Here is a 72,089-nt window from a genome sequence, read left to right as displayed (position 1 = left end):
GTCCTGAATAATAAAGTTTTTTTAGTGATGTTTCTGCGTTCTTTATATCTAAGGAGCAGAGAAGGAGATTTTGACTAAGACAATTGTTTCCAGCTATTGACTCTAAGATTCATGGTGGAAAGGGATTTTGGAGAGGCAGGGGGGTGGGATTTGGTTTGATCCTAATTTTCCTAATGGGAGCTAGGGAATTTAGTATGTTTAGGAAAATGTTGTTAAATTCAAGAATGGTGTCATTTAGAGGAAGGTTATACAAGTGAGACCAGTGATCAGGGAGAGTTGGTAGTTAAACATTTCTGCATTGAGTTTAGACAGATTATGACACTGCATATAGAGATGGGTTTTAGGGGTTTGCAAAGGTAGCCTTACTATAGAGATAGGGAGGTGATCACTTATTGAGTCTGGTAAGGTGGTGGGATTGTGATACTGATTGGGTTTGGAAGTTAAGATCCAATCAAGTATGGAACTGGAGTTTTTGTGTATGTGAGTGGGAGAAGAAATAAGTTGACTGAAGCTGAATAGGTTAATAGAGAAAATGGGGGGGGGGCTTATTCCAATCAATATTAACATCCCCTAGTATGATTGTTTCATATGATATATTTTGGGAGATCCAAGATAAGATATTTTCAAGGATTGGACTGTTGTTGCCAGGGGTATGTAGATAGACTATATTACCAGTTTTTTTATGATGGTTGAGATGATAGTTAAGAAAGATAAGTTGTGCTGGGGAGAAATCTGGGAGTGATAAGGAGAGGGGGAGAGGTTAAGTTCTCAGTAAATGATGGCAACATCTCCCCTTATTTTAGAAAGTCTATCCTGCTGGAAGATGTTATATCTGGGAGGTAGAATTTCAGAGTAATATGTGGTTTTAGCCAAGTTTCTGAGAGAGTTAATATGTGTGTTAAGTGGTGGGCAATTCAAGCATGAAATTCTGTTATTTTGTTTGGAAGACTTTGTAAGTTTATGGAATAGAGTGATAGGTATTTAGGTGGAGAGGAGAGGGGTTGGTACCTTGTGGGCATGGCAGTGATGTTAGTGTTGGTGGGAGGGGATGGACCAGGATTGGGGTGGATGTCCCCATTTGGTAAAAGTGTAGTAGGAAATAGTGTTAATCTGGTGAAAAAAGTAATTTAGTAGGCATTGGATTTGAGTCTATGTTTTGGAGAGGAGAAAGGAATGTTGAAATGTTTTAGTTTATGAAGCTGAATGCAGGAGAAATTATAGGAGGAGGGGGAAGACATGGAAGTGCAGTCTTAAATAGAAGGGTGATACAGTTTGGGTAAGAGTGAGTGATGTTGGAGGATATAGTAGGATAGTGTGATAGGATGACAACCCAGAGAGGAAAAGTAGGATGGGTGTTAGCAGGAGGTATAATAGCATGCTGCTGTCTTGTATGGGTGATTTGTAAGTGATGAGGGAAATGCAATTGTTAATAGAGGGGTAGATTTTGTTAAGGAATATATAGGGGTGTAGCAGATAGAAATCAGGAAAAGATTGTGATGATGAGAGAGTAGATGTGAAAGTGATGGGTAGGGGTGTGTATAGTGTGTATAGTGTATTTAGTTAGAAGATTGTGTAGAGAAGTGAGACTATCATAATCAGAGTAGCCAGAGGAGAAAGCTGAGTTGTTCTATTACGATTGTTTAGAAATTGGAGGGTGGGGTGTGTGGCATGAGATTAGGACTTAGAAAGTGTAACAGCATGTATAGATGGTGCTGATGGATGTAATTATTAGAAAATTGGAGGATGGAGGGAGGGTCTTTGTAAAGGAGGTTACCTATAAATGTAGAGTATGCAAGGGTCGGTGGGAATTGGGGGCAGGGTAGGGGATCAGACTGAGCCATAGGTCAAATAAAGTGGGATTAGCAAAGTAAGGTATGTGCGATTAAAAAATAAACTATCAGGTGCTCTAAAGTCGCGTCTTTAATGTTAGTCCTTCTTTTGTTACTAATGCTTTTATTTTCTTTAAAAAGTAGTGAAAGCCCTTTTAATTTGACCAGTTGGATGCCCTAAGAAATTTCCTTTTCTGAGGCTGTAAGTGAATGAGTCAGTTATTGTTGACTCAGAGAGAGACTGGGAAGTTAATGGGGATATAACACATATAAAAAAAAAACAGATGGATAAATATTTCTTTAGAGACTGGAAGGGCTAGTGGTACAGTTTAGTGTGGAGTGTTTTACAGATGTGAAGGGTAGAAACCAGAAACAAAATTACAGTCCCAGCCACCAGTCCATAATCCTCTTTTGTCATGCACTTTTGCAAATAACATTTTCAAATGTCCTTTCAAAGTCTTTCTTTCTACCTGTGTTTGAAATTCATACATTTTCTTTTTTGTTTCCCTGATAAATGCTTTTATCAAATAGGGATTCCATGGGTTACAGTATTTTTTTTTCAAATTCTCCTATAAAATTATATTGAAAAACAGTCTCAAATATAATGTCATGAAATGTCTCTTTGTTAATAAGAATACATACTCTTTCCTCATATGAGTTTATACCCAAAGGAGCTATTAAATTGTCCCACACTTCATACCTGCTCATTTCTTTCTCTTCTTTACTTTGGATTCTTACCACATACTTTTTTTATTTGCTTCTGCCTTCTTTTTTGCTCCCCTTTTGTCTCCATTTACTTTCTCTCCACACTGCTTCTTTTTCATCTCACCACTATTCTTCAGGATTGTCTCTGCATCCTCTTTTGCATTTTCTCCTTAATGTCCTAGCAGGAAACTCCTTCATTTTCTGGATCACTCTGCATCACCATTTCTTTAAGTAAATCATCAACCTGCCAGCCGTACCAAATTACTAATTTTTTACAAAGTTTTGGGGTCCAAATAATGGGGTGCCATGATTCCCAAGTGGGACCCCTTAATTTCTAAATTTCCCAGTGTTTTGTATTTAAAATATTTTTTCCGGGTTTTTGAGCTGACATCATCACATGCATGATGACGTCAGCTCTTTGAAATAGCCTGCCAGCCTATCGGATTTGAGCTCAAGGGCTCAACATGCATGCATTTCTGGCTGTTCCTTAGCTGTTAACAGGAAACAGAACAAAATGGATGGAGATTTAAGCTGCCATTTTGTTTGCAGAGGTATTTATAAACTAGTGTGCATGTGTGTGTGTGTGTGTGTGTGTGTGTGTGTGTGTGTGTGTGTGTGTGTGTGTGTGTGTGTGTGTGTGTGTGCGTGTGTGTATAAAATGTCCCAGGTGAATATACCTAGTGGCTAGAGGAGGTACTCAGGCTCAAAACCTGTACCTTGGATACAGGTGACAAGAGCCTAAAGTCCCTACCCACCACCACTTGTGAAAATTTCCCAGATTTATGCCTCATATTTTTTTCTGTTCCTCATAAAATCTGTGCATTTTTGGATTTTTGTGGCAAATCAGTGAAGTATTGAATTCACTAAATAATGACAGGCATTTGAATTTCAGACTTCATATTCTTCAGAAAATAAATGGTTATACAAAACCTTTTATTCTAGCAATTTTCTAAGTTTAAAAGATCAGTATTAAAAATTTGTCCTTATTTTGGGGGCTGATTTCCCCATTATTGGCTTTGTGCAGTTTTTTATGTGCTAAGAGGTTGAGAGTAGCTATGGTGAGAAGTGAGAATTGAATTCACTAAATGATAACCATTTAAGTTTCAGTTTTCCTAAAGTTCCTATCTTTGAGGAAACTGCTGATTTGGCATAGTGGTATGCTGCACTGACTGCAGTGCACAGGGTCAAGGGATCAAGCCTTTGCAGCAAAATGCATGGTGGTAGTACAACATTTTATTCTAGCAACTTTCCAAAATTATACAAGCAATGTTTAAAATGCATCCCTGGTTTAGGGGCTTTTGTCCCACCCCCTAAATAAAATGTGGCTTTTTCCAGATTTCTTGGGCTGCAACGTTAAGAGATACAGTTGAGTGTTATGTGGATTTTACAAGGAGCTGAGAGTTGCAGGGGAAGAGAAGTTTAGTGTTGCTTATGCTGAGTCTGCTTGCATTGTTAATAGCATAACAGGCTAAATAATTGCTTTTGATGCAGAAGACTGTGCGTTCTACTCCCACAGTATGCAGATACATTGATGATACTGTACTGTGTTGTACTTTTAAAAGAGGTGGGTGTAACAAGTCAAGGGTGCAGCTACAGATAGAACAGAAGTGAAAAAATGTCATGCACAAGAGCATTTGTGTCTCAGTGGAAAGAGGAAAAAAATTTAACCCAAATTCAGGAACAGAAAATGATTATATTTTATGCTGCATTATAAGAAAAACAATGTGTGTGTGGAAGTAGATTTTTATGATGGAAGTGTTCTGAATTGGTTAGTTTTGTCATTGGTTCATTTTGTTTCATTGACTACTGGAAAAATGTTCAAGCAATAAATTTAAAATGCTCTCTAAGTCTAACAAGTGTGCTGTATTATACAAGGAATATAATTTAATAAAGTCAGGAAGGTGTATCAAAGAACACATGTATGTTTCTTGTTTTGTGTGCAAGGGGCCTATGGTTTGAAAACAGCCCAAAGGTAATCTTTATCCACCACTGGCCAGATGCATTTTCTTTGGAAGTGGTGTGGATTTCAATGCTGTTTCAATGAATGTGAGTTTCAAGGGCAGAGAAGTTTTAATGCTATGTTTATTTTCATTGTAAGACAGCATTGCTTTGTTTAGCAGATGTCTATTAGTGTTTATGAATTGTGCTCTAAAATGTAAAAATAAAATCCAAATAATCAATTTAGAAGTAAAGCAGTGTGCACATTAATGTTTATGGTAAATGGGGTGAAATAGCCAGGCAATGGGACATTGGAATGGCTGCAGGGGGACTCTAGTGCCATATTTTGGTTGTCTGTTCTTCAGTTTGTGTTTGAAAGTTGGTATCCCATAATTCCATTGGAGTGGGTGGGGTTACATAATTATATATGCTAATGTTATGTTAATCAGCATACAGATTTGTACCTATTTTTCATGGGCCTTCTCCAAATTTTTGATGTTTCCAGGTTGAGAGGTATGCTGGAGGGGTGTAACTGCAAATGCATTATTTGCTGACTCATCTTCAAACATTTCTGTGAAACATCTCCTCAGAATCCTGTACAAATTTGCAGGTTTCAACATTTGTTTTCTCCTCCATTTCTCTCACCACTCCATCATCTCCTTCTCTCTCTATTTGCCTCCCTGTTTCCAAGGGTCACTTCTGTGCCTGGAATGGAAACAGGAAATGCTACTGCAAAATGGGTCCCACTTGCAACAGTGATGAGTAGAGGAAGTTGCCCAATGCCCTGGGAAATTTCCCCGATAGTATAAATACCATCTTGGATTCCCCTGAAAAGAGGCTACTAGCCTTTTGGAACTAGCCTGGTAAACAAAGGGTAAATAAATATTGCAGCTACTGGCATGATATATTGCTATTTAATAGAGAAACTTAATTTATTTTGTCAGGAATTCCTTGAAGCTTATGGACTGATGGACCACAAATAGAATGGATATAATTGTGGTTTTCACCTGCAGTCTTTGTCATATTTTTGGTGTTGGTTCTATTTGTTTGATTATAAGAACAGTTACACTAGGTTACAGGATGAATTAAACTTCTTGTGGTACAGAATCATGCTCAACTCTGCTTTAAGTTACCGACTTCGATGAGTTGGTACCTGTTATGTTTCACATTGTTTGTTTTGAGCTTGGTGGTCCTTGCATCTTTATTAAAGGAGGCATTGTTATTTAACTAAATATACTGAGCAGTTGGAAATAATCCGAAATGTTTCTGACAAAAAAATCATGGATCTAAATGACTTGATGTACCAAGAAAGTACTATAGAAACCTAAGAGGCAACATATGCCTAAACTTCTCGGCCACGAGGGATCTGGCAATCCAAAACATCTTATTTTTCCACAAATCAAAGAAATCATCAAACATTAAAATACATGATCTGAACATTTCAGCAAATAAGCAAACCATGGTGGAAAGACAGATTTGTCTCACAATGACTACTCATTCTTTGGAACAAACTTCTTCTCCAGATCAAGAAAAGTGACACATTATCTTATTTTAAAAAGGAATTAGACAACTGGATGGGTATTCAGAAATTCAAGTCCAATATGACTGGCTAATTGCTCCTTGAAAAAGGAAGTAAAGTCTAAAGGTGGGTACTGGCAAGGTATGTGTGGTTATATAGTTCAGTTGTCTTGATTTTTCTAAGATTTTACATTTGGTGACTACAATCTTTAAGAAATCTACTATAAACACAGATGACGTAGACAATTCTAACCTCATCTTTAAGTTTCCTTTTTACTGTTTGCATTGTTGAGAAGGCTGTGCATAATCTTGACTCCATTTAAGAAGCATATAGTCAGCAATCCTTTTCAGTCTGATATTCACAGAGAGACACACTACCAACTCATGCCTCAGTAAGATAATGAATGACAGTGGCATTGTTTACTTATTGTCCTTAATGACTGCTCAGAATTTGACACGGTCAATCATCATATGATGCAAGGGTATCCTTGGACTTTGTGTAAAAAATCTTTGCATTGCCCTAAACTAATTTGCTTCCTAATTCTATGGACATTGTCACAGGCAATTGCCATGTGTAATCTTTTCATCTTCTTACCCTGTTACTTCTGGCATACAACATGGATTCCTTCTTGATGCATTGCGTTTTCCTGGACATGATTCTTCTGGTAGCACATATTCAAATAATCCATCCTCAATATCAGTGTTGTGCATAAGATATATGGATATGTATCGCCTTCATTCTTTGCAAATGTCTATTAAATATTCACTTTTGGGTGACTTGGAAGATACTCAGTTTTGATGAATAACGGTCAGCTGAAGATTAACAAATGAAATACTGTAGCCATGAATATACACATCACAATAAGGAACTCTGATTGTCCAGCCCTAGTTCCTGTTATATTCAATGGGAAAAGACTGGAAACTATAATTCTGGTGAGGCATCACAGTTTTGTCTTTGATGACAGACTAACATTTTCTGAACCAACTATTAACTGTAGTAAAGTTAGTATGCTAGTATCTAAGAAATATAACTTTTGTCCAGCATCCAATTTTGCATCAGAACCTTCCTGTCATTTTTGCTTTTCTCACAGGGCTTCCTAACTTGGAATCCAACCATCAGCAAATAGTCTCAAACTCTACAGCCTGACTACATACAGGTATTTCTTCTTATCAAAGTGCCGCTATTCTGATTCAAAAATTCAAAGATTCCAAGAAAACTTTGTCACTTAGGAAACACAAGTGCAACCTAAATGAAATTTCAGGTATCAGCTTGTCACCAGTGTACAGAGGCAATTTATGTATAAAAAGAATAAGACATGGCATATGCACAACTATTCTAATGATTAATACACACAAAAAGTACTTTTATAACCTATTTCTACTCAGGTAAAATTTCCCATACATATAAACCTAAACATATGAACAAATAATACTGTACACAGAACAAGAGAAGAAAAAGCAGTTTGTTAATATTGCACATAAGAAGTTATTGCAATTGCACTTTTAAGAGAAATATATCGCACTTCTGTAAGAATATGTTAACTATAGTGAATTAAATAATGTATCACTTTCAGCAAAATATATATTACTAGTGAGATCACATTTGGAGGTAGGAGACATCCAAGTTGATGTCAGGGTTTAGGAGCCTTATTATTGTTGGATATAAGCTATTCAAGAGCCTGGAGGTCCTACACTGGATGCTTTGGTACTTCTTGCCAGATGAAAGTCTAGCAAACCAGCCAAAATGCTGGATGTGATATGTCTCGTATTTTGTATGCCATCCTAATGGTTCTTGTTGTAAAACGTTCTTGCACGGTTGGAAGATTTGTGCCCATTATCTTCTTTACAATCCTCACCACTCTTTGAAGCTTCTTCCTCTCTGCCATAGTACTTTTTCCGTACCACACAGTAAAGTTGCATAGGAGAATACTTTCAATAGCTCATTTATAGAACATGGATAGTAAAGTAGATAGATAGTAAAGTGTAGTAGTTACACCAGTTACTCAATTGTCTTGAAGTTGTTTTGAGTTTCTGAGTTAGTTTATCTTGACTTACATAACCTGAGTCTGCCTGTCGGAAAGCACTCTGGATTCCTTATTATAAGACTAACATTTCTAGAACTTCCCGCTCCAGTGGCTGATGTGTCTTCCACATTGGCCAACTTCAAGAAGACTCTTAAAATAATTTGTTTAATCTAATTTTATCATCTTTGCAACTGTTTTGCCAGGAATTTTCTTGACAGCATACATAATTTCAATTTAACCTGACTTGATCATCTTCCATATTATATTATTGCTTCTGAACAGACTTTAGTGCTAATTTATGTTTTTGTTGTAATGTGCTTAAACACAGTAATAAAGCTGGACATGAAGTCTGTTTATATTTTCCCTTAGTAAAAATCAAATTTTTTCCGTGGTTGACCTAATACTATTAGTACATGTTTAGCTGCTTCTCTGCCATTTTTGATTATAATCCTAACAATCTTCTCTTCTCTACTTACCGTCTTCAATTCCAGCGAAATCAAATAGATATACAAACAATGCTTGCGCTCCTGACATGTCTGAAATCTTTCTCCAAGGCATAGCAGCTGCCTTTTTGCTGACAGTTGACATATCTGTACTAGCCGTAGAAAGCCTCTTTGTGTCATTTTTACTCTTTTACACTGCTGCTGATCCTATAGTTCACTGAAAGCATGGAAATGTTTTCTATGTGTACATATCTATTGCTGCTGTGGAAATCATTTATCTGTTTACTATCTCATCTATCATATGCATTGTGGCTTTTGTTCAGTTTGCATTCCAGTGTGCAGAAGTATGCTAAACCAAACTGCCCTCATGTTGTCCCATCAAATATGGATATTGAGTAAATTATAACTTGACCTTACACCACTTATGCTTTGCAAGAAAAACAATTGCAAGCTTAATCAGTCTAAAAAATGTAGCACTATTATGATAACTGTCCTCCTTTTCTTTATTTAGTATGAAAAATCAAAGATTATTTATACTAATTTAATATGGATTAATGTTTTCACTGTCATTAGTATTGTGAAGTTATTATTACTAGGTCCAGTAGATATGAAATGAGCCTACCTTATCATGTTCTCTGTGGCAACATATCAGTAAAGACTACCAAATGTACAATTATCTGGTCCTGAAACATGAAGAAATAATAAACAGAATGGGGAAGCAAATGTTACTCTGAAAATGTCAAATGCATCTTGAGTTAGAAGAAAGAATGGATGAGTGAATACTGCATGGTGTCATGAAACAATGTTTTCAGAATATGCTCGCTGTGGTATTGCAGCTGACCTTTTCTCTATCCTTGGCACACTGTTGACAGAACTCATGGCTTTTCTGAAATATTGAAGATAATGGTAACAGCTTTGTTAAAAATTTCCATCTTGGCTCTTAAGTGCCCTCCACATGAACTTCTTATTCATGACAGCTCCATTTATGCGATCAATAATTCATAGAAATCAGAGATTATTCTTCTTTTTCATACTTGACTGAGTGCAGCTACACTCAGATATTACTTCTTTTTGCATTCAGTTTGTTAAACAGTGTGGTGTACTGATCTGGTCTTTATAAATGTATGCAGTTTATTGATTTGTTAACTGTGACCTTTGGCTAATATAGATAGCTATGTTCATATATGACAGGTAGGTTGTAAGAAAACGCTAAAATGTGGCATACTTAACAATAAAAACATCTTATAAAGAAAGAGAATAATTCAGTAAAGATAAACTAAAAACAGAGAAAGTTAACCGGAAGTGTTTGAGAAAGAGCATAGTTCTTATTAAGAGATTAAGTCATTTTTGCTGCACTGCTGGAAACTTGCACTTTGCATCAGGTAACATGGGATTATAAGTACAGATAATTTTAGTAGCAGGACAGGTTATTATATAGCTATGAGACTTATTTATTGCACCTCCGGTATAGTGAAGTTGTAAGGCTGATCTTTAGATCTGTGGAGAAAGCTGTCCAGGATTGAGTTGGGCACCATAGATCTGAACTTCACAAGGTTCTCTCTGTTAGAATTCATCCAACCAAAGACAGACTATTTGATCATTGTTTTTCATAGGAAATCACTGCTTGTACAATTTCTAAGTGTAATGTATCAGTGATTCCTTTGTTGTGAAAAGTTTCCCATTCTCAATAATATATATGTGTGTGTGTGTGTGTGTGTGTGTGTGTGTGTGTGTGTGTGTGTGTGTGTGTGTGTGTGTGTGTGTGTGTGTATATATATATATATATATATATATATATATATATATATATATATATATACATATATATACACACATATATATCTATATATATATATATATATATATATATATATATGTATATATATACATATATATATACATATATATATATATATAAATATATATATATATATATGGGTTCACTACTAAATCTTGAATTACAGAATCTCGAGATTGTGAAACCCGAAGAACAGAATCTCGAGATTCTGTAATATGGAAATTAAAAAAAAAAAAGAAAAAGAAAAAGAAAAAAATAACATTTAAAAGGTATATGCAGGGGGGCAAACCCCCCTGCACCCCCCACACCCCCTGCACTTAAATATGCCAACTCTGAGATTGCACTACAGTGGAGTGAATGACAAAATGTTCATTCCACTCTGCACGGCACTATTTTGCCATTCATTCCACTGTGGTGCGATCTTGGAGTTGGTGTATTTAAGTTGCAGGGGGTGCTGGTGGGGTGCAGGGGGGCTTGCACCCCTGCATATGCTTTAAAAAATTTTTTTTTTCATTTCAATATTACAGAATCTCGAGATTCTGGTCTTTGGGCTTCAGAGTCTTGAGATTCCGTAATTCGAGATTTAGTAGTGAACGCATATATACATACATACATATATATATATATACATATATATATATATATATATATATATATATATATATATATATATATATATATATATATATATATATATATATATATATATATATATATGTGTGTGTGTGTGTGTGTGCGTGTGTGTGTGTTTCTGTATGTGTGTTCAGCTGCGTATAGGGGGACTTGATCCTCTGTAAAAAAACACATTTAATTTTTTCATTGCGATAATTTCTTCAACAGTTCATAGGTTCAGAGGTGTGTACTAGGCTAATGGTCCTAGAACCTTTACAAGCCTAGCCTTAGAAGTGCCCTGGCATCGTGCTACCTGACGTTAGTTCCCTTTGCCTCTATCAAGTAGAGCCACTGGAGTGATCCCCAGGGTGAACTTTCTATTACCCATCCACTCATCAAGACTTCTCTTGAAGAGGGTCAGTGAGGTGTTCTGCTTGACATGTATGGAAAGTCTATTCCAGAGCATGGGCAGTCTCCGGGTAAGGAACCTATCTCTCCAGCATTTTATGTTGATTGTGGTAATGAGGTTGAGGTCTCTGGAGCGTGTGGTGTGGAGGGAGTGGGATTTCTTCAGTTGTAGTATTTCTAACATAGCTGGGTCAGGCATGGCTTTGTAAGTCGAGCAGAGATCACCTCTAAGTAGACAATATGAGACAGAGAATAGCTGGAATCTTTTGAGTCTGTCTGTCTGTGCAGGACATGTGTTTAACACCTAGGATCCTCTTTGTGAGGTACTTCTGTAGCCTCTCCAGCTGTTGCAGATGTCTAGTGAGGTACATGCCAAATGGGACATTATACTCAATGATTGGTCTAATGAGGGAAGAGTAGAGTTAGAGAGAGACAATGACCTCTTTCTTCCTGGATGCAAAACCCTTGGTAATGAGATGTGCCACATAGAAGGACTTTCTGACCACTGTGGCAATGTGGTGGTCGAAGGAGAGGTTGCTGTCAACCTGTGTCTCCAGATCTTTTATAACACCTTCAGTGATCAGTAGGCTTCCATCAATGTGGTAATTAGTGGGAACTGAGTTTTTACCCAAGGGGATGATGACGCATATTTTGGCGTTAAGCTTAAGGCCATGGTTTCGATACCATTCATTGGTCTCAGTGAGGCCTTTCTATAGGATGTCTGAATCACTTGGGGAGTTAATAATGGCTCCCAGTTTGCAGTCGTCTGTGTACTTGATCAGCCAGAGTCCCTTTGTGTTAGCCTGGACATCTGAGAAGTAGATGCCAAACAGGAGAGGACTCAGGACCGATCCCTGTGGGACTCCACTCGTGACTGGTTCAAGTCAGAAAGTTAGTTTAGGCTGCATCATTACTGAGTTGTGACTATGCAAGTTGTAGTGGAAGCAAAACACTGATTGAAAATGCCATGTTAGATGTACAGTAGGTTAGAGAGGACTGACATTGATAATAAGCAGAATGGAAGTTTATCAAGGTTGTAAAAGAAGATGGTACAGGCAAGTGTACTATAGAGGCATGATTTAGTAGTTTTTTTAAATAAGGGAATGATTTAACCTTTCTTTTATGAGCAGGTAGATAACCATGGACAGAGTAAAAGGCATTGGTACTGCTGATAGGGGCAATGTACCTCTGGACACAGTTTAGAAGAATCTTAGAGGCTATCTGTAATTCAAGAAAAGAAGGTCTGATAATGGGTGGCAGGGATATAAGCAAGGTATTTGGAATTTCCACCACCCTGAGAAACAGCTTTCAGAATGTAGCTTCCCCTAAATATAGCCCTCCAATTACATTGCCTCCTCAGACAGTGCATGTTACCAGAGTAAATTCAAAAAATAATTTCCTGAAATGATAGGTTAAAAAAAAATTCTCCAGCCCAGAATTCTGAAAGAAAAAGTTATAACTTAGTAAAATAAAAGCATGGGAAATATACATTTTTTAATATTAATTCTAGTATGTCTAATTAAAGAAAATAAGTAGCTGGCATATTTGGAAGATGTCAAGTTCTACCACTGATGGCAGTATTATTCCATGGACAATAAATATTCCTTGCTTAGAATTTATGGAAGGATGCAAGAAACTTTATGTTGCTTTTAATGAAGTACGGAGGCATCTTTTATTCTCTGAGTGGCTTGGTTGAAGAAAATAATGAGATACAGATGAAGTCGAAAGTGTCTGAATCTTTTCTGAGATTCATAACTGCTGACTTAAACTTTTCTGAGGAAAGGAAAATGCAATGTTGTGCAGAATTTGTGATAAGATATTTAGATTCATTAACAACTGTCTAAAAAGGGAACTCCATTGCCTTACTATATCAAACGTTAGATGGGTTCCCATATCCTAAATAATTGTTTTCCTACTAGGCAATCTTATTTAAGCTCCTGTCATGGAATCTTATGTGTCTACATACTTTTAACCCCCCCAACTTACCGACACCACTTTCCAACCTAAAATGCTCCAACCACACATTCCGTTACTCAGTCTAAAAGTATGACAATCCATTTCAGACAAAATAAAGTTTAACCAAAGAGTTAGATGCTTCCAAAAAATTAAGATATTTTATCCAAACAGTCATAGTGCAAATGCTTCCATAATGACTCCCGTCACTTAATTTTGCATTTTACAAACTCTCCCTCCATTTCATTGTCTGAGCCTCTTCCTTCTTTCCATCCAGCTTCCTACTCTTATTATTTTCTCTTTACATTACATTTCCAAACTGCTCTCCCTTAGTGTCCCTACCTAAACTCCACTCCTCTCTGTATGACTCCTGCACACTCAAAATACTAACACGTATCAAAAAAGTCTGCATTGGTAAACTGCACTTTCTAAATATCTTTCTGTTGTAAATACTTTCTAGTCGTTGTAAATTGAATACCTTCCAATTTTGTCAAATTGTTTAATTTTTTGCCAGTTGCATATCCATCTAACTATAACTATGTGTGTGTATACATATGTGTGTATATATATATATATATATATATATATATATATATATATATATATATATATATATACAGTATATACCTATATATATGTGTGTGTGTGTGTGTGTGTGTGTGTGTGTGTATGTTAAACTTTCTCACTAGTATAGCCTTGTTTTACTGTTCTTATTGTTGCATATCCGTGGCTGAGCATGAAAATGGTCCCTTGATATTAGTGCTTTTCTCTACTGCATGCACGCATAAAACAATCAGTCTCTTAATAAATGTAGTGTGACTGGCAGAAACTTAGTTTTACCTTTGCTGACATTTATTTGTAGCCAATTCAGTGTACAGTTTTAATTTATTTTGCTGAGATATTCTCTTGGAGAGTTCTGATTTTAGACTGAGATTGATCTGGACTGCAAAGTATAAGTCTCTAAATGTAGAAAAATATTGTTCTTTTACTCTGTTATGGACAAATTCAGGCCAATAAAACTAAACCCCACTAGCTGTGGACATGGATGTTTTAGCCTTCTTATGGCCTCGTCAGCACAGCATAAGTGGACTGTTTTGTCTAGCAGTGTCTGTTGTAAGCCTATTAGTAAATACAATAAAGAAGGAAACCTGGTAATGACCCTTGTGAGGCCGTAGGCATCAGCACTTATTTCTCAAATAAAGTTAATTCAGTAAGAACCCTATAAGTTCACTTTCCGATGTAGCTAAACCAGACAGTAGGCAGTGATTGCTTAGTATAGTGACACAGCTTTTCAAGGTCAGTTTGGTGTGTGATTTCTTTAGGCACATTGTTTAAATCAATCCTTTTAAGCTATTGGCTGGTCAGTTCCACCTGACAAATTGTCCCTTTTCATGGGACTGCATGGTTAAGTGACTTTCTCAGTGAAGGTGGAAGGAAGCAAACCCTGTATCTGGGGCAGAAGAAACAGCTCAGTATAATCATAGAACTTTCGTTGTCTGTGTCAGCTGACATACCCACTCTTGTTGTGCTCAATTCATGTTCAAATGAATATTTCTTGTGGAAAACAATGCAGCGACCATACTATGGCTTTGTCAGATTCATTCTAATTATTGTAAATAAGACCGAACATAACTCTATGCTCCTTAAGTTGAAATGCAACATGATACTCAAGCAACAGATTGTGTTAACGTTAATGCCACAACTAATGTTGCTATGAACAGGACTGGAAAAAAAGAAGGAGAAATGTCAATGTTAGAAAATTAGAAATGTATTTATTGATTTGATATTTGTTGACCGGGATAGTCCGACTGAGCTAGTGTCCTTTTTCAGCGGATGACCGGGAAGAAAAGCTCCTCAAGCAGGACAGTGGTCACATAATTAGTTTAAACAACATAGAAAATACAATGGACTTGAGTTAAACAATTTGAACAGAATGGTATTTGCAATTGACCTCTTATGAGGCTGTCCAGGGTGATAGTATCTCTGGTTTATACAGTAGAGAATTAAAAGTTATTACATACAGTATAAAATGTGAGTTATTCTGATATTTACAAGAGTAGGACTTATGTGCAACTGACAGTAATAAGTTAAACCTAACTTCTGGTTGTAAGGACTGGTTTTGTAGTTTGAGGGAATGTAATTATGACATAATTATTTTAAAAACTATTATAATATACTCTGCCATATATACAGTAGAATTGAAAAGGTGGGGGGTATAGAAGGTGTAAGGGCAAGATATGCGATGCTGTTAGAGATAATGAAGCATGGGGTTGAAGGTTAAAGGGAGAGAGAACTGGGGGAGGAGAGATAGTGTATGTTAGTAGAGAGATAATGAAGCAAACACTTCTGAGGGCTGGTGGGGAGGGTAAAGTGAAGTAATAGTTTGAAGATTAGGGAGGTTGTTTACAGTGGGAATTTCATGAATTTGTTAGGAAGTCTTTGAGGGTTTGTTTAAATTCTCTTGTCTGGGTTACTGTTTGAATGGACAGAGGAGGATTGTTCCAAGATAGGGAAGGAACATAGCTGTAGAGATTTTGACCAATTGATCGTTTTGGCTTATAAATTTGTAAGTGGTTTTAGTCTGAGCTTTGGAAGGTTCTGGTAGGAGTATATAAGGAAATGAGGGAGGAGATGGTGGGACAGAAAGCAGACGTATAGAGGATGTAGTGAACGAGCAGAGGTTGAAAGAGCTGGAGTTGGTGAGGGAGTTCTAACCATTTAGGAATTGAGAGTGAGAGTGACAGTGATGAGAGTTGGGGGTTGTGTTGGCAGCAAATCTGGCAATTTTGTTGTAGATGGTTTCATGTTTATTTATTTTTTTATTTTATTTTTTTTTACATTTGTTGACCAGGAAAGTCCGACTGGATACATGTCCATTTTCAGCGGAGGCCCGGGGAGAAAAGCTCCACAGTGACAATAATATAATGCATAGATATAGTAGATCGAGGTAAAAAATAGACAATGCATAGAACTATGGTACAAAACAAAACAAAACAAATACATTTCCTATACTAGAATAATGCTATAGAGGAGATTTAGTACAGTAAAGTACATTGATCTTAAACATTATATAGGATACTTAACTATTAATACTGCTTCTGGTATACTTATACTCCATCCAGACTATCCATTTCAGTTAAGAGGAGAGAGAAAGAAGTGAGAGCGAGAGGCTCAAACTAGGGAAGTTTCTATACTTGTATGAGAGAGGATTAGTCAGGACTTGAGCACTGGCAGAGCCAATTTAACTTTAGATGTTGATTTAACCTTTTTTTGAAAACAGATAGGGAGGAAGTGAAAGAAAGGCTAGTAGGGAGAGAGTTCCATATTTTGCCAATGGCATTGCTAAAAAGTGAATCCCCACCTACATTGTTTGCTTTGACTGTTTTAACTAGAAGTTTGTTAGAGGAATGCAGACTACTTGAGATTGTTATAGGGTCTTATTAAGTTATTCAGGGCTGGAGTTTTGTCCGGTTGGTTCAGGATTTTAAATGCTTCAATAAGTTGGGTCTGCTGTAGGAGGTTGGTGAATTCTAACCAGCCTAATTTTCTTAGGTTGACACAGTGGTGTGTTCTATAGGGCATTTCCGTTGCAAATCTGGCAATTTGATTATAGCAGCGTGTTAGTTTGTTTAGTTCCGTTGTTTTGAGATTAGTGAGTACAGGGGAGGCATATAGGAGGGAAGAGAGGAGATGTGAGCGGGCCATAGTTACTTTCGCTATTAGAGTTAAAAAAAATTTGATCCGGTATAAAGACCCGAGTTTTTTGTTAACGGTTTTGATGGTCTGATTAATATGGATATCAAATTTAAGTCTGTTGTCTATGCAAACTCCTAATAGTTTGGTACAGGAGTCTGGAGAGATGACAGTCCCATTTTTGGATTGGATAGAAAATGATATAGGTGTGGACTTTTGATTGGGTTGAAAGAGTAGTAATTTGGTTTTGTTTGGATTAAGGATCAGTTTACGTCCTAATAGCCAGTTTTCTACTGTCCTAAAACATGCTTGGGTTTTGGATAATAAGTTGTCAGGATTAGTATCAGCACAAACTAATGTCGAGTCATCTGCATATTGAATGCAGGTTGCTTCAGGGATGGCTTTATACAGGTCATTTATGAAGATAGTAAACAGAAGAGGCCCTAATATGGATCCTTGGGGTACTCCTATGGTATTAGGTAGGAGGTTGGAAAGTTTAGAATGCCAAAGTACGGCTTGTTTCCTATCAGAGAGATAACCATGAAACCAATCTAGAGCTAATTTGTCTAGGTTGAGATTTTCTAATGTTTGATGTAGTAGCTGGTGGTTCACCATATCAAAGGCCTTCGATAGGTCAAGAAATAGTGCTGAAGATATTTTTTTGTCATTTCGATAGTGATTGATAGTATCGGTAAAAGAAAGAAGTGCAGTGGTTGTACTATGGTGGGGTCTAAAACCGTGTTGTGTATCCGTTAGTAATTTGTTCATGATAAGGTAGTGAAGGAGTTGTTTGTGTATACATTTCTCCATGATTTTGGCCAATGGTGACAGTATAGCTATGGGCCTATAATTTGATAGTTCAGTTGATAGGCCTCCTTTGTGGAGGGGAATGACATGGGATACTTTCCATATAGATGGGATAGTGGATTCTGCTATGGTTCTATTGATTAGTATTGATATAGGATATGCTATGACATCTGCTGCTATTTGCAAGTATTCAGCAGAGAGAAGGTCTGCAGAGAGAGTGGTTGGCTTTAGTTTCTTCAGTAAGGAACATATATTTGCAGTAGGGACAGGTTGGAATTTGAAGGTCGATTGTGACTTTTGTAAGTTTTCCGCTTTACTGGAGTTGGTGGATGGTAGTTGGTTAGCTAAGGATTGTATAGTATCAGTAAAGAAATCGTTAAAGGAATTTGCTACATCTTCAGGTGTTTTGTCACTTAGTGTTTTTGGGGTAGGGGTAGAGGATTTACCTGGGTGGAGTAGGTTATTTAATCCTGTCCAGAATTTTTGAGGGTTGTTTTGGTGTTTATTTTGGAGTTGGCAATAGTAGTTTTTTTTATCAGATAGAGTTGCTTTTTTGGTCTCGTTTCTAAGTTGTTGAAATTTTATGCGGTCTGGGGTTGATTTTGTTGCACGCCAGGTGTTCCATGTTTTGTTTCTACTTTTTATTAGTTCTATAGTATTTTTTGTTAACCAGGGTGCAACATTTGTTTTTATTCTGATTGATCTTATTGGGGCATGAGCCTCAAGTATAGCTAGGAATGTCCTATTAAAAAGATGTACAGCCTCCTCTAGGGGGAGATGCTTAAGGGGTGCTCAGTTAAAGGATTTAAGTTCCAACAGGAATTTAGTGTGGTCGAAGTGCCTCTTATTTCTGACTGGCCTATACATAGGCAGGGTGGAGTTTATTATCTTCTTTTTCATAATATAGGTAATGAGGTGGTCACTAAGATCGTTTGGAAGGGTCCCGGCCATATATGTTTGGGGATGACTGTTGATGAGTATCCAGTCTAGGATGCTCTCTTTTTGATTATTATTACCTACTCTGGTGGGGGAAGATACTAACTGACTGAATCCCTGTAAGTTGATGTGGGTAGGGTTGACTTCTGAGGAGCATTGCTTCCAGTCTATATTGACATCTCCTAGAATAATGGTTTCTTGAGGATAGTTAATTGATAGCCAGCTGAGGATATGTTCTAGGGTGTCAGAGTTATTCCCGGGGGGATTATAGATCACAATTAGATTAATACTTTTGTCTTTGTTTATTTGTAGTTTTAGTGCAAGTATTTCAGCATTCGAGATCTGGGGTGGTTGAGGAGAGTTAATGGTGACATCCAGTGTGCTCTTATAGAGCACCGCAATGCCGCCTCCTTTTTTTGTAGTACGATCTGCTCTATATATATTATAGCTTGGTGGCATTATCTCATTGTCTTTGGTCCCTTGTTTTAGCCAGGTTTCAGTTAGACACATTATATCTGGGTGGTACATTGCTATTAGGGCATGTAAGTTATGTATCTTATTATTTATACTTCTTATGTTTAAGTGGTATATTTGAAGAGAGTTTGGTTGGGTAGCTGGTAGACTATTAACAATTTGTGTGGCTGTGGGGCCTGGGTTGGGATGGATATCCCCATCTATGGTTGTATTATTTTTGGGATAGTCTCGTAGTCTCATAAGCTTCAGAAGTAGTTTGAGTTCATGTTTGTATTTGGGGTGCTTTTGTTTAATTTGCAGGGGGTTATGATGATTGGGGCGGTATATTTTACTGGGCAGATAGAAGGTGTTAGGTTTATTATGGCTTCGGGATGAGATGGTACTAGTTTGGCCTCTGGGGTAGAAAAAACCTGATAGGCCCTGGTCTTCATATCTAGTTATTAGATATAGTTTGATAATAAGTAGTAGAGTACAGGATAGAATTATTAGCATTGGCTTACTTGTAATGGTTGTTGTTGCCTTCATTTTCTATTTGGGATTGATTATATAAATTGTTAAGATATAAGCGGGTTAGCAAGAGGAAATTGGGTGAGAAGTGGGTGGGGATTTTAAGGTCGGGTTGATTGGCTAGAGAAGAGAAGTGGGGGTGTGGTTTGTTAGGTATAAATTTAGCTGTACTGGGGGCGGGTGGTACTTGGGGGCAGGGAGGGGCGCGGAGCGAGCCCGAGCGTAGCGAGGGTGAGCGGAGCAGGGTTTATCCAGCTCCCTTCTATTTAGTGGCAAGTAACAAGGCAAGCGACAAAATGGTAATTTCTCCAAATTTTTCCTGTGGTTTTAACACCAGCCTCTTACAATTTTAAGTTTAGAATTTACAGGGACTTTCAAATGTTTAGCAGTAGTAGTATTTGCAATGAGGGTTGTTCCTGGGGGTTTAGCGTGGATGAATACTGCCGCGTTCTGAACCCAGTATACTAGTAGTTCTAAAGATAGGTTTACAATTAGTATTGGAGTTGTTGTTAATTAAGTTTAAGACCTTTTCAAATATTCTTCAGTGAGGGGCTATTTTATTCCTACTGTGCGCCGTATTTTTGTTGTACTTGTTGCTTGGAGGGAGCAATATATTCTTTAGTTGGGGACTTGCTTATGTTCGCTAGAGGCGAACAAAATGGTTAGCACCTGGATGGAAATAAAACAAGACATGTACATACATCAGGACTTGTTGTTTCTAACTGAAAATCTTTACAGCAGAGACTCAAGACAGTTACAAACTCGATTCCAGGTTAAATAATCATAGAGCATGCCTACGCATCAGATTAAATATCTCACATCTATAGGCTATGTATAGCGTTAGAGAACGTTATATTTCAGCTTTGAGAACAGCGATAAAACGCTCTATTATTTATTTACAGCACTCCTATTAGCACAATTTTCTTAACTTAATCATTTAACAAAAGCTGTACAGACTTATGTTATCTAGACAAACAAGTTGCGTGTCACAGTGAGCAGACGCCGTAAAATGCTACGCTGTTATGGCCTCAGTTGAAGTGTAATGCTCCAGCGAGCATATAAACCATGTTTCAGTTTGTAAAAATAGACAGCAAATGAGCAAAAGCACTGGTCGCTTATTCTCTAAACACAGCTAGAGTATATTACACAGATTCCAAACTTAGTCCAGCTAGATTGAGTCAACTAAATATACAAGGTAACTCGTGCACACACACACGCTACCAGGTTAACCAGGATTCCCAGTTATAGCTAATTTACCATATACTTAGGTAATATCAATATCCCCTGCATATAGTCGCTAGGATCTTTACAGAAATATGTAATTACTAGGATAATACTTACAATTCCTGCTAGTGCAACTACCGACCGGGTTCAGGATCACAGCAGTGATTCAAAATATGGCGGTACACCTGGGTAGCTTAATAACTTCGTATGTGTCAGAGGTAGGGGGAGGGATAGAGGCTCAGGAGCGGAGCGGGGTTTATCCAGCTCCCTACTATTTAGTGGCAAGTAACAAGGCAAGCGACAAAATGGTAATTTCTCCAAATTTTTCCTGTGGTTTTAACACCAGCCTCTTACAATTTTAAGTTTAGAATTTACAGGGACTTTCAAATGTTTAGCAGTAGTAGTATTTGCAATGAGGGTTGTTCCTGGGGGTTTATCGTGGATGAATACTGCCGCGTTCTGAACCCAGTATACTAGTAGTTCTAAAGATAGGTTTACAATTAGTATTGGAGTTGTTGTTAATTAAGTTTAAGACCTTTTCAAATGTTCTTCAGTGAGGGGCTATTTTATTCCTACTGTGCGCCGTATTTTTGTTGTACTTATTGCTTGGAGGGAGCGATATATTCTTTAGTTGGGGACTTGCTTATGTTCGCTAGAGGCGAACAAAATGGTTAGCACCTTTTCAAATGTTCTTCAGTGAGGGGCTATTTTATTCCTACTGTGCGCCGTATTTTTGTTGTACTTGTTGCTTGGAGGGAGCGATATATTCTTTAGTTGGGGACTTGCTTATGTTCGCTAGAGGCGAACAAAATGGTTAGCACAATTCCTGCTAGTGCAACTACCGACTGGGTTCAGGATCACAGCAGTGATTCAAAATATGTTTTGCTAAAAATGAAGACTGCAGGTTAGTTTAGATTTGTGAGTGGTAGAGGAGACTGGGGAGAAGGTAGGCATAGGAAGCAGAGAGGCGGGAGTCTGTGGTTAACAATTTTTTTTACAGTATAGTACGGCCAAGTTTCTGGTGTGTTTCCTTGATACAATGGAGCACTTGAAGTTTGAATTTAAGTTGGTTATCTATGAGAACTCCAAGGAGCTTAGTGTTAGTTTCCACAGTGATAATGGTATTGTTAAAGGATAGGGTTTGAGATGTTTAAGGGATTCAGGAAGGAATAGCAAAAGTTTTGTCTTTTTGGGATTAAGTATGAATTGGTCGTTGGAGAGCCAGTTTTCAATTGAAGTGAGTTTTGTGTAAGGGTGAACAGTTCTGGGTGGGCAGTTACCATATGTCAAATAATACAGGGGCCATACTGTCAGAAAGGAAAAGGCTAGTAAATGAAAGCAGAATAATGTTGAATGTTCTACAGCATCTTAAGAAATATTATGCAGTCCATTTATGTAAGTCCTGTCATATGATGGATTTCTGTCTAACAGAATGTTGACTGTTTATGTTGAAATTTTATTAAATAAGCTTAGCTGGAAGTCAGTGAAGAAAGAGAGTTACATAGGAAAAAAGGAGAGGTGGCTGGAGAGAAAATGGCTGGAGAGAAAATGTCTGGAGGAAGCCCGATCTAATGGTTGTTTAGAAAGTGTTAGAGCATTCATGTCTATGTAATACGTCAGATACATAACATGTCAGTAGGGAGAAAAGCATCAGTCGGAAAGTTAAAGAAGTTTTATAAATATGGTATGATAAGTGGCACCTGAAATGCAACAGAATAAATATGGTAATATTAGAGGAATGTGGACTAGTGTTTTAAACATGGCACTGACTTCTGTTATTCATTGAAAACAGTTTTAAGTTTTCTTTCTTGCATTGTTTTAATATATTTTTCAGAATCTGTTAATGTCTAACTAGCCTTTCTTATGTATTTAGTTTGGTTAAAATTACAAGTTTTTAAATAGGCTTTATTTACAATCTTTTTTGTGAAGACATAAATAAGAGTTATTTTAGCAGAGTGAAATTTTGACTTGTATGTTAATGATATTGCATGTCAATATTATGGTGTTGATATTTATGCATATATCTCAACCTACATCTGTGATAGTCAAACTGGCCACAGTTATAGATTATTTAGCTAGTTTCTATTGCTCTGCAATTTACATCCTGAGATTCAAAGACATTTAGTGTAATGAACAGCACAAACTAGAACAGAAAGAAGCAAGAGAGAGGGTGTGGGTGATTCATAGACACAAATAGCATGATTTCACAAAGTGATAATCAGCGTGTGGAAATGAGGGACTTTATTTACTATGTAAAAGAGGAACATGCACAGGGGAACATAAGGACAAAAAGTAAAAAAAAAAACTTTCAACCACCCCAGTGGCTGTCTGCGTGATGTTTCCTTGCACTTGGCTCTTGACTGTGTGATGCAGAATGAAGGGCTGATTGCCAGGATGGGGACTGATGATCAACAGATAGCAGAGGCAAAAACAGCTACGAAAAAGCACATGAATTATGCAAATAATGACAGAAAACATGTCAGAGTGATTCTAAAATATATAAATCTAGTGTATTGTACTGCAATGCAAACCAGTTCTGAACACTGTGGATTTCTGTTATATAGCACTATAAGTATGCTAGGAATAGCAGTGAGTATAGAAACAGCATGAACTACAAGTTGCTGCTGGAGCCAGTGCCCGTAACATTGTCTGTTAGCACCATCTCCACCACCACAGAAAGTAACATGCGCACCTGACATACTACCACCTCTTAGAACAGCAGACACAGGAGAGATACAGTATGAGACCTAGCCAAGGTGTGTCACCCACAAGTGGTGTCGTGCTGTTAGCACCCTCTGTACCACCACAGAAAGTAACACGAGCACCTGACATACTACCACCTCTTAGAAAAGCAGACACAGGAGAGATACAGTGCTGACAGAGGCACAGTATGAGACCTAGCCAATGTGTGTCACCCACAAGTGGTATCAAGGAGAATGCATGAATTGTCTACTATAGTGCATACAAAGATGTGTAAAGTGTTAACTACGTTAGCTAATGAGACCTTTCTGTAACCTACAAAGGACTCATTTCTTATATCTCCAGTGTTAGATTAAGTATCTTATATCATTTGCTTGACATAAGGCTGCAGCATATGCAGGAATGTATCTGATTCCCCAAGACTATAGAGGAAAGAACCACCACTATGTAGGCATTTCACAGCATGCTCCATTTCCCTGAGAACCTCGTAGCCATGTATTGCCCTCTCCTTACCATTAAGGCCTACCTGATCCAGAGGGAGAGAAATAAATCAATAAGAAGAGCTTCTACTCTTTCAAATGGCAGCTGGTTTGCAATGCTCATGGCATTATATATGTAGCTTGACTGTGCCCCATCCTAGTAGTTCTAGTGATTCACACTTCTGGTACTCATCCAACTAGTACTGACAGCTTATGCAAAATGGGGTCATACAGTCATTATGTGCACACAGATGTGAGATACACAGTACGATATACACAGATTCCATACAATCAGGGAACAAGGCAAACACAATGGTATGACTTTTACGTGTTGTAGATTATACTGCACATAAACTTGTGGGATACATTTGGGATGCTTGGCTATGGTTATAAAGACCCCAGTGGTTGTTAACCTAGTATACTACTATGTAACTACACAATTTATAGATACATAGGAACAAAACTAGGTATGTGATCACAGGGACCATAAGAGACCAAGCCAAATGCACTTTTAAGTAGATACCCTTTACAAGTACACAAAAGCACTCATTTCCCACATCAAGCAGGACTTTACAGCATTGTCCTGGTATAACTTTGTGTCTGCCCATCCAATCATCAAGCCTAGCCTTAAAGGAGACAACATTTTACTTTTCTTAACTTTTACTTGTAATTTATGTTAAGTTAGGAAGACTAACCCTCCACATGAGTCCTTTCTACTTTTGGATGCACATTTAGATGCCTAGTATGCTTACGCGAAGAAATAGGAGGTCAATTAAGGCCGAGTCATTCATGGTTTAAAAGTGAGACACAGGATACTGCGGAGCAGCTGGTAGGGTACAAAGTATAAGGAGAGCTGTGATAATCAGACAAAATAGTTGAAGGATATAAGGCCTTGAATTTCTTTTGTGTTAAATATCATTGAGGCTTTTCCAGTTGAGTGTCAAGCTTGGCTTTGTACATACCAAAGAGGGTATCATATTTGATGATGGGTCCGATAATGGAAGAGTGCAGCAGTAAGATGACTTCTTTCAATCTTGAATATATTCTCTTGGAAACTAATTGGGCAGATAGAAGGATTTCCTGACTATGGTACAAACATGATGATCAAATGAGAGAGAGAGAGAGATGTACACATAAGTACCCATGTCGCATGAGTGGATCTGCTGGAAGAGGAGTAAAACTTATAACATATGAGGTGGGAACAGATCTTTTGCTAAATTCTGTTATGCTGCACCTTTCTGCATTTAGCTTGAGCTTATTTTCAGCAGACTAGGTGTATGCATGCTACAGCCCTTTTTGGAGCAGTTTAGTATTGGTGGACGAGCAGAAAACAGTGGCACATGCCCAGTTTGCAGTCATTATCAAAATTGTTCAAACACACTTTAGAGATCTTGGCTTGGAAGTCTGCAAAACAAATGCAAAACATGGCTTGTAGATGCAGACTTAAGGGTGATTGATATGTGTCTCATCAAAGCCGCCATGCTGGCCATATTTGCCACCAGAAACCTTAACAGCAACATTACCTCCCTGCCCCTGTATTTCAAGTCACTGTACAGGTATTTCATCATCACAAAGTGCACTCACAATCTCCACAGTGTTGTTATTAGCAACTGCTTGTGTTAGCACACTGACCTGCATAACTGTATTGATACCAAACGTGTACTCAGGTCAGTGATTGACCTTGAGACATGGAAGTATTAAACCCTCCACTTCCTCTCCTGTGTGATGTACATGCACACATCGGAAATAGTACAAATGCCAGAGTCTATGTGAGTTGATGAAACATGGAGAGTCCATCTGGGACTCACAGTTCCAGGAGGGCTGCTATGCTCTCATACTGTTATGGAGTCAGTTTGTACCTTCACAGGGGCCCTTGATGTTGTTAATGAGGTTCTGTTCTCTCAATAAACTGTTGCAGACAATGTTATTGGGTCATTTGAGTGTACAGTATGCACATTGCCATTGTCTTCAGTCACAGGAGATTTGATGATATCACAAGTGCGGTGTTCCACTGAGCAGCTCCTTCCACAGTATAACCTGTAAAAGCAGAACACACAACACCCAAGTAGCACTACAAAATTTGCCTTCAGATTTATCCTTGCTCCTTTTGGGTTTTCTTATTTTCTTCATACAAATCATATCTGTTTAAGGATGCATACTGTATTAAATAATTGAGAAAAAGTGCAGAAATAATTCTTATCATAACTATATGGGAGTCTAGTAACTGAAGACCTTGCTGTCTGAAAAAACAGGTCCCTTCTTCTGGTCCCTTGTTCTTTTCTAAAGAGAAGTATTAAAATTTGAATGCTCAGAGTTTAAGATGAACCTTGGCAACACTCACACATATGCTTATGATAGGCAGCACTATATGTGTATAGCATATGGAAACATATATATATATATATATATATATATATATATATATATATATATATATATATATATATATATACAGTGACATGTGGAATGTTGCAGTCACAGTCCAGAAGTACCTGAAAGGACAAGCACACAGGAGTATATTAGTAAATGATTCCTGTCACATTTACAATGCACTGTTCCATACAGACCTGCACTGGAATACCCCTATGATGCCAGGGCACTTGTTGCTAGTCCACCTCTTACACCCAGACCATCCCCCAGTTATAACAGTAGACTACCTCTCCACAGTCATAGACATCAATAAATCCTCAATTTCTGTGATCTGTTTCTTCGCTGGTGCTTAACTGCTTTGGATGCATGTCCTTGGCAAGGTACTGTGCTTTGTCCTTTTCAGTGAATATCATATCTGTTACCCTTTGCTGCACCTTTTGCAAAGACCTACTATGGACGATCACAGCATTCACATCCTTTACCACTCTCTGCCACACCTGGTCCTGATGCATGTTGTTCATGGCATCTTTGTTGTGCATATACAGGACTTGCAGGAACACTTTTATATCCAGGTTCCTGAAATTTTCCAGGCTTTCAGGAGTCTTCAGAAATCCCTGCACACCAGCGGGTTAGGGTTATATGCGTCCATAAATGGGTGGATCAGGCAGTCTGTGAAAGTCATTCATGCCCTATTTGTCCACTATCACAGCTTGACAAGTCAGTGCAATTTATATCTTAGTTTTGGCAGTTATACTAATATGGAAATTTAGTGTCAATGTCTTTGGATCTCATCTGGAAAACCATAGGCTACTCAGTCGAGCTGGTGCAAGATATGGTCAATTCTGCTCTAGGAAAGAATGTGATCAGTATGGTCATGCTCTCAGGTTGTGTTGACTCACAGTGCCATGGTTCTGTGATATGAAGCTTTGTTAACACTCCATTGCTGAACTACATTGTGGATCATGGGATATCTGAACCTATGTCTGTGCACATGGGGTTTATATTTTGCACTTCATGTGAACTTGTGCTATAGTAGTATTGACCCCCTTAGGCAGTGTGACCTGCAGATCTCTTGCATGGTGTGCTGGGAAAAACTCATTGTTTTTATTCTTTCTATACAAAGATTTCTGTCAGTGTTCATTGGGTGCTTTGATACCCCATTGTTTAAGCTGGATGCTTGGCATGTATTCGCCAGGGTACTGAGTGATACCAGTAGTATTAACATTTCTGGTGAACAGAATCAGCTTTGGTTCAGTGACCTGCAGTGGCACCACCTTGACTTGCTTTGGCAGTGAGAGGTGGAGGTTATGGAGAGACACCTGATGCAAACATTTTTCTCACTTTCTGTGTACCATGCCCCTTAAAATTCCCATGGATGATGAACAAAAAATTAACATGGCAGGTTGCTCCAAGAGGTAGGAGCAACAATATTCTTATTGTCCACATGCCACGTGTGACACTCCATTCTGTAACTGTGTACCACATGTCTGTGTATTAATGTGTTACTTTCAGCCTAACAGACATCAGCTTGAGGGAGAAGTGTTATTTGTTCTTAATGGTATTAGAGTTCGAGGTTTTGCTGTTAACTTTTACTGCAGCACTTATTTTTTTTTATTTTAATAAATCAATCTTGTACTAAACTGAGTGAATTCATCTGGCCTTGAATTGTGGTGTGAGGTATGTGTTCAAACTACTTAACACCATTCTGGATATTATGTTAATTAATAAATACAGTAAAATTAAAAATACTGGCATCCACCCACTTAATCTTAGTAATAATTGCCACATAGCATTTTCCTGGCTCGCAAAAAAAAAGTCATGGACTCCTTACCAAATTACAGATTATTTCCCTGGTTTTCTCAGAATACTCTGTCCTAACACAACAATCATACCTTTAAGAATGTGAAATAGCAACAATATTCTTATTGTCCAAAACTACCCCCCCCCCCCCCAAAAAAAAAAAAACATTCAGCTGAAGGCCTATGTCTCTTTACCCACACTTGGACAAGATTTGAAGAAACGTAAGATAAAACAACTGGAATTAATTAACAAATATAGTCTTCTCTCTACCCAACAACATAGGTTCATGAGATGAAGAAACACTGCAACAGCCCTCCTTTCCTCATTGACTCTATAATTACATCATTGTAGTAATGCCTTCTTACTGCTGCCCTTTGTGTTTACTAATCTGTGGCTTTTGGTACTCTCAGCATTCTCTTCTCCTAAACTCCGGACATTACTTCAGCTTTGTTTAATCTGCAGTTTCAAGTTTTAATCACTAACATTCCAACATTACATAGTCTATGGGTATCGGTCCAGATCTCCCCTCTTTGCACCTAATTCACTCTAGAGTCCCTCAATGATCAATACTTAGATCCTTCCCATTCACATTGTTTATAAATAATATTCCATCTGGACTGCATTGCATTAACAACCTCCTCCGTGTAGGTGATAAGCATACCTTTCATCTCATCACCACCCTGCAACACCAAACATAAGTAGCCACAATCTGACATTAGTTGTCTAAATACTGAAGGAAAACTGCTAATACTAAAATGTACAAAAACAAAACTTTCTTTACACTCCACTTGAGAATAAAACCTATGCCTGGACTTATTACCCCCTTTATCTGATGACTCCACCACTGAGACTATTACATCATTCAGTTGCTCTTGCATCATTATAGATCCATTTTCTAAATATGAATAAGCACACATGCCTCTTGGGTCCAAAACTGATACAACAATCAATGACTGCTGTTACAGCTCTGGATACTTAATTTCTAAATGCAGAGCTGCCATAAGCAAAGGCATCCCGTAGACTCAGAATATATTTTAATTACCTTTCCTGGATTAGACTTGTAAAACGGAATCTAACATAAAACCACTTTCTAACCATACTTCCTGATTCATTCTGCTCTTTCCTATATATGAACATCAGTATGTCTCCCTATCATGAGCAGCCTGGCTTTCAGTCACTGAAAAGCCCTTAACCATATTCTTTTCTTTCCTATACGGAATCCTAAGGAGCACCTTCATCATTATATTTCCTCAAAACTGACATTGTCTCCTTCTAACTAAGCTTTACTTTCTCAGTCTAATAAAGCAACTATCTTAAATTAATCAACAACCTCACTTAATACAGCTGAGAAAGTCTTTTCTACTACTGGACTCAAATTATCACACAGTCTACAAGCAGATTTTCAAGCCAGCCTTTCAATAACTAATAATAATAAGGAGCTAAGTTCAGATCACAGTTTTAATACACCCACGAGAAAGATCCAAGGACTCCTTTTTCTAATACCAAATAATCACTTAACCCCCTTATCTATCAAATCGGTCCAAACCAACTTATGTCACGATTTCACCAACATATTCTACCTCTGTTCTGTACAGTTTATGTAAATTCTGTCTGTTGGTTTCATTTTCCTCTACAAATACTAAAGAGTTCCATAGTATACTGTTGGTATAAGCAGTGCCAGCATATATCTCTAAATAAATACTTAACATTAGCATTTCCTGTTCATCAGCCAAATCTTTTAATCTGATATGTGCTAACCACTTTATCTACAATATTGTTTGTCTTGGTTTTGAACAAATGCTGACACAATTCTTTAAAGTACTACTTCACCTTAGATAATATGTATAGTTAATAATCCTAAGGTAATAAATTATGTTAGCCAGATAAGTATGTTCAGTAAATATACACTAGCTCTTTGTAGAAAGTGAAATTAGTAATTGATAATCCTAACTCTGTGGTGTGGACCTTTTGTTAGACAGTACTGCTTTCTTTTTATCATTCTAATTCTTTACATCGTAATCTCAACAGCTGGGGCTGAAATAGGTCATAAGTTGTAAGTGCAGTTCCTCAATAACCAGTCAAGCAAGCAACTCCCCCAAATAAATAAATGAATAAATAAATAAGTACTACTGCTTATGCTGATATGTTATCACGCTTGCAGTTATTTGATCTTCCATAGTCTTCATGACATAGCCCAGTGTTAGAATTACTTATATTAAATACTTTATAACAATGGCATGTCCATCTTTCTACATTGGGAAGACGGAAAGGTCCCTTAAAAGAAGAATATATGAACATATGTACGATGTTAAAAAAGAAAAGGACACCAATGCCATCTATAGACATTCCAAAGTGTGTGTGGGGTCCAAATTTCAATTTTTTTTGTTGGATCAAATAATTGGTAGTAAGAGAGGGGGCCCCCTGGAAGAACTTATAGCATATAAAGAAATGTGGTGGCAGATAGCCCTAGAAGCTAATAGAAAACCAGGGTTAAATGACCACATATCTATTCAGGCTCTTTTGAAAATAAGAGCAGAAATATGAGGAGAAATGTGTGATAATAAACACAACCAGGAGATGGCACTATAGTAACATATGAACATAGGTTTACAATGATAAAACCTTCTTTCATCTATTTCATTTCATTTTTATTCATTCATTTATTTATTTAATTATATATATATATATATATATATATATATATATATATATTTATTAATTAAATTATTCATTTTAAATTAAATTAAATTAACATTTTTTAAAAAAGGTAAATGTTGGATACATATTTTATAATATGCAAAGTTTTATATTATGGAAATAACAATAGTGGTTTTTAAATTCATGTGTGTATTTGTTAAAACAAAGGTCATTAATAATTAATTAGTTTGTTTGAAGGCTAGAAATGGATTGGTGCAATAATTTTTTAAATTATATAAAAGGGAATTAGGAACAGCAGTTTTTATCTGATGAAGTCCAGTAGTGACGAAAACGCTGAGTGTGAAGGCGTTCATTTGGATTTATTGTGTGCTTTGCTGTGCTTTGCCATGAATTTGTGTTTTACAATAAAAATTGGAAGATTCTTCGTTTCACTTCCACTTCCATTTTTTTGTTTGGTCTTGGTGTTGACAAACACCGGTTTGGCGTTATTTTCTTGGTACAGTTCGATTTTGCCATGGAAATGGAAGGGAAGGAGAGGAACGGAGGTCCGGAAGACGTCGGCCAATCCAAAAGGCTTATCGGACAACTCACGCAATTGGTAGACCTCCTCACTCCGCTTTGCGAGACGTTGATCAGGAAGGAAACAGAAGGGACTAGTAAGCGGTGTGCACAAGAGGAAAAGGAAGCGTATGGCCACAAGAATAAACGTAAAAGGGAATTACCATACGCTGAAGGAGCGTTTAATGAAGAGGACGAACCGAATGGTAGCCGCTTCAATTTGGGAGAAGAACCCAGTGGTAGTCGCTTCAATCCAGCAGAGACACCGGCCATATTTATGGACAATGGGGAGATTCCTGGTCATAGTTTCGACCAACAGCCTTGTCAAAGGCAAAAGAGATGCCCAGGTACTGTTAACTCTGACAAAAACATGGATTTTAATGACTGGCTGAAAATGCAATATTCGTTTAATACTAACGTTTCTAAGCAGCACGGAAGCAGCAATAACAATGACTCTTATAGTAACAAATTAAGTAATTTGTATAAACTTATGCATAAATACAAAGTTATTATGATTGAAAATGGATACCTTAATGAGTGCTTAAGGCGTGAAATTGTCCCTAAGGGGCTTAGAACATGGAAATATCCTAACAATGTCCAGATAGGATCAGAATTAAAATTTGTTATTAGTGTTTAACAAATGTGGGCTGGACATTGTTAGGTTGATAGTAAAGGAGAATAATAAAAATTTGGAAAGCCTTCAAACCCAGATAGAACATTTAGACACACATATCAAGGAAGATTTGATTTTTCAAATCAAAGAGGAAAGACATGAATATTTTAAAATAAAAGAGGAAATAGATGATAAATGTAAACCATTAGTAAGTAGAAAAATGGACAAATTAAGGAGAGACATTCAGGACTACAATAATGAAGTCAGTTACCCCAAACCGACGGGATATAGATATCAGTATGGGAATTATAGGTCAAACAATATTAATAAGTATAATAAAACCATGGAAAAATACAACAAATATGGAGAATGGATGGGAAGCCAATATGATGTAGAATTTCCCCCATTAGAAAGACTAGAGACAGATGAATGGGTGGAAAAAAGATATCAAGGAAATTTTCAACAACGGGGGGGGAGAAGGGGGAGGGGGAAATACAGACCATACTAAACCCCCACCCATTAGAAGATACATCATTACAACATATGACAGAGGATACCCTGGTAAATCACATAGAGGAAGATGGTAATAAGTATACCCTGGGAGGGTTCACTATTTATAACTTTAGTGACCTAGCATTAAATGAACAGCATTTCAAGTTATTGGAAAAGGGTTTTAAATTTATACCCTTGGTTAAGGGGAATTCTACACAAACTCTTATAGATATGAAGCTTTTTATTAGAAAAATGAACTTGCAGTTGTTATTTCACAATGAGGGTATTGGTTTGGAAGTAAAAAGAAATAGTAATAGTATAAAAGAAAACACCTTAATGAAAAAATCAACGTTTAACCCAATAATACACAACCAGTTAAGGAACTTTGAAAACAACATGGAAAGGGAAATTAGAAGAAAAGAAAGAAACATGAGAGATATGACAATTTACCACAACCTTCACCCCAATGAACACTTAATTTTAGAGGAACTAAAAGCTAATAAAAATGTCAGAGTTATGAAACCTGATAAGGGGGGTGGGGTTGTTGTGATGGACGTAATAGTATACGAAGGCAAAATGAATGAAATATTGAGAAATGAAGCAAAATATAGTGTGGTATCTAGGAATGAAATTAATGTGGCTTATAACAGAATAGACAATATTTTGGAAGATATGATGAATGAAGAACTTATTAATTATAAAACCTTGAATTATTTGAAAAAAACCAAACCCAAAATACCGGTAGTATTTGGTATACCGAAAATCCACAAGAATAGCTTGGACCCACCCCTGAGACCCATAGTCTCAGCAGGAGGGTCAAAAACAAATTCTTTAGCTAAATATGTGGATGTAAAGACAAAACATATCTGGATTAACAAGGGGATAATTTTGAAAGACTCATGGGATTTATTGACTATTTTGAAACCAGAATTGTATCATGAGGAATTAATTTTTGTGACTATAGATATAGTTGACCTATTTGGGTCAATTCCCTATGTCGATGGTCATACAATGTTTGAGGAAGAAATATTTGCTGACAATAGACTTACTCATGCAGAAAAGGTAGTGCGCACAGGGTTGATGGACCTAATATTGAAAAACATTTTTTTTCTATTTAATGGTGAATATTTTAGACAGTTACAGGGAGTAGCCATGGGTGCCGCCTGTGCACCTACCTTTGCTAACCTAGTTTTATTGAATTGGGAAAGAAAGTACATTATAGGTTCCGAATATGAGAAATATTGGACACTTTATAAGAGATTCCTAGATGACATAATAATATTTTGGATTGGAGGAATTGAAACCTTAGAAGGATTTATTAAATATATGGAAGAAACATCTGGATTTTTAAAATTCACTTATAATTATTCCAGGGCTGGTATTTCATACTTAGATGTAAGATAACACTGGAAAATGGAACGTTCCAAACAAGTGTTTATAGGAAACCCACTTACGTCAATTCCTTTTTACATTTTGACAGTGCGCATCCTTTATATTGTAAAAAGAATTTAGTAAAAGGTCAATTTGTAAGAGGGTCGAGAATGACCAGTAAGGATGATAAATACTTAAAGGAATGTGACTTATTACACAAAATGTTTCTTGAAAGAGGGTATCCCAATGATTTTATTCAAAATTTGAGAACTGAAGTCCAAATAGGTAGAGGGGATAGGTTTAAACCCATAATTGGGACATACAAGGAAGTAAAGGCAATAGAGGTTAAAGAAAAAGAAAATTTTCAACAGTCACTAATTCTTGAATACAACATATTAAATAAGGAAGTAAAGACCATATTTTATAGAGAATGGGAGAGATTTAAGAACTTTACTGACTTAGAAGTTATTTCTTCTCAGATGCCCAAAGTTATATTTAAAAATACTATTAGTATAAAAGGGTGTTTGGAAAATAGCACTGACAACAAAAAGAAAAAAGATGTAGGAGGTAGGGTAAAAACTGGTACCTTCAAATGTGGTAGGTGTATGCAATGCGAAAATATTTTGGGTAGAGAAAAAGTTTTCTTGGAAGGGAGAAAAAGATGGTTAAAAAGCAAGGCATACTACAATTGTGAATCAAAGGGGGTAGTATATTTGGCTATATGTATGGCATGTCCATCTTTCTACGTTGGGAAGACGGAAAGGTCCCTTAAAAGAAGAATATATGAACATATGTACGATGTTAAAAAAGAAAAGGACACCAATGCCATCTATAGACATTCCAAAGTGTGTGTGGGGGGTCCAAATTTCAATTTTTTGTGTTGGATCAAATAATTGGTAGTAAGAGAGGGGGCCCCCTGGAAGAACTTATAGCATATAAAGAAATGTGGTGGCAGATAGCCCTAGAAGCTAATAGAAAACCAGGGTTAAATGACCACATATCTATTCAGGCTCTTTTGAAAATAAGAGCAGAAATATGAGGAGAAATGTGTGATAATAAACACAACCAGGAGATGGCACTATAGTAACATATGAACATAGGTTTACAATGATAAAACTTTCTTTCATCTATTTCATTTCATTTTTATTCATTCATTCATTTATTTATTTAATTATTTATATATATATATATATTTATTAATTAAATTATTCATTTTAAATTAAATTAAATTAACATTTTTTAAAAAAGGTAAATGTTGGATACATATTTTATAATATGCAAAGTTTTATATTATGGAAATAACAATAGTGGTTTTTAAATTCATGTGTGTATTTGTTAAAACACAGGTCATTAATAATTAATTAGTTTGTTTGAAGGCTAGAAATGGATTGGTGAATAATTTTTTAAATTATATAAAAGGGAATTAGGAACAGCAGTTTTCATCTGGTGAAGTCCAGTAGTGACGAAAACGCTGAGTGTGAAGGCGTTCATTTGGATTTATTGTGTGCTTTGCTGTGCTTTGCCGTGAATTTGTGTTTTACAATAAAAATTGGAAGATTCTTCGTTTCACTTCCAGTTCCATTTTTTTGTTTGGTCTTGGTGTTGGCAAACACCGGTTTGGCGTTATAACTTTGTCTAATCTAACTTCATTATACAAAATCTACACCCATGGTTTCATATTTGAGAAAAATATGGGGATGGATTTTAATCACATATTAGTTATGGAGGAGATGCTGAAGTAATGCAACATTGATGGTAACAACTAAGGACATTGAGTGAGAGAGAACCCAGGTAATTATAGACAGATCTCTCTATATAATGCAGATGCCAAAATTTGCCACAGAATTATAGAAAGAAGGTTTGTGCAGTATTTGATGGATATCATTGTGGTGACCAAGTAGGATTATAACAGGTAGATCCTCTGAAAAATATTGGAGAATGCTAATATATTTTGTTAAATGGGCAAACCTAGATGGTGAGGGGGAAAGGAGATTTATTAACTCATTCACACTTATAGTACCTTTTTATATACTTCCGTTTGATGCCCATAACTCCTTATGGCATCTTGACATTTTGAAAGCTGTATTCTTTAATTAAATAATTTAAGAAAGGGAAATAATTAAGTAAAAATGTGAGATTTCCTACAATAGAGATATTACTCACTTTTTGCCACTTGTAATTCATATTTTCCTATTGATACTAATATTTTCATAACCGAGAAAGCACATGCAAATCATTTCAACCGCCAGTGGTCCTGGGCTAAGTCTGAAAATCGTCACTGTGGATCAATGCTCTATCCTGGTTAATAAATACAAATAAATAAATAAATTAATTAATTAACTAAAATAAATAAATGCATTGTGGGGCAGATAGAAAAAATATTTGCCAGCATCTATCTGCAATACACTATACTGGAAATACTGCTCTTTTTTACTAGTTTGAAGATATGCAAGTTTTCCACATGTACATCAATATTTCCAAACACAAATGACTTACAAAGTATTGCATGTCATTACGTAAAATCATAAATGTTGTTGTAGATAATTGTTATTAATATTTGCATTGTAAGTTGGACATCTGGAAAGTTACATATTTATACTGCAAATCATAGAAATGAATATAATTTTCATATTTCTGTAAAATATCAATAAATAAGGCCATATAAAGGAAATTGTGTTGTTATGTGAAAGCTCAAGTCTGAACAAAAGTGATCCGATGCTATAATCTTGTCTGTACATATATATGAACTGTTGTTAATGAAGGTTTAGGAAAAATTCTGTAACTCTGGGTCTGTGTGCATTACAACATTAAGGTTGTGAATGCACTATTATTTATTTATTTTATTTATTTATATATTTCCCTCTGTTTACTTGAACAGTCCATCTTGGTTTGGCAAAAACCTTTACAGCGGAAGCCTTGGGAGAAAAGCTTCACATATATCAATACATAGTAACCAAACTCTGACAAAAGTTTGATAAACATAGTTCTGTGGTGAAAGTTTTGAAATGATACATAAGTACATAGTTCATTCACATACATTGATATACATGGTACTATGCAGAAAGTGTTTTGATAATACATAGTACAGTATACTAACAGCAGTAAATTAGACATGGCATAAAGCATGAATAGAGACATTTAGGCAAAGAAAATATTGAAAAGGGCAGAGTTATGTAGAAGTTTCGGAGTGAGATAGACAGTGAGAGCTTTGCTTGTGGTTTGAGTTAAATCAGTTCAAGGGTATTAGCTGATGGATGAAGAAAATAGGTTACACTATCAGAATTGTTAGAATCAAGCTTTGAATAGAAAGAATGACGGCAAAGGTTGCAATTTACCATGGTGGGGCACATGGGCAAAGCCATCAGTCTGTTAGCAGTTGCTTCAGGTAACTTTTAAACTGTGCAACTTTATCTACTTGTCTCAGGGGAAGGAGCAGTCAATTCCAGAGTTTGGAGATATAGTTAGAGTAGCTGATGCATAGGCATCTCAGAGGGGAGCAGTGTTGAAAGATGTTTTAATGATCAGCGATTATCTGTTTTATTAATATGCTTATATAAAGTAAGTCATTTATTGTATGTGAGATATGGTAGTTCTAGCCAGTCTATTTTTTAGGGATTTGAGGTGGAATTATCACTGTAAGTCATTTTTGACAACTTTGATGTTTACACCTTTGTAGTAACTTCCACTGTCCAATGGTATTTATATTTGTTTGGCTTTGTTTTCTTAATTTGCATTTTCAGAAAATCTTCTGGAATATATATGTGTGTATATGATGCTAGATTTGTGGCATTTCAGAGCTCCGAACTGTTGATGAGTTCACCTTAATGTTCACGATTTTATAAAAACACACAGGAAAATAATCTGAACCATCTGTCCCATCTGCCTTCCTGCTCTTTAGATATTTACTAGCTTACATTACCACTTCTTTTCCTCTTTCCACATTCAAATAAAATTGATAGTCCCCTGGTATCTTCAGGTCATGCCTTACCTAAATACAGTGTCTCATCAAATCCCATAAAGTGCTTTTGCAAAAAGTAAAGATTATAGTGTATTATTTTTTATTTTTTTTTATTTCACTGTTTACTTAGTTTTTTTATATAACCACTCCTACAAAATGATGGCATGGAAGATATTGAGCAATGATTCATATACACCTGCAAAGCATAATGGGTAATCAACATAACTTACATCTCAAGAGGAGATGTAAGCAACGACTGAGCAATGATTCATATACAGCTGCAAAGCATTACGGGTAATCTGCATACGCATATTGCCTACTCAGAGGCGATCTCTGCCTAACATACAAAGCTATGTCAAACCCAGAGCTGTTGGACATGCTCCACTTAAAGAAATCCCAATCCCTCCGAGCTACTTGCTCTAGGGAACTGAACGTTGTCACCACAATAAACAGCACATGCTGGAGGAATAGATTCCTGTCCCAGAGACTTCCCATACTCTGGAACAGACTACCTACATATGTCAAACAGAGCTCCTCATTAGCACTCTTCAAGAAAAATCTTGATGATTGGGTGGGAAATAGGAAATTCACCCCGGGGATCACTTCTGTGGCTCTGCTTGACAGGGACACAGGAAAATAATTTTCTTGGGTGGCGAAAGCCAGGGTACCTTTTTGGCTAGGCTTATAAGGGCCCTACGGCCAATAGCCTAGTACCTACCTATGAACCTATAACTTACATCTCAAAAGGAGCTGCTTCTTATTTACATTGTGTTTTCCATACTAAATTATCATGTGTTCATTTTTAGTGTGAGGTGTTCCATCTGCTAAAACTAGTTGACAACTTTATCATGGAAATACAGTAGGCTATACATTGAGTTAGGTAATAAGGCATTATGGGTTTAGTCTTTCATGATGTCATGGCAGACATTTTTCAGCTCTCAGAAAAATATTTAGGGACTGTCCTTACTAACAAAGTAAAATGTAAAACCAACACAATTTTTTTGCATCAAAATTTGTATAATTTGGTATTGCATATGGTGTGGAGTTTATATCCATCTTCAAAGATGTGTAACTTATATGTGCTCTGGAACATGACCACTACACTTTAACTTTTTACTCATTCAACACTCTTTCAGCTGCAACTTCAAACTGTTTAAACCTTCCTGTATCATGTCCTGCATCTTTGTCACCTTTTTTGTTACCCCATTGACCTATCTTCAAGTTCCATAGCCCTCCTTTCCTTGTCCTTTCTATTTGCACCCTGCGTGCCATTATCATTTTTCTCCATTCAGTTTTTGGTACTTCCAGTTCCTTAACTTCTTATCTACCCTCCATTCCCTCATTTTTCTGCAAGACCTGTGACATCATAGTGTGTAACCACTTTACCTGTGTGCCATCCCACTAGTATTGTGGATTCCATCTCCATCTTTTCTTGATCTAAGAGTTGATAATGCAATCCCTAATAAGTATTCAATAATTCAACAGTTCCCTTTCTGTCAATCTCATATCATCTACCTCTCCTATCATCTCCCTACCAAATAAAATTCTCTCTAAGATATTTACCAGAAATCTATCATTCCTTGATAAACGTTATCCACTTTTCTTTCCTAACCTTCTCTACAAATCACAAGATACAGGTTATTTATCCCTTCTTGTAATTCTTTCCTGAATATGAAATGTGCATTTCCCAAAAAATTTTCATTTCCAGGTTACAGCAGTACATTGAAATCCTCTCTTAATATGATCCAATCTTATTCCTCCCTAAATCTATCCACCCATACTATACGTTTTTTCTGTCACTTCTCATATATGTTCCTTGAGTCCATAGAACACAGCTGCTATAACATCATTGCCTTCACGCAACCTATCTGCCCTCTCTATCATGTTACAATTTATTCTCTGCCCACCTACTACCCACCCTTGAAGAATATACCTGCAGATCTTCCTACAACTATTGACCACACTCTCCCCTAGCCATATTATTCTTTCCTTCCCAATTTCTGCATTAATATCCCACATAACTTTATCTCCCTCAGTGATGCTACCTCCACATTTTCCATAACTAGCCTCTTTATAGTCCCCTTTCTTCTCTATCTCTCCCTCTGAGATGGATTACTTACACCCGACACATTCCAGGTGGCAATGCTAGCCTCTCTCCACCCCCATTTGATATCCTCCCATCATTAATTTGAGTCCATTTCCAAAGGATCCTCTGGCTGGAGGAAGCCTTCTGCCTTTACCCCTGCCAGGAAGAATCTCAGCTATTTCTGGCCATCTGTGGAGCTGAGCACGCTCTATAAAGCTTTTAAAAGTTGATTTAAGTTCTCAAAAGACATCATACATTTTATTATCCCCACCCACTTGCTTGTCTGTCCACCTCCTACCCTATATAAACCATTGCAGGATGCATCACCTGTCCCCCTTCCTGTGGCAGACTCCTCTTGACACCCTCCTCCACCTCCATAATTCCAAGTATTTTACATTTACATTTCTGCCATTCTCCTCCGACTTTTCTACAACCGTTTCTGCTTCTTTATTCTTCATATCTTGATGTTATTGTTGCCCTCTAGCATCATCTTTGCCTCTTACTGAAGTGCTATGTAGAAAACATAATTTTAAGTTTGTTTTTCACTGATATTTCTGCAAGTGCAAAAAATGCTTAACACCAGCAAAACATACATAACCATCTTACATTTTCTGAGTGAAGAAACAAAAAACGTTAATATATATTTTCCCAACAATTTTCTACAGCAACATTTACCTGTGCCTCAATTTAAATGCACAGAACACCTTTCTAGAAATTTAAAGACATAACTAAATGTGTTCCATCTTTTCATGTATCATTGACATAACATTGTCTACATTATGTCCTTTTATGTTCATTTTTAGGGAGAAGCCACTTTGCCCCCTCCCTGATAACACATTTCTTATAAGCATTAATTACCTCTAATTCAGTTTTCAAGATCTATGTTTTAGCAATTCAAGCACACACTTGTGTTCAACTTTTTACTGTTTAGCAGCAGAACTCCCAATGCTTAAAAAAATAACTAGACACTTCCAAGTTTCATTTAACCCCCCCCCCACTACTCACCCATCTAGCACAATGAAAAAGGACATTATTTTTTTAATTTCTAAATACACAGACAGGCATTTTTGAACTTTTCATATCCTTTTACCTCTGGTCACTGATTTATTATCTAAACTATATCCACATGTACTGTTGTCTCTATTGATTGAATAACAATTTTACAACTTTGATTCCCTACATCCCCTGCTACCATTCTCTTTCAATCATCAGATCCTGTTTCATCTCAGCTCAGTCTTTATTTTATCACCATTTCATACCAAATGTATGAAATGCAGGGAAGGCTAACAGGCACTACAAATACAACAGCAACCAATGTCACAGCACACATACTTGCTAGCTACTGGCATCTGACCCTTCAGTGGACAGATTTCTTCTCGAGGTCATCTTTGCTCACTATTTTAGTTAGCAGCGCTCCTTCTTTTCTTTATTTGTATTTGACGTGCTGCTTTACTCTTTTATCTCTTCTCTTCTTATTCGATTTTATCTCCTTCTCTTCTCATTCTCTGCTCATCTCTGTCATCCTTTCTCTCCATACATTCAACCAGAGTACACAAATCATCAAAGTTTTCTTTATATACTCCAAGTCATTCAATGAAGATATAACACTAGCTGCTCACAGATTATTCCCCACAGGTGGCCTGTTGCAGCTACAGTTATGGTGCTGTTTTCAGCCCGGCAGTAGGTATTTGTCAAACACATTCCATCTTCTAATTCCTTACTTGTACCATTGCCTGCCCTGTGGTCTTCTTCTCGACAACTTCTCCCTTTTGTCTCTATATTGTGCAGTCACCTTGTGTATTTTTGGCACTTTAATGTATTTACTGTAGTAACTGTATTCACTGTATTGCCACCACCTAGAATGCAAGTCCCTTTCATGTAATATGAAGCAATACCGGAAAAAAACATCCTTATATCTGCCTCATTTTACACAGGTTCCACATCTCCAGCACCATTTTTCTATGCCTTGCATATATCAAAGGTGTAAAGTCTACAAGCACTTTCTACATTTATCACATTCATTGTAAAACATTTTTGAATGTACTCTGACACACCAGCCAGGCCCTGCATCTGTAAATGTGCATGTTTACAATTAAGTGTTATGACTAATTATTAATAGCTTGCTTCCCCAAACTATATGGCCTGTCCATCTGGCAGTCCTGGAAAGGAACTTCTACTGTAGTCTCTTTTACCCATCAATCCATAAATGCTAGTGAATCCTGGCCTTCCACACGTTCAGCCAAACAACAATTTTAATGTTCTCACAGTAGCTTCTATTTTCAAAGTCTTTGTATCCCTCTACCATTTCCTATGAATCCTGCTTTATTTAATCTCAATCTCCAGCTCTTCAATAAACAGTTCTCTCTCTGACCAATCCTGCTGTATCTCAGGCAAACCACCTCCTTCCGCACCTCTCCTAAATCCAACCTCAGGGCTACCATATCCAGTGTTAAACAATGGAGATACTTCAAAACTTCATCATCATTTCCTCTTTACTAGGACATTTCACCTTCTTCTTGCCTTTCCCTCCCTTCTTTGTCATTATCACATACTCCCTACCATACGTTTCATTTGACACAGCTCTCTTTTCTGTACTACTTCAATAACACTTTCATCAGCCAACTATAAAGCTAAAGTATTACATAGCAATCTGTGTTCAATGCCCAGCAGCACCTCCTTAAGGTGTTCTCAAGTATTACACCAATAAAAGTTTGTGGAGGAGCTTCTGTCAGACATTAGATGAACCATAGGGTTCTGGTAAACTTTGGTCACTGGCTTAGAAAGTTCTAGATGTGCAGGTTTCAATGAACCATAATGTTTCCTGAAGATAGGAGTAAAAATATAGCTAGTGAAGTACACTAACAATGCTTAAATATGCCCTTGTTTTTGCATGCCACTAAGTAGCCTGATATGGAATACAGCTATTGTTCAAGAATTACTCAACTTCCCATAGTAGAGATACATGGGATACATAGCAAATGATCCTTAAGAACATTCCGGTTTCATAGGAGGTTCAAGGTATTACAAAGTGAAGATGCTAGCTTTACTGGTCATTCTTTGAGTTTTTATGAAGTCGTTTGTCTGTGTGACCTTTTAAACTTTTGGTTTGTATGTTATTTTGGATATGTTGTAGTCATCCTAATATTATGGCTATCAGGTCTGTTTTTAAACTTTGTGCTTCTAAAGTGTGTTGCATTGATGAGCTCAGAAAAAGAGTCAAACATGACATGTCTTCATGAAAAAGTGAAAGGAAAAGTTATTGGCATTTAGGCGCCATGTAGCTGAAACACTGACATATCCTTAAAGTGTCATTTGCATATATCCCATGAAGTATTACACAGTGAAGTTTGTAAATTTATTGGGTCTTTCTTGGAGTTTTTACTAAGAGGCTTGCCAGTGAAACATTGGACACACACACACACACACACACACACACACACACACACACACACACACACACACACACACACACACACACACACACACACACTCATACCTTGTAACTGCTGCTGCTGCACTTACTAGTTTTGCTTCTCTATTTCTGCTTTTGCTTAACTGCTGCCTTTTAAGAGCCATATTTAGAGACTATGGAATTGATGGCTACATTAAAGGGCTTAATTTATGTAACGCAAATTTTATGCCACAAACATGCATATTTATGATTTACTGGGGTTTCATGATACATTAAATTTTATTTATTTTTATTTATTTTATTTTACATTTGTTGACCGGGAAGGTCCGACTAGATATATGTCCATTTTCAGCGGAGGCCCGGGGAGAAAAGCTCCATACTGAAGACAGAAGACAGAACAGCATAATACAATACAATAGAGAAATACAATCCAGAGAAATTGTTACATATTTACATATAGAAACCATTCCACTATTAGTATAATTCAAGATAGAGGTTATGCAATATATTTGTAGGTCACTTTCCAAGTTCCCAGCCCAACATTCAAAAAGTTCATATATATCTGTGTATCTCTTTATAGGTTACTTAAAATACATTCTAGATTTCACTTAAACAACATATTTGTACAGCGTAATTTGGTTAGGATTCAGAGACACTGCTAGGAGACCCTATTTGGGTGCACAGTAGAAATGTGTGGGGATTAGTTAGGGGTAGGGCAAGGACAGAGCCATCACATAGTGAAGTATTGATTAACTTTATTTTTAATTGGGTTGGAGAGGATTGTAAGGTTAGTTCTGTAGGTAGAGTGTTCCAGACTTTACCAACTGAGTTCATAAACAGACCTTCCCCAGCTGAGTTGTTAGCTTTGAAGGTAAAAGCTAGCATTTTGTAGAGGATCGAAGAGTTTTAAGGTTCTGGTAGGGGGTGATGAGAGTTAAATCACCTTTTGCAATTTCGAGTTGCCAATGAAGTTCACTGTTTCTTTAAGTTATTTTCTTATGGGCATTAATTCTCTGAACCTCTTCTGTTCGGTCTTTTCTTCTTTTTCTCCCTTCCCTTCATTTATCTTTCTATATGGAGCAAACTATTAACCAGTCTCAAGTAGGCAGACACTGGTTCAGATTGATTTAGCTACTGCACTAAAGCATATTCACAGTTCAAAATCCAAATCTTCATGTTTTTTTTAATAGAAAATAGTCATTAAATGTTCCACAGTAAACCAACAAAGGTATAGGGTTTTGTCAGTTGCACAAAACATCCAATGCAGTTGCATCTGGTTGTGGCTGTTCTCTTACATAATTGCCTTCATTTTTCCATATGCATTTTTTCTTAATTACATTAAATTCAGTTCAATTTTTAACATACTGGTTTATTTTTTATATCGTTTTCTGAAAAAGATACTGGGTAAATTTACACTGTGCTTCTTACACTGTTTATAAGGATGTATAGACATTTGCAAAAATATCTTGTTAAAAATGGTTAAGCCTAGGAATAGAACGTTAATCATACATAGATAGCAATCCACGTGTAACAAAGTACAGGAATGTTATTTCATAACAATGAAGAAAAACATACAGATGTTATCTGCATACACTACAATGGAAATCTGAATCTGAAGAAACCCAATCAGATCCAGAATTTTAAGATTGTGGTTTTAAAGATGATTAAGTATGGGCATAAACTTGACAAAATGTGGCAATGATTTGTCTGACTAAAACATTTAATTTGTGCCACTTTTATATAATGACTATAAAATATTGTGTTTGATTTAATATATTGATGCTTTATGTTCATGAGTATGTAGTACATCAAGCCTACCGTGTTATTAAAAACTTCTGATTTTCTGCAGGCTGTTTGTTTAATATCTCAAACATACTCCATTTATGATATACTGATAACTAGAAAAAAATGTCCATATCTGATAGAACTTATTTTTTTTTGGCATGATTGTATAGTAAAATGCCATGCCATTGTTCATTTTTCAGCATTTTCTTTTAAACATTTGTGTTGTTAATGAGTAAATTACATATCTCACATGATTCCCTAAATTAGTGAGGGTTGTTAAATATATTTATACACAACTTTCTATTACTTCCAGATTCTTTCCAGCTGGGTCTTTTTTGTAGCTGATTAGAAGCTTTGGTTTCTTGTTGTCTTGTAATAAATATATACATTTGTGTTCTGCTGGTTTGGAAGGCATTGTGTGTGTGTATATATATATATATATATATATATATATATATATATATATATATATATATATGTAGCTGATTAGAGGCTTTGGTTTCTTGTTGTCATAATAAATATATACATATGTGTTCTGCTTCTTTGGAAGGCATCCTCCTACCACACACCACTACAACCTGTGAGAGATGCACTTATATAGCCAAACTGGAAGCAAAGCTCTCTTCACTCAAGACTGGACTAGACAGTCAAGAGGTGAAGGTAAACACTTGCACCACACCACACTCATCACATAGTCCCTCAAAACCTACACCACCAAAACACACACATAGAAGCACAAAACACACACCTACATTTGTGGAGACTCTCAATAAAAATCTACCTAAGCAATAGGGGCCTCCAAAACAGAAACGCAAGCAACCTCCACCCCCCCCCAACATAACCCAAATGACACATAGCCCACAAACTCAGTGTGCCACTCAACCACAGCCCATAAGGCATAATAATGTACCCAACACTCTAGTCATAGGTGACTCTATAGTCAGGCACACTGATGTTCCACTCACCAGGCTAAACAAGGAGAAAGTTAAAGTCAGCTGCCTGTCAGGTGCCAGGATCCACCACATAACACACGTAGTCAGGTCACTCCACAACAAGTACAAATATGACTCTGTCATTATCCATGTTGGTGTGAATGACCTGAGACATACCTCCCTGGACTGCATGAAAAGAGACATGGAGGAGCTCTCCGATCTTGTAGCCCAGGCAGGTATGACCCTATCCCGAAGTAGTATCCTGCCATCACCCAGAATGATACCACAGTACAAGGACAAAATGATTGACTTCAACAATTGGCTAAGCTTCTTGTGTCATTCTAAGGGGATCCAGTATTTGTCTGCCTGGAATGACATGATCGACAAACCACGATGCTTTGCCAGAGATGGCCTGCACGCGTCACCCTTGGGATTCCAGATACCGGCTAAGGCTCTTGCCACCCCTATAGTGCCTTTTTTAGGCAAGGTTCAAATGACAAATTCACCACCATAACAGGTACAAGCAAGCAAAATCTGAGGATAATGCTACTCAGTGCTAGAAGACTAAACCTCAAATTGCACTCACTCGAGGTACTCCTTAAAATGGAGAACATCGACATCTGTGCAGTGACAGAGACCTAGTTCAAGGCTCCAGACAGCACCCCTGCATTACCAGGTTATAATTCATACCACACCTTTCAGCATCTAACCTGGACCGAAACACTAAAGGCAGAGGCGTGTCCATATTCATTATGGATATCCACACCTCCAGGCTAGATGCTCAGCATAATGCATCTGAGATTATCCAAGTGCAACTAACTCTGGGCAAGCCCCTAATCCAAACTGTAGCTTGCTACAGATCCCCCACCATGCCCAAGGATTCCCACTCCTTATTTCTTGATACACTGGAAAATATTAGGGTACAACCTAACACGCTAATAATGGGTGATTTCAACTACCCCACCATTAACTGGGAAAACTATTCATGTGCCAGCTGTTGTGCTCAATGTTTTCTGGAATTCATAAATTCCAACGCCTTGGATCAACTTATCTACACCCCCACCAGAGGCAGCAATATCCTAGACCTGGTCATTACCAACATGGGCAACCAGTGTTCCACATCAGAGGTCAATTCCTTGTTGGTCAGATCCGATCATGAGCTAATCACCCTAGACATCCACATCCCACCCCCACCCCCATTAGGGAAACCACCATAAAAAATTTCTCCAAAGCCAACTTCATGCTTCTTAAGACAGAAGTGGCAAACTTCATGACACCCATGCTTATGGACAATAGAGGTACAACTGCTGAATCCTATAAGAATGCACTTTATAAGCACTTACACGAGTGCATGGATCGTGCAATCCCTAACAGAACCAAGATGCTATCCTCCAAAAAAAAGAGGTCAATCTGGTGGTCCCTTGCCATAAACAAACACTACAACAGAAGAAAGAAACTGTTGCAAAAAAAGAGTAAAATCCCATGATTGGAGGAACTCCCTGGTCAGTCTTAGTAAGAAGCTGAGATCCCTCATAAAATCCTCCAAAGCTAGTTAAGAAAAGAAAATCGCCACTTATTCTAAAGACAACCACAAAACATTCTATAGCTATGTCAAGAATCTCAATGGCAACACTCAGATCTGCTCTGAGTTACAGCACAATGGCACTAAATATACAGAACCAACTGATATTGCCAACATCCTGGCAGATAGGTTCAGTGCTAACTTTACCCCTCTCTCACCCCCTAAAGGGCCCATCTCTATGCCAGAAGAATGCAAAGTTCATGTAATCATGGCTGCACAAGTAAAAAACACACTCTCCAAAGCCAAGAACACAGCATTAATGGAACCTGACAACATTCCAGGATGCGTTCTACACGATCTACAGAATGAACTGGCACCCCACCTAAGTACCATGTTCAGTCATAGCCTCACCTCAGGCTTTGTACCCATTGAATGGCGCACAGCAAAAGTTATCCCACTCCACAAAGGGGGAGTCACCACAGACCTCGGGAACTACCGCCTCATTATCCTGATGAGTTTGGTCTGCAAGGCTATGGAACATATCATCATGGAACTTATAAACAATGACATTGGTAATCTCCAATCTCTGGACCCTACCCAGTTTGGGTTTGTTAAAAGGCAGATCATGTCTCCTAAACCTGATAGACTTCTTTGAAGTTTTCACCAAAGCTGTAGATGAGGGTAAGGTGGTTTACACAGCCTATCTAGATCTTGCCAAGACTTTCAACACCACCCTCCACTCTGGAATTATAGACAAACTCACTTAACTAGGTATAAATCCCTATGTCACAAGATGGGTTGCCAACTGGCTCACTGTCAGAACCCACACTGTGAAAGTAGCAGACTCTAAATCCAACTTCAGACCAGTGACAAGTGGAGTACCACAGGGTTCAGTCCTGGGTCCTCTCCTGTTTTGTATCTACTTCTCTGAAGTACAGGCTAACACAGAAGCTCTTTGGCTAATAAAGTTTGCAGATGACTGCAAACTAGGAGCCATAATCAAAACTACTAACGATGTGGACATCCTACAAAAGGGCTTCACTGAGACAGATGCCAGGTGTCAAAGCCATGGCCTCAAGCTCAATGCCAAAAAGTGCAGTCATCCCTTTTGGTAAAAACTCTGTACCGAAAGTGTGATAAGAGACCTTGGGACACAGGTGGACAGTAGTCTCTCCTTTGATAATCACATTGCCACAGTAGTCAGGAAATCCTACTATATGGCACACCTCATCACAAAAGGTTTCTCCTCCAGGAAAAAAGAGGTCATTGTTCCCCTCTACTCATTACTCATTTGACCTATTATAGAGTACAAAGCCGCTTTTTGTATGCACCTTACAAGACATCTGCAACAACCGGAAATGCCGCAGAAATACCTCACAAAGAGGATTACCTGCCTCAAACAGATGCCCTACGTAGACCATCTAAAAAAACTCCAGCCTTACTCCATCTCATATCGTCTACTCAGAGGCGATCTCTGCCTAACATACAAAACTATGTCAAACCCAGCATGTTGGACATGCTCCACTTAAAGAAATCCCAATCCCTCCGAGCTACATGCTCCAGTGATCTAAACCTTGTCACCACAATAAACAAAACATGCTGGAGGGATAGATTCCTGTCCCAGAGACTTCCCATACTCTGAAACAAACTACCTATCTATGTCAAACAAAGCTCATCATTAGCACTCTTCAAGAAAAATCTTGATGATTGGATAGGAGATAGGAAATTCACCCAGGGGATCACTTCTGTGGCTCTGCTCGACAGGGGCACAGGAAAATAATTTTCTTGGGTGGCGAAAGCCACAGTAACGTTTGACTAGGCTTATATAGGCCCTAGGGCCAATAACCTAGTACCTACTTATGAACCTATGAACCTATATATATATATATATATATATCTATCCATATATATATATATATATATATATATATATATATATATATATACACACACATACATATATATATATATATATATATATATATATATATATATATATACACACATACATATATATATATATATATATATATATATATATATACACATATGTGTGTGTGTGTGTGTGTGTGTATGCAGATATAGATATATATGCACACACATTTTATTGTGTATATTTTGCAGTCACCACAATGTTATGGACATCAGGCTTGTTTTTAAGCTATGTGTACCTAAAGTGTAGCCAACCATCCTCTTATGCTGTTTTGATGAGTTCAAAAAAATGAGTCAAACATGACATGTCCAAAGCTAGTGGAATGTGACTTTATTTCTGTGAAATCACCAGTAATGGCTTAAGAAAATGAAAGGGTTAAGAAGTCAACATGGATGGCGCTGCTGATCCAACATTTCATCCAGACAGACACGCATGATGACTGTACTAGGTGAATGCTGGGAACTAGTGCTGGTAGTTTTCTTCCTTTTATAAACATTGATATTATTTAATTATGCATGCCTTTTCATGGTGTTTGCTGGATCATTATTATACATGTACGTTATTATATTTTATTATATTCTTATGGCTGTATTGCCTTTCCTGGACTAAACCAGAAAATAGTCAGTTTGGATCAGCATTCAACCCCTATTACACCACACAAGTACAAGAATATTGGTAATTGCATAATTTATTTGTAATTTGGTGCACTTTTGTGAAGTCTTTCGGTGTTCAGTAACAAACAACACAATGAAATACTGCATTAGTCTAATATGTAGTGATAGTTTAATTACCAACATAAATTTTCACTTATCACTTTAGTAAGGGAATTGTTCCCTGTCTTATATTAATTTTTCTGGTCTACTTATGATTATCATCGTCATCTTCTTTAATCACACCTTATCTGAGCTCAGCAGTGCCCCTTAATTTACTTTGATTTTCTTTTCCCTTCCACCTCTATTATCTTGTTCCCTTCTCTTGTCCATCTTTGTCTCTTGGCTTTCATATGTTAATATCCGCTGCATTCCCTTCACTTGTTCTTCTATTTGCAATTTTATCAGAAGCTATGGCCTGTAATTTTCACTTATCCCTCCTATTTGTTTCCTCACGAATGCAGTACCTTCTTTTTCTACTCATCTGTTTGTGATTATACTTTCCCTCTCTTCAGCTTCTCTTTATAATGCATCATTCTGCACTGTTTTTGTTTCTGTTTCTTACAAACCTAGTCCAGTATCCTGTAATACCTCTCAACTGCTTTAATCATTTGTTGCTTTGTTTTGTTTGCTCTGTACTTTGCTTTTCTTTTTTTTTTCATATGTTTGTATTTGTTTCACTTGCATTATAACTGGTGAGTTGTACATTGCCTTTACTAATAACGAATTGATTTGTATATCTGCTCAGTGTTTTTTAGTGCTTTTAATATGTTTGATGTATAGCTTGAAATGATATGTAATGTTGGCAATTGTAGCTTTACATCTTAAGTCTCCTTTGCAAATGGAACTCTGTTAATCAACCCAAAATCTTGTAAGCATTCATGTGTACTTGTGCTTACCTCATGCACATGTGCACATTTGCAGAGAAAACTGATATATTACATTTTTTTCGTCTGTCTTGCATCACTCATGCACTTTAAGCATTGTGGAAAGGAAGTACATTCATCTTTATGATGCAACAATTCTATTAAAGATACATGAATGCTATGAGCACATTTGTTTTTTGACTTGTTGTATTAAATTGGTGTATCAGCAAGTATGTAAGCTAATACCCTAAATGCCAAATATCAAAATTTAATTTTGACTGGTAGATCAATTGACAGAATTAGAAGAAGAGCCAAGCCATCCATAATTGTCTGCCATAATGAATTCTAGCTAAGCTTATAGTTATTTTAAAACACCATGGAGTGTAACCATACAAAAACATGCTTATTTTCTGTATAATTAAATCTGTCAGAAATGTAATGGACTAGGAACTGTGTTTATTATTTTGGTTAGTAATGTATTATCTCTACATTGACTGTAGTTTATGATTTTTGTTAGCATAGACAAGTACAGCAGAGATGAAATATTTAATTGACAGAATGACACTGACATCATTGTATTTGGGTTTGAAGTAAGAAAAGTATGCTCATTCCTTCTGAGTCAGCAAATCGCTGCATACATGTTTTACTTTGATATTGTATCTGCTTATCGCTTCACTCATTTTGCAATTTCATTAGGTTCACTTAGGGAGACAGAGATATTTGAAAGTCATAATCATCTCTGCTTTCATTAAGTTTTCAAGCTTTCCTATTACTGTTCATTTTGTTCCTCATAAATGATTTGCACACTAGTCTTCCCATGAGCATCTAGCAAATTCAGCAAAATCGCTGAACCAGACCATGTAACTCTCAGAAGAGGTACCACTGCTATAAAGAATAATATTCTTGTCTGTCAGCAGTTTTACTATATATTTTTTGTCAGAACCACAGTATAATTAAAAATTAGGCAGAATTATATTTTCAGTTTATTCAAACAAAGCTCCATTCTTGCAGGGCTTAGAGTTTTATAATGAATGCTATAATGTTAACATAAATGCATTGAAGGTATTTGAAAGTAGAAGTATTACTTTTCACAATAAAGTAAAAATACTGAATCTTTATGAGACATGCATCTTTCCTTTTTAGAACTCCACAAAAGCTAGGTTTTAATTTATAAAGATGTATAATAGAAATATAACTCTATAGTCATGTACATTAATTTCATATAAAGGTATTCTGTTACCTAATGCAAGGAAATGGACATCAAATTAACTGGGCATAAACATACCCCTGGATTCAGCAAGCACGGTGTGCAGGAACAGTGCAGGAGCTCCAGGAGGCAATATGACCACCGAGAAATCCAGGAATAAGCTGCAGGGACGTGCACGAACACTCCTGCACTATTCCTGCATGGACACAGCTCTTGTATGTAAATTACCCCATTTGCAGGTGTAAACCATGCAAATGAGGTGAATTTGTAACCCAGAAAGCTGGCAGCCAGCCTGCAGGACTAGTGTAATCTGCAGAAATGTACTCAGTTAGTAACCAAGTACATTTCTGCATACTACAAAATGGAGCCATGACAGCTCCAAATAAAGGGTGTATATAACATGTAAAGCATGCCAATGGCCAAATATATGGCCATTGGCATGAAAAACAGTTTATTTTTTTAGACAAATTCGGCTGTTTAAACGTAGGGCAGTGGCATGCAAATGGGATCGGGGGAAAAATAAAAAATCTGAAATAAGCATTCTAACCAAAATCACTATTTTGCCATTATATTCAATGGCAGGCAGAAGACAACATGGCCAGTGAATAATGGTTGCTAAGCGGGGAGGCTCATTGTGGGACCTGTAACTATGCATCAGCAGGCAATCCTATGCAAATGAGGGGAATGATACTGAATCCCAGATTTCCCCTTAATGCTAGTCAGCACCCAACAGTGTAAGTGCAAGAATAGCTTGGTGCAAGGAGTTAGCTGACATCATAGGGGGGTGTATCAGGCATACTGTAAGCGGATTGGAGCCCTATGGCTCGGGTTTGCCATTAGCTTAGCAGAGCTAAGCAAGGGGGTGTGTCTGTGGCTGCCTAGCATTCTACATTGCCTAAGTGGGTGTGCACGCCGTCACAATGTTTTAAAGGAAAAAAGAAAGTAAACCAGGAAATAGCAGCTCTGTGCACATTTGAGCACTGTCTTTGCACGGCATGCCACCGGGCTTAAACAGGAAGGCAATGGGCAGGGAAAACAGTAGTAGGAAGGTAATCAAGGAGAACTAACATAGCTGTCAGGTGAAATGTATCAGAATCAGCCAATTACACAGGCAGCAGACCAGCCCAGAACACTGCTATAAACTATGCAAACACCTTTCCCTCTGTTTTTTCCCACACCACTGGTGTATACAAGCAGGGAAATTTAAACAAACAAAACAACAAAATGATAGGGGCTGCAGTAGTTATCATACATCAACATGTGGAAGAGGCTAAGGGTGGTGAGGATGAGAATGCTGTCAACCAATCCACAGTGAGGAGATGAAGAAGAGTGTACAGTCCCAGGGTAACCTACTAGGGGTACATGAGCTGGAGATAGTGGAGCGATATAGGGTGGACAGGGTCCTCCTACAGCAAATTGTTGAGCTGTGCCAGCCACGCCTGACACACAGAACTAATAGAGGGGAACCCATCCCAGTGGATACCAAGGTATGTGTAGGCCTAAGAATACTACCCACAGGTATCTTCCAAAGGCTAACTGGGGATATCATGGGGATCTCACAGGCATCAGCATCCAGGGTACTCCACCAGTTCCTGGATGCCATGTCAGCACATGCCGGTGAGCATGTATATTTCCCCAACACCCGTGAGGAGTTGGACAGCAATATACGTCTCTTCCACCAAATAGCAGAATACCCTGAGGTAGTGGGTGCTATAGACTGCATGCATATATGCATCAAAGTACCACCCAGTGAGCGGGGTAGGGTCTACATCAACTGCAAGAACTTCCCCTCCATCAACTGCCAGGTCGTGTGTGATGCCCAGGCATTATAATGAATGTGTGTGCTGGCTGCCCTGGAAGCTATCACGATTCTCACATCTGGCATCTAACACAGCTGTACCAGAGATTTGCCAATGGGACATCCCTTACGGTCACCTAGTGGGGAATGTTGGTTATGCACTGGAGCCATAGCTGATGACACCCATCAGAAATGCACACACACCTGAACAAGAACTCCATAATCAGGCATACGCACAGACAAGAATTATAACAGAGCATGTGTTTGGGATGCTCAAGTCACGGTACCAGTGCCTGGACACATCCGGTGGAGCCTTGCAGTACTCACCAGCTACATGTACTCAAACTGTCATTGTATGTGCCATGCTACACAATATGATCCTTCGGAAACAGCTGCAGTAGGAACAGCATGGGGCAGGGCCACACAGCCCCCCACCATTGCCAAGGCCTGCAAAGGCACAGAGTGACTCGGAGGAGGAACAGCCTGAGCCTACCCCAGTAGGCAGAAGGAGGCATGCCCAGTATATTCTGGCCTTGGCAAAGAGGTAACACATAGCACATACACTGACACAGTAGGGACCAGGGAATGACACCGCTCTCTGATTCGCACATACAGTAAAAGGGATGCCAAACATGACACTACCTGTGCTCAACCATGTATAGGGAGTGTACTATGTGCATCCAACATAGGCAGCCCTCCAGCACCATCCTCAATACTGGCACACCCAAAAGGTAAGTCACACTCCTTACCAATTGCCAAATGGAGTAGTATGTGTTGTTACTTGTATCTATGGTATGGATGTGAGCATGCAAGAGAATCGGGTGGCTGAATGGGATGCCAGCAGATAGTAGACACCTACAGTGGCAGCATGAGATCTGTAACACTTACTGGTGTCACCATACTAGCCAGTACTACACATGGTGACAAAACCTACTGCAGGAAATGTGCTGGACCACATGTGTGTCCATATGACACACACATGCCAGTCAGGGATGTTCACATACCCAACAACAGTCTCAGCCAGCAGGACAGGTGTAGACAAACACAAACAAAGACTGTGATAAGGCCTTTGAATGATGGCTATGGGTAACCTCTCCCCCAGGCCTACACAGACAGACTACATCAGGTCAGGCAGTGGGATGTTAGTTCTGAAGGGTAAGAAGTCTGAAACTGATATGCAGGTCAATCAAACCTAAGACCTGTAGTTCACTGATATGCCTCTAGTCAGCACGATAGGTTAGAATACAGAATGAAATGGAGTACATGACATACCAGTACAGTCATGGCAAATGTGTGCAAATGTCAGGTGTGCCCCCCCACAATCCTATGTAGAAATGTAGTAACAGTCTGGTGTGCCCCCCAATCCAATGTAGATACATTGTAACCGTCAGGTGTGCCCCCCCAATTCTATGTAGAAATGTAGAAACAATCAGGTGTGCCCCCCAATCCTATGTAGAAATGTAGAAACAGTCAGGTACGCCCCCCCCCCAATCCTATGTAGAAATGTAGAAACAGTCAGGTGTGTCCCTCCCGATCCTTTGTAGAAATGTAGAAACAGTCAGGTGTGCCCCCCCAATCCTATGTAGAAATGTAGTAACAGTCAGGTGTACCTCCAATCCTATGTAGAAATGTAGAAACAGTCATGTGTACCCCGCAGTCCTATGTAGAAATTTAGTAACAGTCGGGTCTGCCCCCCAATCTGATGTAGACACATTGTAACAGTCAGGTGTGCCCCCCAATCCTATGTAGAAATGTAGTAACAGTCAGGTGTGCCCCCCGTCTAATCCAATGTAGAAATGTAGTAACATGTATGTGTAGGTATAATACCAGTGGAGCAGAGATGACCTGAGGTGGCCAAGGTAGTAGGATAAATTGTAGCATTGGTACAATATGCAGGTATGCATGTGTTAGGTTGGTATGCATTTCATATTGTGTGAGAGTGGTCAGTATGTATGCAGGGTGAGGTATGACCTGGTGGCCATTGCCCAGTACTGCCAATGACAGGGCCAAGTTCTCACAACTGCAGTGCCAAACACAATGCTCCCCAGTATAATACATTCTAGCAGTAAGCCATTGTAAATGTACGGATGTAATATGTGTCACCATCTGAAAGATGGCCATGGCATTAATGTTGGGCCAGATATACAATCAGTACACAGGGAAAAGTACCCCAGACAGACAGTGTATAATATGTAACCATGAAATGGACACACCCTTGGAATTGTACATACAGGTTTGCATCACATTATCTGGGCTTGTAGTAGGGAATGGGGTTGGGAGGATGGCTTAATGGCTAAGGTGTTTGCCTTACAAACAAAAGGTGCAGGGTTTGAGTCTCACAAGGAATAATTGGTTAGGCTTAAAATGGCTCGCAAGAGCAGTTAGCTTAGTACTAAACTATGAACCTATGAACCTATGGAATACAGATGTCATCTGGCCAAACACTCGCAGATCACAAAGGTCATAGGAATGATGTATTGAGAAACAGCTGATGTCCCTGCACAAGCCAGCATAAGTGGAATGCCCCACGCATATCTGTGAGTCAGATGCAAGTAGTGTACATAGCACACATGCACCCAGCTCACCCAACCACCACCCACAGGTACCTCTCCGGTCTTATCCCTGCTGTTGGGAATGGGTACAATATGACCCCCACCTGTGTATAGCAATAGCGAAAGAATGCAGCAAGCAGTGCAGGTGTCCCATGCAGGTGTATCCCTAGCTGTAAGAAGCACCCTACCAGCATCCACACCACCTGTTCAATACTGACATAAAATATTGGCATGAACACCTAGCACACCTACCCTGTCACCCCAGGGGACTATACTGTATGCCAGTCTGGTACTGTAGGACTGACAGAATGCAACGGCCTGCTACAGCTGGCCTGCATCACTAACATCTCACCTGTACTGCCAATGTATGTTATGTCATAGACTCCCAAATAACAACATAACACAGTCCACAGAACCCATATGCAAGGCCATGTGGACAAACCACAGTAACATGTCCACCATGTCCCACTGCATGAACTGTGGACCAACACCAATACACTCCTGTGATGAGGTGATAACTATAGGGAAAGTATCAGAGAATGTTTGCATAACATATGGAAGAGGATAGAATAATAGGGGGGGGTGGGAGCATGGGCAGCATGGAATGTGCGAAGTCCGAAACACAGCCATGTGCACATACTATCTCTGGCTGCAAACACAAAAGTGGGTGGCTACAAACCTGCCCTTACACCACAACAGGGGTAATGTCCTGACTTATGACCCCTGCCTCTGGGTAATCTGTATAACTCTGTACAGCTGTGAGGTATTGCCACAGCAAGATAAGGCCATGCTGTCATGTCAATGGATGTACAAGTATGGGATACTCTGCCACCACTGTACCAAGGTGCTGAAGCAGTTACACAGACCCAGCAGCAAGTGTCTGCAGCTCCACCTCCAGAATGGCATTAGTTTGCAGGAATATGTAGGAGTTTGACCACAATACTGGACACAGCTGCAATTAGAGTATTCAATCCACCTACAGCATGTCTTTGGAATGTGGGAGGAAACTGGAGCACCCGGAGGAAACGCATGTGACCACAGGGAGGACATGCAGACTCCACACAGATGACACACCAGCTGAGGATCGAACTGGAGAACCTCTTGCTGTGAGGTGACAACGCTAACCGCTACACCACCTCGGCCACCCTCCACTATTCCTTGTGAAATGATCTACAGATATCCTGCAGAAACAGGTTGCTAGCTGTAAGTGTAGAACACAAAAGTCTGCACTGGAGTACAATCTACCTGGACTGGATCCACACATTCAATACAGAAGGGCATACTGGGCATGCTCCCACACTTAAAAAAATGAAGACAATGTCAGACAACAAAATACTGAAAGGTCATACTGGGCATGCTCACACACTTAAAGAAATGAAGTCCATTTCTGGTAACAACAGTGGACCATACATATCTGACAGTTGCAGATGTTAATGCATACACTCCTCAGTATGCACCGGTCATGCTTTGCACACACATTGGATAGGAATACACACATATATCCAAGACAACACACTATAATATGCTAAAAGTACACATACATAGATGTGTGGAAGAGAATGACAGTGACAAAGAGCCTTCCATCATGAGGCCTGCCCCACCCATCACACAGCCAAATGGCTACAACCACATGATGTGTAAATGTCACTCACCATAGAAAGTAGCCACTGGTATGCCTCAGCATTACAGACTCTGTGGTGGTAGTGCTAACTGAGCAACATGACTGTACAAGGCAGTAGTCATCTAGCAGTTGTATAGACGTACCTGCAGAATTTAAACCTGTGTGTGCCTGAGTGTAGTGTGGCTACCTCTAGATGAATGGGTTATGGCCCATGCACACACACTGCCCTCCTCATAGCCCTACTATGACAAGCCTGCTAATGTCATTCACTTTGAAATACACCTTTGGGGAAGAAATAGTCCAGTAATCTCTAAGGCACGTCCTATAACTGCATAATGCTGTAGTGTGATAAACAAGTTAGGTAGGAGTTCTAATCCCAGACATGACAACTGTGTGTGTGTGTGTGTGTGTGTGTGTGTGTGTGTGTGTGTGTGTGTGTGTGAGCGTGGGTCTGTGGTGTGTCTGTCTGTGTAGGGAGCAATGCTTTTTAGGCTAGTCAAACTCACTACAATTCAAATGCCCTACTTAGGCAAGCCTGCTGATATCATTCACTTTGAAATACACCTTTGGGGAAGGAGTAGCCCAGTCATCTCTGTGGCACGTCATATAACTGCATAATGCTGTAGTGTGATAGACTAGTTAGGTAGAAGTTCTAATCCCAGACATGGCAACTGTGTGTGTCTGTGTAGGAAACAATGCTTTTTAGGCTAGTCACACCAACTACAGTTCAAATGCCCTACATTGGCAAGCCTGCCAATATCATTCACTTTGACATACACCTTTGGGGAAGAAGTAGTCCAGTAATCACTGTGGCACATCCTATAACTGCGTAATGCTATAGTGTGATAAACCAGTTAGGTAGGAGTTCTAATCCCAGACATGTCAACTGTGTCTGGGTGTGTGCGTGTGGGTATGTGCCTGTCTGTCTATGGAGCAATGCTTTTTAGGCTAGTCACACACACTACAATTAAAATGCCCTAGTTTGGCAAGCCTGCTGATGTCATTCACTTTGACATACACCTTTGGGGAAAGAGTAGCCCAGTAATCTCTGTGGTGCATCCTATAACTGCATAATGCTCTAGTGTGATAAACTACTTAGGTAGGAGTTCTATTCCCAGACATGGCAAGTGTGGATGTTTGTGTGTTTGTCTGTGTAGGGAACAATATTTTTGAGGCCATTCACAGTCAATACAACCTCCAATGGCCTTCTTTGGCAAGTCTGCTGATGTAATTCCCAGTGAAATACACCTTTGGGAAGGAATAGTCCAATAATCTCTGTGGTGCATCCTATCACAGCGTAATGTTTCAGTGTGCTATAGTAGTTTGGTAGGGGTTCTATTCCCAATCATGGCAAGTTTGTGTGTTTGTTTGCTTGTGTAGGGAACAATGCTTTTGAGGCCATTCACAGTCATTATTTCCTCCATTGGCCTTCTTTGGCAAGCATGCTGATGTCATTCCCAGTGAAATACACCTTTGGGGAAGGAGTAATCCAGTAATGTCCGTGGCGCATCCTATAACTGCGTAATGCTGTAGTGTGATAAACTAGTTAGGTAAGAGTTCTAATTAGAGACATAGCAACTGTGTGTGTGTTTGTCTGTGTTTGTCATTCATATCCTGTGTGGAGGTGGCTGTGAGTGTGTAACAAATGGACTCACTGTGGAGCGGGTTTTGCAAATTTCTTATATGGTGGGCCTATTATATGTCACAATGTCCACCTTACAAGGATAACAGATGTCAAATAGCCAAGAGGCTGGGGTGCCAATCCATACACCTACATGTGACATCAAGGCCTGGCGAACAACGTAAGCAGCCCTTGTATTACCCAGAGAATACTCTCAACCCATGTTCATTCACAAACACACTTGCCTAGGCAACAACCGCTTTGTTGGTAGTACTCTGCATATTATCCACATATAGTAACCATGGTGTGATTGCAGTGGACTATAGAGGGATGCCACCCTGTCCTATCACTACAATAGGCACATAATTGCAGACAGTGCGCCTTCACTATGTTCCCCACTGGATGCTTGCAACAACTGTGGTGCCATCAAATGTGACCCACAAAGGACATACCATGCCTTAAACACATGCCCTGTATGGACAGATGCCACTGACACCAAGGAATACCCGTATCATGCTATCAATGTAGGTGCAGGGTCAACCTGGTGCCCATTACCAGTTCCCGCCACATGAGGCCAAGACTGGCACATCTGATGATAACACTCTGTGTACACAACATGGGCCAGACACTCCAGGTATAGTTCCACATGTCACTGAACATGCATGTGGGATGTGTGCACATCCCAGATACCGTCCATGTCATGGACTATAGAACACATACATGGCAAGCATTGCACATCACTGGCCACACACAATAGTAATCCAGGTGACTGGATGGTGAATACAATACCCTCTTGTGTGGGCCATTCCAGACACTATACCCCTGAGCCCCACTGCAGACCATCATCATGTGGCCTGATGCCAAGGTATACTCTTCACCTAGCCTTGCACAGCCTTCTGGCATAGTCAACCACTACACACCCATGAAGCAATGCACCAATGCATGTCAGTACTAGCACCCTGTGTCTGTGTGTGTGTGGAGTATGATGTTTTCAACCACATTCACACTCACTACAACTCCTATTGGCCTACTGAAGCATGTTGACTGATGCCAGACACCTTCACATACCTTTTGCCCATATAACATCCGGATAACCCCTGTGGTGCATGTGATACCTGTGCATTACTGTATTGTGGCAAACTAGCTAGTTAGGAAGTCTATTTCTGATCCTGCCAAGTGTTAATGTGTGTAAGTCCCTGAGAGAGTGTGGCTGTGTTGACACCTGTTCATGTGGACAGGCATGTGTACTACACCTACCTTATCGTTACTATATCACTGTTGCAGATGTCACTCACCATCAGATTTACATTTGGACAGCTCCCCAACATGTAAGCTATGTAGTGCATGCAATAACTGCATAGAGATGTGATAGCAATACATAGTCAGGGGGTTGAAACCCTGTACTGGTAGGTGTGTGACACAAACATGCTTAGGTTTTACTCTCCCACCTCCTCCCTGACTTACTTTGTCTCTATCTGTCTCTCTCACTCCCTCTCTGGTGGATGTGGAGAAGTACACCTGCTTTGGTTAGGCAGCAGCTTGTGTTTTGTAAGTGATGCTCATGATCAGCTGATGGCCTCTGCACGAATTGCAGTCCCCATCTAGCTGATTGCATGTGGAACAGCTGTGGTAACATTCCCATAGCCAATTGCATGGAAACACACTCCAATATCTAGGAACATCATGTTGGTGTTCAGACTTTTCATTCACTGTGAGCAGGACTTAAATGTGGTGTTTGTCAAACAGCATCACAGATGGTATTGGGAATTACCTCTAACAACATACACTGTGGAAACAGGCCAACAGACAGGAGGGGGATGTGCCAGACATGACTACAGAATGTAAGTGTTGCTCTTCTGCATTTGTAGTAATGTCAGTTTAACAGAGTGTGTGTGGATATGGCTGGTCTGAAAGATATAATACCTGTCATGACAGTGTTATGTGTTTGAGGAAACTCCCATCTGTAGGATTATCTGCAGACTGGGCAGTGTGTGGAGCCTTTAGTTTCTTGCGTTACTCATAGAACACCTATCTGAGAACTGCAGAAGCATAGTGTGAGGATTGCAGTCAGTACATGGTGACAGCCATGACAGTTACTGACTTCATATCCCTCATAGGACATATGTCACAACAAACCCTGGTATGACAGGAAATGTATGAGGTTATCACAGCAACCTGCCAACATTGGGTCAGTGTTTGTAGCTCCAGCCACAAGTCTGTCAACCTTTGTACATATGTCATGCAGTAAGAGGTGCATATGTTCTGTACACCATTATTTATTGACATCATACCTGATAACAAGCCAGTCAGATATCAGACTGCTAGACATGTTATGTATAATAGGGGTTGTTTCTGACAACCCCGCCTGTGACTCAACAGTACTATCATAATCTTCGGTTTCTGTATGGACACCAACATCAGATTGCATGCAGGAGGGACCCTGACCCACCTCGCCACCTGTGGGGGAAAACAAGAAATGCACTTTAAGATCAGTACAGTATTGCATAACAGTAAACACACACACACACACACACACACACACACACACACACACACACACACACACACACACACACACACAAACACACAGATTCCACCTTAATACCTACCTGTCCCTGATTTTATGGACAGTCCCAAGTTTATTCACATAAGTTCCCCATCCTGCATCACACTTGGTAACATACACTCATTAATACCACTCATTAACGTGTCATTCCTATAAATGCCTAGACAAGTGATCACAACACAAGACCTGTTACTCCATTACTTCCTTGACCTGAGTGGAGTAGGTTTTACATGGCCTCACTGCTGTCATTCAGTGTTCACCTGGACATCATGAGCATGGCCCTATATGTTAGGGGCTATTACGTTCACTCCATAATGTCACGCACTGGAGTGTCATGTGTAAGTATTGCTCAGTACATGTCAGATCTGCTGCTCAATCAACCTATTATGTGACAACTGTAATATATGGATATACTCCCTGGTGTTTTCTAGTAATTCCCCAATGCATCTGTAGTGCTGCATATGTGGGTTGTCATTCACCTCTCTGCTGAATGGAATATTAAGGTTATACCTGGTGTCTACTTTCCTTCCCAATGCATGTTCCATGCTACAGACCTTATTATACTATCAGCTGTCCTGTGATTATATATCAGACAAGTATGCCTGGTGTCTCATGTGTCAGTCCATGTACTGCATGATCCCAAAGGGAAGTACTGACATATGAACAACCCCACAATAACACATGTGCATATATGGACACCCACACAAACACAAACACATGCACACACACATCCTACATGCATCAACCCTCCTCCACTCCACCAGATTGCACTTACAGACAAAATACCCCCCCACAGACACACAGACACACACACACACACACACACACACACACACACACACACACACACACACACACACACACACATACAGGTGAGGTTGCACAAAGATAGTATACACATTCCTCCCATTACCCATCTGTCAACGTGCATAACATATGGTACTCAACAGCATGCAGTGCAGCTATAGTCAATCCATGCTATCAACAGTATACATGTGTGTGATGCATGGGCTGTGTTAGTAGGTGATGCCCCTTCCCCTGGAAGACACTGCACCAATGTACACAGTATTGATGTGCACCTATTCTGCACCCTACAATGTACTGTGTCCCAAACCTCACAGGTGTACAACCCACTGCTGAATGTGTATTACTGTGTCAGTTATGTCTGCTCTAATGCTCACAGCCCCTATGTTTTTCAGCGACACATACCTGGGATGATATGTGGACAGATGTCATTTGTGAATGCCTGATGTCTGGTTTACAGATCTCAACATCAGCGGTGCATGTATAACCAATCCAATACTATTACACTGACAACCATCAGACCATACCATGACTATGGGGAGTGTACACACCCTTATTGATATGACACACTCATTCTTGATCTGACATGGAACCACATCACCGCATATATTAACAGTACATGACCCTGATATGTGACATATGACCTGTACATTCACATGCAGTGTCTAAAAAATGTGTTAGGTGTCCAGATGCTGACAGCAATGCATTAAATCTGTGGGTGCATATGTGTGCATGCCCTTATCATGATGGTTTGTTACACCTATTGTTATGTGTACTACAGCAGTCACTATTCCTGGCAGGGTTATACTAGCATGGGCCATCTGCATTTGCCAGTGTATGGTCAGTCTGCTCTACACATGTCCCCCAACTCTGCATGACTGCAAGGTGTACTCATGTGTACATCCCTTGGTGTTCACACACTGCCATCACTATTGCTGTGGGGGTAGGGTTACATCTGCCACAGTTCCTGAACCTGACTGTGTGCATATACAGCCATTCTTAGCATCCTTAGGATCCCTGCTGCAGTGCACTGGTGTGTCATGCTGACACACCCTCCCCACCTTCAGCCTTTTTGCAAATGCTTGACAAGTATGGCCTACACATATGTCAGTTTGCAGTGTCCCATACACTGAACATCAAGTGTTACATCTTAGTTCAAGCTAATAATGTGGACCACAGTATTATGTTATGCCATAGTGTAGATCTGTAACAGTTGCCATTGTAATACTGGTATATACACTGTTGTTGCACTGTATGAGGGTGATATTTCACACATGTCCCTACTGTAGGCCATGTGTTCCACCATTATGTTCATCTCTGTGGACACATTTCGCAATGACAGGATGTTAGTTATCGTGCAGGTGTCTGACATACCCTTGTGATACCCCACTGTGATGCAGTGCATTTAACAGCAACAATACGTAAACATTTACGGCATGCATTATGGGTAGGTGTGTTAGATGTGTGCATGGAATATACCATAGCCATTACATGCCCGGTGTATTGGCAAGCATCAACATAAACCATACTCACCAGCTACAGGCTATTGCCTTGGTGGTATACCAGAGTTACCTACATAAGAGTGTGAGAGATGCAATGTCAGTGGCCACAGCTGTGGCATTGCTGCAGGGTGGGTGGAGCATTACAGTACATCAACAGTACAAGTCCACAATACTACCGCTTATGCACATCTGTTTATTACTACGACGCAGCAACAAACTACATATATGACATCTCACATATGCATGATCTACCTGTACAGATGCGGATGCATATGCAACAGTGGTCTACTGATGTGCCCTGTGGCTTTACCTGCATGATTCTCAGCCAGTGTGTGGGTAGCACTCACCTACATAATGGTCTCTGCCAGTTGTTGGGTATGCAGGCGGGCAGGTGCCACGAGACTGGCGAGGAGCTCCTCAACAAGTGTCGGGGGGTGGATGGCATGACCCCCCCCCCATTGTGAGGTAATCCCTCTGGACTGCAGCAGCACATCGATGGGCATTGTGAAGCAGGTCAGAACAATGATGATGGACCTGCTCATAACTGCAGTAATGCAGGCCGACATCATTGACCCTATGGACTAGATCATTCCACAGGGTGGTACATTCCTGCTGCCCATGGGCACCCCTGCTGAACAGAACAGGATAGTGCTGTATTAAGTGGTTCAACACAACCTCATTTTCTACCGCTGAATAGGCGGGTAGATGGCCGTGGGACATCTTGACTGAAAGACATAAAGATGGAAATAGGTGTGAGCAACTCATACAGCAAGGTTACCATAGTTCTTAATACACATCTCTGTCACCCCCCACCATATCAGTGACAACAAACTGTTCACACAACTCAATAGTTATGGCTACAGCTTACCTACCATTGGGACATATATTGTATTGTACCACACTTTGTGCTATGTGTTTGTAGCCATGTTTCCTGTGTGGACACTATCATTGCTGGCCTGTTACGGACTATTTCACCTGCATGCCATTGTCGGGCCACTATGGTTCCATATATGCATGTGGTATGCTTGCTATGTGATTGCTGCTCATCTGTCATTCTGTGTTATTGGAGATATCTATGCATACTGTTGGACATGTTCCGGGATTTTGTAGGTTATTACTACCCATATATGTTCTATAACAGTGACACAATAGCATGTTTAATTAATTGTTTACAGCAGAACCACCTCTCCAACCTCATCTGGCCATGTTACCAGGCCACATCACATGTGGGACCCACCCTGGGTCCTCCTCATCTACTGGTCCAGCACTACCTTCAGGTGGTACCACCTCAGGGGATGTTGTCCCCCCCCAGGGGCACACACAGATATGATCCTGTCACCTGAGGTCAGGTCCAGGGTCTATTCCATAGAGGGCTCCACAGACACTTGTGGGATGTGCTACAGCACCTTGAGGCATCCAGTACAGATTCACAGGGTCCACATGCTCCTCCTGCTCAGCCTCCAGGCCAAGCACCTTCAGGGCCGTGGACTGCTGTTGTGAGTAGCAATGGGTGGTGGCCTTGTTCTAATTATTACCTTATGGGGGCCCATGGGGCTTCCACATCTCAGACCACACACACCATTCAGGGTGTTTACCCACCACATGTGTCATAAACCACCCCTGTAGGCTGTCCTCTATATCTACCAACCCAAGTCAACTCCACAAATATACCTGCTATCCTTACCAATAAACTGAACATGTCCTACTGGTAAAGAATAACCAGACTGATATCCTGAACACGAAGTGCTTTATTGGACCAGACCACAAAGCAAAATCACAACGATAACCACAAAAAACACAAATGGCACCAAGGAATTGAATTAAACTACTAAGCGCTTTCACCCGTTAATATAACCGGGCTTCATCAGAGTATAGCCATTTCCAATATCACAAACCTTTTAAGTGTGAGTCATGCACACACCTCCCACGTACAACCAATCACGGCCAACGAGAACCGTGAATACAAAAAAGGCTCGTAATGCGCAATTCAAATTGCACTAATTAAGCTGCCAAAATTAAATAAGTTTAAAACAATATAATAGATCTATTCATTCTAAAACTACCTAAAATCCAATACATCAATTTAAAACCTTAAATCAACTAAAATTATGCATTGTTTACAACAAAATCAAAAAATAACACTTGTTCACATAAAATAATGACCAGCTTAACCATGGTGGCTAGAACCTGAATAAAAAAATTGTTAAATACAATAAGATCTTAATTTTAAAATACTGGAAATTGAAATATGGTCATTGATACCCGGGGGTTTGGATGCGTCAAGTCTAAGTTGCCATAAACATTCTTTTACCTCAAGTAGAGTCTCGACATCACCACCTTTATCATTATATGGTACTCTGTCGACCACAAAAAATATAAATTTGTTAAAATTAGGACAATTTTGACTGTGCATTTATAGGGCATTGGAACTTTTTTATTTTTAATATCTCTTACATGTTCATTAATTCTTAGTCGTAATTTCCTAATGGTTTTCCCTATGTAAAATGTAGGACAACTCAAACAAGTAGCAATATATACCACCATTTTCGTATTACAATTAACATGTCCTGGGCATTTTATAGTTCTACCAAAATTGTGAACTACTACGTATGATCCATTATTGATGAATTTGCAAGTCCCACAAGAACCACATTTGCTCATACTAGAACTCTTGTAGGCACTTGCACTACTATCCATCTCCATTAATTCCTTGAGGTTTTTGCCTCTACTATAAGTAATAGTTGGTGCATTACCCAGTATGGCAGTAATGTCCTTGTTGAACACACTCTGCCATGTGTCTGTTAAAATAATTTTAATGTCTCTAGCAATTGGGTTAAATGGCAGAATCATAGCCCTTCTCCTACATTCATTTGCAACATCACTATTGGAAGTAACTACCGTACCTGTTTTAATCAACCATCCTTTAAGAATAGGTTTGAAAACTGTGTGTCTTTTGATCTCTGTTTCTGATCGAACATCAGATAGTATATCAGTGGGATATCCTCACTCAGAAAACATATTTACTAACCTAGTAAGCTCAGCTTCAAACAAACTGTCTTCACTAACCAATCTTGAAAGTTGCACCATTTGGCCCTTAAATATATTCTTTTTTTGATAAAAAGGATGACAACTTTTAAAATGCAGAAAATAATTAGAATATGTCTTTTTTCGGTATAAACCTGATTGCAACATATTCATTTCCTTGTCATAAAACAAAAGAAGGTCCAAATAATCACAAGTCTCTCTATGTATCTTGTAGGTGAACTTTAAAAATGATGTAGTGGCATTTAGATATTCGATAAATTCATAAATCTCTTCTTCAGTTCCCCTCCAAAATATCAAAATATTGTCCAAAAAACGCAAATATAGTTTTATACTATACATGAACTTGGAGGTAAAAACTTTGTGTGTTTCCCAGTCTGCCAAAACCAGATTGACATGGACCGGCGCACACTTTCCTCCCATCGCTACACCAGTAATTTGTTTGAAAAGCTCACCTTCAAATGAAAGAAAGTTGTTAGACAAAACAGTTTCGACCAAGTCTACTAACAAATTAACCTTGACTTTGTGATAATCACTATTCTTGACCAAACAGTTGCTGAACATTTCAAGACCTTGGTCATGTGGTATAATTGAAAACAGGTTGATCACATCAGTAGTCACCATAACAAATTTTTCATCTAAACAAGTATTGTTAATTACTTCTAAAAAATGCCAGGAGTCCCTTAAGATATGTGGGGATCTATTCAAAATTTGTTTACTATAATAGTCAACATTGGAAGCCATGGACTCCATTTTAGAACCCCTAGCTGAGACTATTGGACGAAATGGTTGATTATTTGGGTTCTTGTGTATCTTTGGAATCCCAAATATCGATGGTGTAACTGGGAAATCAACTAACAAGTATTCATATTCATTTTTCTCAATAATTCCCTCCATAAACCACTCGTATAAATGCCAATCAATCTTTGCATAGGCTCTATTGACCTCATTCTTGGACACTCTTGTATAAGTTGAAGAGTCATTTAACAAATTTAACATACAGTTTGAATAGTCTGTATTAGACATAACAACAACCCCACCCCCTTTGTCAGGTTTCATCACCCTATACATTTTACTGCCTATCAGTTCTTTAAGGCAAAATCTTTCTCCAGAGGTAAGGTTATCTTCCAAATTGTTCTTCCCTTTAAGTAATCTCCTAATTTGTGATTCACACATTTGCACAAGCATGTGAATATTCGGATTAGCAGGGGGAATGAACGTACTTGACCTCTTAAGTGTTAAACTTTTGTCTGTCCATGGACTAGGACTTTTAGAAAAAAAAAAAAAAACATGTTAAGATTCAATTGCCTAGTATACAATTTAAAATTCAATAAAATTCTTTCCACTTCATATCTAAATATAGGAACAAATGTAAAACCTTTTTTAAATAAGGTCAGATGTTCATCCTTTAACTGTAAATCTGTAAAGTTGTAAATACACATGTTATCAAACTTAATAAGGTGGCACACAAACCCACTGCCACTTACATCTTCGTTACAAGTCACATTCAATTCCAAACTCTCATCAGCTGTGTGACTAGTAACGTCGTAATCAACGCTTAATTCAAAAAATTCATCATTCAAAAATGAAGATGTTTTTGAAACTTCCTTTGTATAGTTGAAATCCACATTGCTAATGTCAGGGGACCAGTCAGACAAGAACAGTTCATCAGTCACCCTTGAAAATATGTTGTTAATCAATCCAGTGCAAGAGTCAAAGTTAATAACATCAATTAGTTTGTCCTGATGTTTCCCTGTGACCATCTCCGACTTATGGGGGGTCTCGGTCCTCTCCCCCTGAACTGTTCCTGCTGAAATAAAACCTGGTTGCACTCCCAAATTCTTTCTGAGTGCCGTACCTGGTAATTCTCTAAAAAAATGGCCATTTTCATTTTCATTTTCATTAATATTGTCAGTATTACCCGCAATCACTTCATCATTTGGTAAACCATTGTACCCAAAAAAGTTGTGGTTAAAATGTTTCGTAACATTGTTACCTAATTCTAGTCTAGCAATACTTTTTTATATTCTTTGAAATGCGCATAGACAGCATTACTGGCATAGTCTTTACTATCCCTATTCAGTTTCTCAGTCTTAATTTCCAGTCCCCTTTTAACAAATAAATCAATGTCCGAAATAATTTTTTTGAATTTATACTTATTGAACTCAAACAGTAAATCTTTTGTAATATTGTTGTTAATCTGACCCAATTCATCTTTAAGTATGTCTGTTTTATGGTTATTGTTACGAATAATAATTTGCAAAAGATCTATACCTGTATGGTTAAAGAGTGCCGACAATTATTGAAAAACTTCACTTCCAACCTCGAATCCCATAGGTAGTTTGAACAACCTCAGCCCCTTGGGCACCTGCTGTAGTTCAATTGATCTTTCCAGATACACATTGTCCATCTGCAACGATTTGAATTTTCTCAGGTTTGTTTCAAATGTAGTGAGCTGTGCCTTCAAAGTACCACTGCTCACTATATTAACTGTTCCGGATGACCAATTTGTTACTGGCGGAGCCAACATAGTGTCCAAATTCCTTGGAAAGTTAACATTATTTAAACGGAACAAGGCAGCATCTTTGCCCAACCTGTTGTTTTCAGGAATGGCAGTCTCACTGGGTGTTGTTTCACATGTCGAAGTACTGGGAGGCGTATGCATAGTGTATAGAAGAGCTTGTGACTCAGTCAAGTGTACGTCCTCAGAGTTCATTGAATTAACACCTTTGCCAGACAAACCTTTGTCTTGAAACATCTTAAGTAACTTCTGAATTAAATCCACATATTGCACCATCAGCTGTTCCATAGTTGATCCAAAAAGCAGTAAGTAGTCAAGGAAGTGCAGTCGGCAAAAAGTAAAACACCACACCAATAAACTGAACACGTCCTACTGGTAAAGAATAACCAGACTGATATCCTGAACACAAAGTGCTTTATTGGACCAGACCACAAAGCAAAATCACAACGATAACCACAAAAACACAAATGGCACCAAGGAATTGAATTAAACTACTAAGCGCTTTCATCCGTTAATATAACCGGGCTTCATCAGAGTATAGCCATTTCCAATATCACAAACCTTTTAAGTGTGAGTCATGCACACACCTCCCACGTACAACCAATCACGGCCAACGAGAACCATGAATACAAAATAGGCTTGTAATGCGCAATTCATATTGCACTAATTAAGCTGCCAAAATTAATACCTGCTATCCTTCCCCATATTCCCATTCCCTACTTCACAAACAAGGGCAATGTAGTCCCAACAAGAGGTTCACATGTGACATACCCATCCATGTTGCACACACTTACAGCTGTATATATCTGTGTGTATTGCTATGTGTACTGTTTCCTCACACATAGCATGCAGCACTGTGATGGTAATATAGGGGACATGTATTTACATACATATATGTGTGTGTGCGTTTGTACATATGTAGGCATACGCATATATATATATATATATATATATATATATATATATATATAGATAGATATATGCGTGTGTAGATATATATTATGTTGAATATGTGTTTGTATATATATATATATATATGTATATATATGTATATATATATATATATATATATATATATATATATATATATATATATGTCTACATCTGGGTATCTGTATATCTGTAGACATACATGTAGGTATGTATATATATATATATATATATATATATATATATATATATATATTATATATAGATATATATGTACACATATACATACCTATATATGGGGTACATTCTGACATCAGGTCCACAATCTCTAACTCACCTTCCTGCACAGCTGCACTGTTCTGCCTTGCTACAACACAGAAAGGTGCCACATATGGACACAGCCTAACATGAGGGGGCTATAAATAGGGCCAGATTAGAGGTAAGCCTATTACACACCTATGGCATTTCAGCATGCTACAATACATGTTAACCTGAGTGTCCTGTAAGTGGTGGGCTCTGGAACCCACATGTCCATTATTATAGCATTACTTCCACCACCAGCTATTGGCCACAGTAATATACATCATTTCCATTACACAACACACACTATGTTGGCTTACATCTTGTCAGTCGGTGCTGCTCTGCACAGTTGATGGGTATGGCCCACTACTCACAGGGACAGACTCTATTGTCCATAGCAGTTGTTCAGCTGAACATCATTACAACAGCAACACCTGATGGCACATATATATCATTCCACATCATCTATCCCAGTATTATGGACCAAGTACTACAGTCAATTACATGCATATATACTTCACATACCTGTTGTGAGAATGAGGTCTGTCTTGTGGATGGTGTCCTTGTAGGA

Source organism: Protopterus annectens, chromosome 2.part1, assembly GCF_019279795.1.
Source record: "Protopterus annectens isolate FY-2018-M chromosome 2.part1, PAN1.0, whole genome shotgun sequence".
Lineage (NCBI taxonomy): Eukaryota > Metazoa > Chordata > Ceratodontiformes > Protopteridae > Protopterus > Protopterus annectens.
This window is presented reverse-complemented; position numbering follows the sequence as displayed.